This window comes from Dipodomys ordii, unplaced genomic scaffold (assembly GCF_000151885.1).
Source record: "Dipodomys ordii isolate 6190 unplaced genomic scaffold, Dord_2.0 Scaffold105, whole genome shotgun sequence".
Taxonomy (NCBI): Eukaryota; Metazoa; Chordata; class Mammalia; order Rodentia; family Heteromyidae; genus Dipodomys; species Dipodomys ordii.
In genome coordinates, this window is record NW_012267321.1 from 1,781,515 (window position 1) to 1,842,971 (window position 61,457).

General features: G+C 48.4%; 3 protein-coding genes and 1 long non-coding RNA gene across 8 annotated transcripts; 3 read left to right on the plus strand and 1 right to left on the minus strand.

Moving 5' to 3' along the window:
- The first annotated feature begins 2,893 nt into the window (after positions 1-2,893).
- LOC105994262 (myeloid cell surface antigen CD33-like) lies at positions 2,894-15,187 on the plus strand. 5 transcript variants are annotated; one of them, XM_013027681.1, is made up of 9 exons: positions 2,894-3,007; positions 10,407-10,461; positions 10,631-10,909; positions 11,327-11,374; positions 11,951-12,211; positions 12,307-12,609; positions 12,854-12,941; positions 13,251-13,332; positions 13,404-13,943. In XM_013027681.1, the coding sequence occupies exons 1-9, from the start codon at positions 2,894-2,896 to the stop codon at positions 13,674-13,676; spliced, it is 1,503 nt and encodes a 500-aa protein (XP_012883135.1). In that variant the 3' UTR covers positions 13,677-13,943. The 5 variants fall into 5 exon arrangements, with proteins under 5 accessions (XP_012883135.1, XP_012883132.1, XP_012883131.1 ...); XM_013027678.1 differs by lacking the exons at positions 2,894-3,007; positions 13,404-13,943 and adding an exon at positions 14,607-15,187 and having other exon boundaries at positions 9,899-10,461; XM_013027677.1 differs by lacking the exon at positions 2,894-3,007 and having other exon boundaries at positions 9,899-10,461.
- Positions 4,147-6,759, minus strand: LOC105994305. The gene is made up of 3 exons (XR_001175495.1): positions 6,607-6,759; positions 4,428-4,589; positions 4,147-4,306 (listed from the first exon to the last, which is right to left on the minus strand). It is a non-coding gene; the product is annotated as an uncharacterized LOC105994305 (long non-coding RNA).
- A 13,314-nt stretch (positions 15,188-28,501) lies between the features above and the next one.
- On the plus strand, positions 28,502-32,239 carry LOC105994175 (sialic acid-binding Ig-like lectin 10). Its single transcript, XM_013027605.1, has 11 exons — positions 28,502-28,541; positions 28,619-28,860; positions 28,902-28,998; positions 29,097-29,375; positions 29,543-29,590; positions 29,825-30,082; positions 30,269-30,316; positions 30,402-30,659; positions 30,846-30,936; positions 31,041-31,152; positions 31,979-32,239. The coding sequence occupies exons 1-11, from the start codon at positions 28,502-28,504 to the stop codon at positions 32,237-32,239; spliced, it is 1,734 nt and encodes a 577-aa protein (XP_012883059.1).
- Positions 32,240-51,511: 19,272 nt separating this feature from the next.
- On the plus strand, positions 51,512-55,431 carry LOC105994177 (sialic acid-binding Ig-like lectin 10). Its single transcript, XM_013027606.1, has 10 exons — positions 51,512-51,566; positions 51,643-52,029; positions 52,128-52,406; positions 52,574-52,675; positions 52,855-53,112; positions 53,460-53,549; positions 53,634-53,891; positions 54,096-54,186; positions 54,291-54,402; positions 55,237-55,431. Exons 1-10 carry the CDS (start codon positions 51,512-51,514, stop codon positions 55,429-55,431), a joined length of 1,827 nt encoding a protein of 608 aa, XP_012883060.1.
- Positions 55,432-61,457: the final 6,026 nt, after the last annotated feature.

Sequence of the window (61,457 nt, forward strand, 5' to 3'; positions counted from 1 at the left end):
TCAGAGTAGCCAAGTCTGTTCTCCAGACAACCACACTAGACTTGTCTCTTCTCCAGCCAATCAGCAGTGCACAGGACTATCCCATAGCCAATTGGAGTATGTGCCTCTTGGAGCTGACGGATAGCACCAGAGCCAATCAAGAGCTAAAAGTGCATGCCCCTTCCCTGGTGTCCAGTGAGCTCCAGTCAATCAGTAATGGTGGGCAGCACCCTGGGATTACACCAGCACCAATGCAACCACAACTTATACATTAACCCTGATCCAATCCCTTCCTCTTGATAAACTCTGCTAATTTTACCAACATTTTCTTCATCACATTTTCAAAATGCATCAGTTCCTTAGTATTTCTGTTTATGCTCTCTATTCCCTGGACAGATATTTGTGTCATGTTAGTCCATTGGGGTTTCCTTCATTCTCTATGGCTCTGGACCTGCTCATTAGTCTGGGGTTCACCTTGCCTCCCAGCTTAGATGTCCACCCACCAGACAGATCTGAGCTCCCCACTCATCACCTGACTCAGCTCTGATCTGGCCAGGCTGGGTCCCACACTGCTTCCCTGTCACCAGCCAGTGCTCCTCCCGAGTCTGCCTCACTTCAATTCCTCCCCTCCACTAAACACAGACAGCCTGTCCCACCTGGGGAAGGGAGAGCAAGGATGAAGTGGCAGCCATGCAGAGATAGAGCCTGTGCCAGGGACTCTTCACTTCTCTTTCTCCTCCATCCTCTGAGCAGCCCGGTCTTACAGACTTGCCCTGACAATCTGAGGGCTGAAGACTAGCTGGCCCACTATGGGCCACAACAACATGCTCCAGTCCTTGATGGGGTGGAGGTGGAGAGGAAGTCCCAGGCCATGGTGGGATCAGAACTCACTCCTCCTGTGATCTTTCTCCTGGATCAGCCGTCTTCTCTCTGTGTTCTTATGTGGCCTTCCCTGTGTGGTAGTTGGTCCTGCCTCCTCTCCAATGAGTATGCAGGTTGTTTTGGATTCAAATCCACCCTTGTGAACTCATTTTCAATTAGCTTCTCTTTATTGACACAATATACAAATAAAGTCACATCCTGAGTTCCTGAGAGTTGGGACTTCCATATGTGAATTTAAAGATGGACACAATTGTCCTATCATATTCCCTGAGCCTCCGCATCCAGCTGTGCAGGTCTGCAGCTTGGCTAGGCCCCTTCCCTGGGCAGCACAGCGGGCATTAGGGCTACAGGTCCTGCCTGGCCACTGTGTGGCTACAGAGTCTGACTCTGACTTCCTTGCAGCGAAGTCTCAGATGCTGCAACCCACAAGGAAATGTGGGCCCTAGGAGATGCTTGCTGGGGGCAGGTCTCAGAATGAAAACTGTTGATGGGTAGGGTAGGACTTGTGACCTCATGGCATGCATGACAACCAGCTGGGAGTCTGCAGAGCACATTGACATCCATATTCCCATGGGAGGGTCAGGAATTGAAAGGTCTCCTGGGACAGATGAGGGGGCCAGGATCCCCTGACTGTAAAGCCAACATTGTGTGGCTGGTGCTCACATGCCAGGGTCTTTGTCTCTGCTCCATGTACACGCCAGGAACACCTGGGGAAGGGCAGGGAAGTGGCCAACTTTCCCTATCACTGTGACAAATACCTGGGAGACACTATGGAAAAGGAAGGAAGATTTGTCCTGGCTCCAGACTTCAGACTTCTATGGCAAGATGGCTCCATTGCTTTTGGGCCTATGGCAGAACCTAGGGGAGGAAAGCTGCTCAGTTCCTGGCATCCAGGAAGCAGAGAGTGGGAAAAATGGCTGCTCAGCTTATGGCATAGCCCTCAAGATCCCAGTGCTGCACACAAGCCCTGAAGAGCCCTTTACTAATCTCAGCAAGGCTAACCCCAGCCAAATTGACCATCGAGATGAACCACCACAGAGAGAAGATAAACTCAGAGGCCCCAAATCACCCGAGAAGCCACACCTTATCCTGAAGCCATGCCTGTCTGAGAACTCTCCAGCTGTCTGCATGGGGTAATGGGGTTTCTTACAGACCCCTGCATCACAGCCCCTTCTAGAAAATGATGGCTTGGCCTGGAGTTTCTCCATCTTCTCCTTCCTTAATGAATTTCTCAAAGGGCAGAGATGAAATCGGTCAAGGTTGCTCTTGTACAGAAAGAAGCAGCTGCTGGTGGAGTTGTTGTCATGGTCATTGGTTCAGGGGACCTTCCCCCAAATGTATTGCCTTCCTGTAAGGCTTGAATTCAAGTCCTGCCAGGTGGATTCCCTAGAGCACCCGAAAGCTGTGTGTACTCAGGAAGTGCTGACTGGCCTGATGGAGGGTGAAGCCACAGACAGAGGGCGGGGAGCACAGTGTTCGTCCTTCTTGGTGTATTATGGCCCCATCTGCGAAGGGAAGTGGGAAAGTTTCTCTAATAATGACTGGACATGCACTTCCTCCTCTGTGGTCTACTGGCTCCTCATTCCGGCATGTCATATGGGGCTTGTCAGCCCTGACATCAAGACCGATCACTCACACCCCCAACTTCTCACCTCACCTCACTTCCCTGCTCCCACCTGGCTGGATCCCAGACAGCAGCCCTCTGCCTCAGTGATGTGGTGGCAGCTGCTGCTGCCCTTGCTGTGGGTCCTCGAGCAGGTGCAGGCAGAGGGCTGGGGAAGCTGAGCCAAGCTGATGATGGTGTCCCTGACAGAAGGTTCTGGGCTGCACATGAGATATACACATTGGAAGTGCCAGAGTCTGTAACCATGCAGGAGGGTCTGTGTGTCCTCGGGCCCTGCACTTTCTTCCACTCTGATTTGCAGAGCTCCACTGACCCAGTCTTTGGCTACTGGTTCCTGGCTGGGACTAATGTAGGCTATGGATCTCTGGTGGCCACCAACAACCCAACAACCCACATAGAGATGTGGATATGGAGACCCGTGGCCGATTCCAGCTGGTCCGGGATCCGCAGGACAACAACTGCTCCTTGGGCATCAGAGATGCAAAGAGGAAGGAAACGGGAAGATACTTCTTCAGAATACAGGGCAAGTCTGTGAGACTCAGTTACAAAGACAAGACTGTGGCTCACAAGTCAGGACAGGATCACATGGGGGAAGACCCCATCCATGGGCCCGCGGGGTGGGGACAGGTCCTCTGGTCTTCAAGGCAGGGAGGAGGTAGGGGTGAGGGACAGGCTGACCTGAGCCAAGAACAGGCTTTGTCCCCACGATGGCCCCAGACTGGGTGTGTCTCCCCCAGTGCTCATGGAGGTCATTGTCCTGGATGTGCCCGAGACCCTGAAGTCTGGACGCTTCAGAAACGTCACCTGTTTGGTGCCGTGGGCCTGTGAGCAGGGGATGCCCCCTGTGTTCCCCTGGAGGTTGTCGTCCCCCATGGTCGTGGAACCCGGGGCCAACCCCACCCCTGTGCTCCCTATCACCCCATCGCCGGAGGATCACGGGGCCAATCTCACCTGCCAGGCAAACTTTCCCGGAGTTGGGGTGAGAGTGGAGAGAACCATGCAGCTCAATGTATCTTGTGAGTGCCAGGCCAAGTCTCAGGGCCCCTGGGGACACCAGGGCAGAGGCAAATGGGGGACCCCACAAGGTCAGGGGAGGACATGAGTTTCTGTGAGGGCAGGGGGCACATGGGACCCAATGAGTACAGAGGGGTCAGTGAGGGCAGAGGAGGACATGGGAGTCAGTGGGGACAGAAGGGGACTTGTGGGTCCACAAAGGCAGAAGGGGACATGGAGAGTCAGTGAGGGCAAAGCGGGTCATGGGACCCCATGATGGCAGGGGAGGATGTGGGGAGCCCACAAGGGCAGGGAAGGTCATGGGGGTCAGCAAGAGCAGGGGAAGAAGCTCTCAGGACAGCACTAGCCCCGAGATCAGGAAGAAAAGAAAGAGCATGCTGAATTCCACTCCCTTCCTCTTTCTAAGTTTTTGTGTGGAAAGCACTAACAGCCACCTACTGTCATGGGAAAGGGGATGACCATGTCTGTCTCTCAGTCTGTCCAGATGCACCTCAGAACCTGAGCATCAGTGTGTCACGGGGAGCCTGCACAGGTAGAACGGAACCTCTCATCCCTGGGTGTGTGAGTGTGAATGTGTAAGAGGGTGTGTGTGTATGTGTGAGTGTGAGCGTGTGTGTATGAGTGTGAGTGTATTAGCATGTGTTGCAAGTGTATGAGTGTGTGAGTGTGACCATCTCCACTCAGCAGACAGCAGAGGTATGGCAGGCCTCAGGAGGAAGGCTCAGGACCATAGTGACAGGCTGGTTTCCTGCAGGCCCAACAGGCAGCCAGAATCCCCGATCACAGGAGTCCTTGGTCTGTGGCTGGCTTGGGAAGGAAAACAAGGGAGAATAGGAAGGCCTGGATCACAATGAGGCTCAGACACCATGGGGGGATAGCGAGCCCATCCCCTTTTAGCCCCCCGTCCATGCCTGCAGGCTAACCTCACCTGTTTCTCCCACACAGGCCAGGGCTGCTTCTCCACAGCCTTTTTCATGGCAGTAGACCTGAGCATCAGAGCCAAGGCTCTACTTTCCCTCTGCCTCACAGTCGTGGTCATGTGAGTTGGGAAGGCTCAGGAGTCAGCAGTCAGAGTCATGAGGTCTGGAGCCTAGGAAAGAGTAGGGGCAGCAGTGCTTCCAGGCGGGCTTTATTCCCACAGCATGTAGAGGTTAAGGAAATCTGCCTCGGGCAGAGAAGTGCACAACCCAGGTCTCCCAGCCCAGCACCTTCCTTCATTACAGCAAAATCGACCCTAAGGTCTGGGCCCTGGTGAGTGTGCAGCCCACCAGGCTGATAATTCACTCTGGAGCCTAAATCAAGCCCCTTCTCCTAATTCTCTTGGGAGTCATAGGGATGTTTGTTTGTCTGGGACAAGGTTTTACTATGTCATCTAGGATGGCTTCAAACTGGCTATCCTCCTGCTCCTCAGCCTTCTGAATAACTCTGTGCCTCTTTGCTCGACTCTTCTTTAGAAAGAAGGGTGTCCCTGAGAACAAGTAGGGACAAGCTTCCGGAGTGTGTGCCTCTTGATTACAGAGTAGTATTCCAGGAGGCTGCAGTGACTGCTTGGGTTTTCTTTTCCTTCCTTCTTTTCGTTCTTTCTTTCTCATTCATTCATTCTTTCTTTCTTACTTTTCTCTTTCTTTCTTTCTTTCCTTCTTTCCTTCCTTCTTTCTTTCTTTCTTTCTTTCTTTCTCTCTCTCTCTCTTTCTTTCCTTCTTTCTTTCTTTTTTTGATGGGGCTTTGAACTCTGGGCCTTGGCGCTCTCACTGAGCTGTTCAGCTTATGGCTAGCACTCTACCACTTGAGCCACAGTGCCACTTCTGGCTTACTCTGCTTATGTGGTGCTGAGGAATCAAACCCATGGCCTATGCATGCCAGGCAAGTACTCTACCACTGAACCACCTTCCCAGGCCACTGCGTGGATTTTCTACCCTTCTTGCTTATGGAGTGCAGGAAAAGAGGCAGGAAGGGGTGAGATGGAAAACGGGATGTGCTGCTGACCTCCCAGTACACAGATATCCCACCATCAAAATCATAAAAACAAGCTAGGCATGGTGGCTCACATCTGTCATCCTTGCACTTTGGTGGGCTGAGATTGGGAGAGTGATGCTTCAGGGCTTGCCTGAGCATAAAGACCAGACTTTACTGGAACAACATTGAAAGCAAAAGGGACTGGGGGCATAGCCAAACTAGTAGAGCACCTGCCTAGGAAACTCAAGGCCCATGTGGCCATGCCCAGCCTGGCCAAATCTGTTGGCCACGCCCCCAGCCTTCCTGTACCCCTTGTTCCTAGGGGTGGGGATGGAAGGCAGACTCAGTGAGGGACTGGGTTTTTCTCCCAGCTGTGGCTACAGCAGCCACGTTATACCAGGCACCTGCTCAGTGCTCAACCTCTGTGTTGAGTAAATGAGTGAATGAATGACTGAATGAGAGAGGGTAGATATTGTTTCCTTGGATGCAGAATCTGAAGGCCAAGCCAAGCATCTCTCCCAGGACAGCTTGTCTAGGCGCTGGCTAGCTCCCCAGAACCAAGGAAGAACTAGAAGGCCGCCCTCAGCTGCCCCAAGCCCACATCACCCACTCAAGGTCCACCGAGACCTGCCCAGAAGAACTCCATTATGCTGCTCTCAACATCTCCCAGTCTTTGGGATGCCGAGACCCAGGGGCTCTGAGGAGAATTTCGCAGAAATCCATTTCCACAGAAGGTCCTCTAGGCTGTAGATCTGGACCTCAGCCAGGGAGCCAGGAGGAGGTAAGAAAGAGGCTTAGAGCACCCACTGCAAAGTCTCTTTAGTAACATTTACAAATCCTTTAGGATGAGCCGGGTGCCTGTGGCTCATGCTTATAATCCTAGCTACTCAGAAGGCTACATTGGAGGATCAGGGTTCCAAGCCAGCCTGGGCAGGAAAGTTCCTGAGATTCTTATGTCCCATTAACCACCAAAAGGCTGGAAGTAGAACAGTGGCTTAAATGGGAGAGCACCAGCCTTGAAGGAAAAAGATCTAAGATAGCACCTCGGCCTTGAGTTCAATCCTCAATACCAAAATGACAACCATAACAAAACCCTCCAGCAATCAGCCATCAGACCTTCCCAGCACTGAGCCAGGATTGCAGTACTGAACCTGCAGGATGCAGTGTATCATGTCCTGAGCCCATTATTTGTTCTTTCCTTGGAGAAATGGCTTCATAGTAGAGCACTTGTTCAGCATGCACAGGTGCTGGTTTCACTTCTACAAACACAAAATAAGTAAAAGTGAAATCTTAATAAAAAAGAAAAAAAGTCCCATAAAATAAGAGAGACCTACAGCTTGATGCTGGTGAGTAATACTAGTAATCCTAGCTACTCAGTAGTCAGAGATTACAGAATCAAGGATCCATGGAAGCCACCTGGGGCCAGAAAGTCATTGAGCCTCTTATCTTCCATTAGCCTCCAGAAAACTGAAATGGTGCTGTGGCTCAAAGTGTTAGAGGGCTGGCTTTGATCAACAAATTTCAGGGAGAGCACCCAGGCTCTGAGTTCAAGTCCCATGACCAATCAAAAACCAAATAACAACAAAATCTAATGCCTCCTCAATTCTTACTATATTGATTTAAAATCATCACAGTAGAGTTAAAAGAAAAAAAACACAAATCACAGAATAAAAACAAACCAAACCAAAATAATTCCTGTCGAGCTACAATATATGTATCTATGTATATTGTGCATGTAAGTAGATACAGGTTAATATATACATGTATGTGATAGACTGAGATGTTGATTCTCAGAATTATTCGGAAATACAAAGGGCCAAGGATAGTAGAGGAGGAGGAAGAGGAGGAAGAAGAGTTCAGGCTTACCATACTGGATCACAAAGTATAAAGAATCTGACGGAAGACAAAGGGGCCAAGAGGTGGAGTTGGAGCTGACCAGGTCACTGCTATGGAGGTGGGGCCAGCCAATCAGAGTACCCAAGTCTGTTCTCCAGACAATCAGAATACACATGTCTCTTCTCTGGCCAAGCAGCTGTGCATATGACTAACCCATTGCCATATAGAGTGTGTGCCTTTAAGAGCTGATGGGTAGCTACCAGAGCCAATCAGGAGGTGAAAGTGCATGCCCCCTCCTGGTGTCCAGTGAGCTCCAGCCAATCAGTAATGGTGGGTAGCGTCCTGGGATTGCACTTATACCAATGCAACCATACCTCATATATTAACCATGATCCTATCCCTTCCTCTTGATAAATTCTGTTTAATTTTCCTGACATTTTCTTCATTATATTTTCAAAAGACTTCACTTCCTTAGTATTTTTGTTTATGGTTTGTCTGCCCTCATAGGCCACATGCTTGGTGTGGGCAGATATTTGTGTCATGTTAGCCCATTTGGGTTTCCTCTATGGCTCTGGACCTGCCTATTAGTCTGGAGTCACCTTGTCTCCCAGCTTAGCTGTCCACCCACCAGACAGATCTGAGCTCCCTCTATTAGGCTCCCTGCTCATCTCCTGACTCAGCTCTGATGTGGCCAGGCTGTGGACTCACACTGCTTCCCTGTCACCAGCCAGTGCTCCTCCCGAGTCTGCCTCACTACAATTCCTCCCCTCCACTAAACACAGACAGCCTGTCCCACCTGGGGAGGGGAGAGCAAGGATGAAGTGGCAGCCATTCAAAGACAGAGTCCCTGTGCCAGGGACTCTTCACGTCTCTTTCTCCTGCATTCTCTGAGCAGCCTGTTCTTAACAGACTTGCCCTGACAATCTGAGGGCTGAAGACTAGCTGGCCCATTATGGGCTGCAACAAAATGCTCCAGTACTTGATGGGGGGAGGGCAGGAAGTCCCAGGCCATGGTGGGATCAGGACTCACTTTCCTTGTGATCCTTCTCCTTGATCAGCCATCTTCTCTATGTGTTCTCATGTGGTCTTTCCTGTGTGGTAGTTGGTCCTGCCTCCTCTCCAATGAGTATACAGGTTGTATTGGATTCAAATCCACCCTCGAGAACTCATTTTCAATTAGCTTGTCTTTATCGACACAATACACAAATATAATCACATTGTGAGTTCCTGAGAGTTGGGACTTCCATATGTGAATTTGAAGATGGACACAATTGGCCTATCACATTCCCCGAGTCTCTGCATCTAGCTGTGCAGGTCTGCAGCTTGGCTAGGCCCTTTCCCTGGGCAGCACAGCGGGCATTAGGGCCACAGGTCCAGCCTGGCCACTGTGTGGCTACAGAGTCTGAATCTGACTTCCTTGTTGCGAAGTCTCAGATGCTGCAACCCACAAGGAAATGTGGGCCCTAGGAGATGCTTGCTGGGGGCAGGTCTCATAAGACCACTGAGGATGGGCTGGGTAGGACTTCTGGCCTCATGGCATGCATAACATCCAGCTGGGAATCTGCAGAGCACATTGACCTCCATCTTCCCATAGGAGGGTCAGGAATTGAGAGGTCTCCTGGGACAGATGAGGGGGCCAGGATCCCCTGACTGTAAAGCCAACATCTTGTGGCTGGTGCTCCCATGCCAGGGTCTTTGTCTCTGCTCCATGTACACGCCAGGAACACCTGGGGAAGGGCAGGGAAGTGGCCAACTTTCCCTATCACTGTGACAAATACCTGGGAGACACTATGGCAAAGGAAGGAAGATTTGTCCTGGCTCCAGACTTCAGACTTCTATGGCAAGATGGCTCCATTGCTTTTGGGCCTATGGCAGAACCCAGGGGAGCAAAGCTGCTCAGTTCCTGGCATGCAGGAAACAGAGAGTAGGAGAAATGGCTGCTCAGTTTATGGCATAGCCCTCAAGATCCCAGTGCTGCATACAAGCCCTGTAGCGCCCTTTACTAATCTCAGCAAGGCTAACCCCAGTGGCATTGACCATGGAGATGAACCACCACAGAGAGAAGATAAGCTCAGAGGCCCCAAATCACCGGAGAAGCCACACCCTATCCTGAACCCATGCCTATCTGAGAACTCTCCAGCTGTCTGCATGGGGTAATAGGGTTTCTTACAGAAGCCTGTATCACAGCCCCTTCCAGAAAATGCTGGCTTGGCCTGGATTTTCTCCACCTCCTCCTTCCTTTAGAGAATTTCTCAAGAGGCAGAGATAAATTCAGTCATGGTTCCTCTTATACAAAAGAAGCAGGTGCTGGTGGGGTTGTTGTCATGGTCATTCTTTTGGGGGACCTTCCCCCAATTGCTGTGCCTTCCTGCCAGGCCTGAATTCAAGTCCTGCCAGATGGATTCACCTGGAAACTGAGTGTGCTCAGGAAGTGCTGACTGGCCTGGTGGGGGCAGGGTGAAGCCACAGACAGAGGTTGGGGAGCACAAGACAGAAGTGGGAAAGTTTCTCTTACAGTGACTGGGCATAAACTTCCTCTTCTGTGGTCACCTGGCTCCTCATTCCTGTGTGTTCCCTGGGGCTGTCAGTCTTGACACTAAGGCAGGTCACTTACAACCCCAACTTCTCACATCACTTCCCTGTTCTCACTTGGCTGGATCCCAGCCAGCAGCCCTCTGCCTCAGCGATGTGGTGGTGGCTGCTGCTGCCCTTACTGTGGGCCCTTGAGCAGGCACAGGCAGAGGAGCCGGGGAAGCTGAGCCAAGCTGACGATGGTGGTGTCCCCGACAGAAGCTTCTGGGCTGCATATAACAGATACACACTGGAAGTGCCGGAGTCTGTGACCGTGCAGGAGGGTCTGTGTGTCCTTGTGCCCTGCACTTTCTTCCACTCTGGTTTGCAGAGCTCCACTGACACAGTCTTTGGCTACTGGTTCCTGGATGGGACTAATGTAGGCCGTGGATCTCCTGTGGCCACCAACAACCCACATAGAGACGTGGATATGGAGACCCGTGGCCGATTCCAGCTGGTCGGGGACCCGCAGGACAACAACTGCTCCTTGGGCATCAGAGATGCAAAGAGGAAGGACACTGGAAGATACCTCTTCAGAATACAGAGCAGTTCTGTGAAACACAGTTACAAAGACAAGCAGCTCTCTCTGTCGGTCACAGGTCAGGACAGGGCCACATGGGTGAGGCCCCTGGTCTCTGGGCCCGCGGGGTGGGGACAGATCTTCTGGTCTTCATGGCAGGGGGGAGGTTGGGGTGGGGGACAGGCTGACCTGAGCCAAGAACAGGCTTTGTTCCCACGATGGCCCCAGCCTGGGTGTGTCTCCCCCAGATCTCACGGAGGTCCCTGTTGTGGATGTGCCCGAGAGCCTGCAGTCTGGACGCCGCAGCAACATCACCTGTTTGGTGCCGTGGGCCTGTGAGCAGGGGACACCCCCTGTGTTCTCCTGGAGGTCGTCGTCCCCCACGGTCCTGGAACCTGGGGCCAACCCCACCCCTGTGCTCCCCATCACCCCATCACCGGAGGATCATGGGGCCAATCTCACCTGCCAGGCAACTTTTCCCGGAGTCGGGGTGACAGTGGAGAGAACCGTGCGGCTCAATGTATATTGTGAGTGCCAGGCCGAGTCCCAGGGCCCCTGGGGGCCTGAATTCAGGGGAATATGGGGGTCCCCACAAAGTCTGGGGAGGACCTGAAAGGTCAGCAAGGGCAGGGGAGGATATAAGAGACTCTACAAGGGTAGGGGAGTTCAGGGGACTTCATGGGGGGGGGTCAGTGAGTGCAGCAGGGGTCATGGTGGTATACACAGGCAGTGAGGTCACAGGGGAGCCCGCAAGGGCAGGGGAGATGGGGTCAGGGAGAGCAGAGGAAGATGCACTCAGGACTGCACTAGCCCGGAGATCAGGAAGAAAAGAAAGAGCATGCTGAATTCCACCCCCTTCCTCTAAGTTTTTGTGTAGAAAGCACCAACAGCCACCTCCTGTAATGAGAAAGGGGCTGATGATGTCTGTCTCTCTGTCTGCCCAGATGCACCTCAGAACCTGAGCATCAGTGTGACACGGGGAGCTGGCACAGGTAGGATGTGACCTCTCATCCCCGGGAGTGTGAGTGTGAATGTGTGAGTGAGTAAGTGACTGTCTGCTCGTGTGAGTGTGAGCATGTGTATGAGTGTGAGTGTGACCGTCTCCACTCAGCAGACAGCAGAGGTGTGGCAGGCCTCAGGAGGAAGGCTCAGGACTGTAGTGACAGAAGGTGGGACCCCAGAAGTTCTGGGGATTCCATTAGACGCTCTGTGGCTTCAGGGCCGCCTCCACCACTGCGCAGGCACCTGCTCATGGTACTTTGTCATGAAGACTGTGAGGGCCTCACACCCAGAATCAGGCCCCAGGGAGCCCAGTGGTAACCTGGGATGGCTCCCTGGTGTGGGTGGGGTGCTGCTTCAGGTCTGGAGGCACGGGGGGAGAGGGGACCCCCGAGCTTCCAGTGTCCTCATGATGGTGTCTCTTTCTACTGTCCCCGTGGAGCAAGGTCTACCCAGCAGGAGCGCATCAGGACACAGAGGAGAAAAGCTAGACGCCCCAGCTATGAGGTTCAGTACAGAGCTGCAGGGCGTGGGAGGGTGCTGCTTCAGTCTCCCCTCTGCCTCCTCAGGCTCTCAGGTGCTGGCCAATGGCTCCTCCTTGGAAGTGGAGGAGGGAGAGTCGCTGTGCTTCACATGCATCGTCATGGCCAGCCACCCTCCCGCCACGCTGCTCTGGGCTCGCAATGACCTGGTCTCGGGACCCTCGCAGCCCTCCGGCAACGAGACCCTGTGGCTGGTCTGGGCGCGGGCTGAGGACAGTGGGGAATATGTCTGCCGGGTGCAGAACCCACTGGGCATGCAGGACACCTCCGTGGTCCTTCTGGTGAAGAGTGAGTGCAGAGACACGCCCCTAGCCCTGGGACCAGGACACCCCAGTCCCCATCTGGGGGAAGCCCTTCTGATCCCCATCTGCTCCTCCACACAGGCCCCCTCAAGCTGCTAGGCCCCTCATGCTCCTGGGGGGCCGAGTGGCTACACTGTACCTGCGCCTCCCGTGCCTGGCCACCCCCCACCCTGCAGTGGCGGCTGGGGGATGCGCTGCTGGCGGAGGGCAGCGGCAACACCTCGGTCGCTGTCACCTCCAGCTCGGCCAGGCTATGGGTCAACAGCTCCCTGAGCTTCCGCCAGGGGTTCAGCTCCAGCCTCAGGCTCAGCTGCGAGGCCCAGAACGCATATGGAGCCCAGAGTGCCCCGATCCTGCTGCTACTAGCTCCAAAAGATACAAAAGGCAAGGCATGGGGAAGGGGAGTCTGGAGTGTCTTCTAGAAGACATCTGGAGATGGAGAGGTGGAGCTGACCTAGGGGAAACTGGGGCTGGAGCTATGGGTCCTCTATTTCTAGGCTGGGGATGGGGGGGACTAGAGGGAGAGACTCCTGCCACACAGGAGTCTCACAGGAAGGGAGGAGAACCAAGGATCTAGTCCTGGAGATTGGGGAAGGCTGGAGATCATCCCACATCTCGCTGTCTGCAGGAATGTGGAGAGGAATGGTTCAGGGAGCCATCACGGGAGCTGGAGTCACGGCCCTGCTTGCTGCCGGCCTCTGCCTCATCTTCTTCGTGTGAGTGATGGCTCCGCTGGGCGAAGTGGGGGTGGTGATGGACAGCTCCAAGAGTCTCCACAACTCAAAGCCCAGAGGTGCCGCTACCATGGGGCATGATGAGGAAGCCAGGGTCTGCACGCATGGTCAGAGCAGCCACCTCCTGCTCCCTGCCTCCTGGGCCAAATGCAGGCTCCATTCCCAGCTCGGGTACCAGCATCTAGGAGGATGGCATGACCAACTGACTTCTTGTCCTGGTCTCTGAGCCTCTGTGCTCTGCCCCCCGGCCTCACACCAGCCTGACTGGAGGTCCTGCTCTCCCTCACCCAGAGTGAAGACCTGCAGGAGGAAGTCAGTGAGGAAGACCAGGCTTCGGGACAGTGCCCATCCTGCAGTGAGCTCCTTCTTCCTGGTGAGTGACAGAGGCTCATTTCCATCCAGTTCAACACAATCAACTGAGCTCCTCTTTCTGACTCCCCCTGGGTCCAGATGTCTTGCTGCAGCCACAGGCCTGTGATCCAGCCTCCCTCTGTTCCTCACTTCTTCTCCAAGAGCCAGTGCTTCCCCAAGCCTGTCATCCTCCTTTTGAGCAAAGCTTTTCAGGGCATGGCTTCTCCAAGCCAAGTCCTGGCTTTTCTTACCAGGCCTCTGCTCTGCACTCACTTTCTCCAGAAGGTGCTCTCAGAGAGGAAAGAATTTTCCAAGCAGCTCTTGGTTTATTCCTTCTCTGACTGGCCAGATAGCACTGTCCACTAGAAATCAATTGTTGGCCCCAGGTATAATGTGAACATTTCTAGTAGATACCTTTAAAAATAGATAGAAAAGGGTGTACTTGGACACACTTAACTCCAGTTACTCTGAAGAAGGAGATGGGACAATGGCTAGTAAATATGAGGCTAGCCTGGGCAAAGTTAGCAACATACTGTCCCCAAAACAAACTACAGCTAGCCTCTAGTGGCTCACACCTGTAATCCTAGCTACTCAAGAGACTGAGATCTAAGGATCATAGTTCAAGGCCAGCCTGAGCAGAAAAGTCAGTGTGACTCTTTAGTTAACCATCCAAAAGCTGGAAGTGGAGCTGTGGCTCAAGTGATAGAGCACCAGCCTTGAGCAAAAAGGTTTAAGGACAGTGGCTAGGCCCTGAGTTCAAGCCCCACAACTTTCCTTCCTGGGTTGGCTTCAAACCATAATCTTCAGATCTCAGACTTCTGAGTAGCTAGGATCACAGGCGTGAGCCCATGGATGCCTGGCTTGATTTGCTGTATTTTGTTGTTGTTGGTGGTGGTCGTATGGGCTGAACTCTGGGCCTGGGCGCTGTCCCTCAGCTCTTCAGCTCAAGGCTAGCGCTCTACCACTTGAGCTACAGGCCGCCACTTCTGGCTTTTTCTACTTATGTGGCACTGAGGAATCCAACCCAGGGCCTCATGCATGCAAGGCAAGCACTCTACCACCGAGTCATCTTCCCAGCCCCGATGTGTTGTATTTATTTTGCACGAGGCCCTGCGGCATTTCAAAAACAGGAAAAAAAAAGAAAAAAGAAAAAAGAAAGTACAAAGGAAAGTACAACTATGAATGAGTGAATGAATATTCAGGAAATGTGTACGAAGTGGGAAAGGAAATAAATGCGTGCTCAGGTCCCCAAACCTGACTGATGCTCTTCTCTCCCGGCCCCCCAAACTCTGTCAGGGTCACCTGAAGTCAAGCAGCCCTCCAGAAGGCCCACCGCCTGGCGCAGCCACGCCCCCTGAGACCACACCCCCTAACGAGACCACGCCCCCTAACGAGGCTACGTCCTACAGATTGGCCTCGCCCACCGAGGGGGAGGAGCCTGAGCTCCACTATGCCTCCCTCAGCTTCGGCAGCCTGAAGCCCAGGACAACCCAGGACCAGGACTCCAACAACACCGAGTATGCCGAAGTCAAGATCCGTAAGGGATGACCTCTGCTCCTCCAAGCTCAGCTGGACCCCCAAAGTCATTGCTGACGAAAGTATGTCCTGGGGACAGATTCTTCCAGGCAACAGCTCTCTGAGCCCTGGGTTCGAGTCCAGGCTGAGGTGTTACCTCGGCAACTCGCTCGGCCTCTCTGCGCCTCCACTTCCTCCTTCTCCGAAGGGTGGGGTGCAAGCTGCATCCAGCAAGCTAGGAAGTGTCTGGCTCGTGCTGCTGTGTGCCTTTGGTGACTGTTCTAAGTGCACCTAGTGCTTGGAAACTGATGGTTCGGTGCTGCGTGACTTGTACCTCAATAAAACGGTCATAACTGCAGCCAGACAGGCTGGATTTGGCCACGGGCCTCCCATCTGCCCCCCCCCCCCCCCGTGAGAATTCAGGGGATCACTGGGACACAGTGAACCCCAGCAAACCCCAGCTCTGGTGGGGGGGGGCGGGAGAAGGCTAGTACCAAGCACATTCAGTCTAGGGCCAAATGCCAGGTAGTCTCAGGATTTGCAAATGACCCCCCCCCACACACACACCTCCTGTTCTCCTCCCTGGCCTCATCCAGCACCAGGATCATTTGAGATGCAAAGCAGCCAGGAGAAGGCTCACCTTTTACCTTTGTGGTCAGAGTTTGTTTCCTCCCAGCACCCACCCTGAGTCCTGACCTGCATCCCCCAGACAGAGCCACAGCCTGCTCTTCACACCTCCCCTTGTTGGGATGCCACTCTGGCCTAAGACTCAGCTGGCAGGTTGCATGTCCCTGGGCCCCAGAGACCGCTGTCCTGCTGCCACCAGGTCAAGAAGTCAGGACAGGCAAGGCCTGGGGAAAGTGGCCATACGAGTCTCCAGTGCCCTACAAACACTGGGGTGAGCAGAGGGTTCTGTCCCCTGATGTGCAGTCCCCTTCAGAGAAGGGGCCACTGGCCTCCCAGGCTGTGCTGGGCCTTGGCTCATCCTCCCAGCACCTGGGAGGTCGCAGCCAGACCTTGGGCTCCAGGACCATGGTACCCCCTGCCCAGGTGTCCACCTGGGTCTGTGGATGTCCCTGGCCAATGGACCTTCATGGCTCTACATAAGTTCCCAAATTTCACAGTATTGTGGGATAGTGATGCTTAGTTAAAGTCACAAACACATTCTAACTTTCATGGGGCAAATTGTCTATCATGGTCTATAGTATTTATGTGTTCTATGAGCTTGGCCATACAGTTATTTCTTCCACATAGGGTGATATGTACATTTCTTTTGTTTTGCATAGCATCAGCTGTTCCTTCTTTCCCACTTGTTCCCTCCCTCCCATTACTGCCATTGAGTTGCTTAGTTGATCAATGTCCAGTGCAGCTGATGGGTCCCAGTGTTGTATGTTTTTCCCTGATTCCCTCTAGTTCTGTGTCCTCCTCCTGGTTTCCCTCTGGTGTGCACAAATATAGCATATATGTGATCAGCAGCATGGGGTTATTTGGTAATGATTTGACCAGATGAGTGGAAGTCCTTTGTTTCTTAAGCCTTGTTACTTTTGTCCTATCACCTTAGGTTTTGGATTTAACATCCACTTATCAGGGATGCTACGTGCCATTTGTCTCTTTCCTCTTGGCTTACCTTGCTCAACATGATTTCTTCTAGCTCCATCCATTTTCCTGCAAATGCCATTATTTTGTCCTTTCTAATGGCTGCATAATATACCATTGTGTATAGACACCACAATTTTTGGATCCATTGATCTGTGGTGGGCATCTGGGTTGTTTCCATATCCTGGCTATTGTGAACAGTGCTGCAATAAACATGGAGGCCCATGTGTCCGTTGTTCAGGATAGATGCCTAGAAGTGGTATGACTGGGTCATAAGGGAGCTCAATATTTAGCTTTCTGAGGACCCTCCAGACTGCTTTCCAAAGTAGTTATATAAGTGTACATTCCCACCAACAGTGTAATAGGATTCTTCTTTCTCCACATCCCCTCCAGCATTTGTCGTTGGCTGACTTGAGGATGTGGGCCATTCTGACTGGGGTAAGGTGGTATCTCAGGGTTGTCTTTATTTGCATTTCCTTCACAACCAGGGATGGTGAACATTTCCTCATGTGTTTCTTTGCCATTTTTATCTCTTCTTCCGAGGAGTCTCTCTTTAGTTCCTTGCCCATTAAGTAATTGGTTTGTTAGGTTTGGGAGGGATTAGTTTCTTGAGTTCCTGTATATACAGGATATTAACCCCTTGTCTGATATATTGCTGGTAAGTATTTTTTCCTAGTTAGTTGGTTGTCTTTCTAGCTTGGTTGCTATGACTTTAGCTGTGCAGAACCTTTTTATTTTAAGGTAGTCCCATTTGTCGAGTCTCTCCCATTTGTTGTGACCCTGGGACTCTGTTCAGGAAGTTCCTGCCTGTGCTTATAAGTTCAAGTGTCTGTCCTAGTCTGTCCTGCAGTAGTTTCAGAGATTCAGGTTTGATGTTAAGGTCTTTAATCCATTTTGAGTTGATGTTGGTGCATGGTGATAGGCTGGGGTCCACTTTTAGTTTTCTGTATGTGGCCTCCCAGTTTTCCCAGCACCAGTAGTTGAAAAGGCTGTGTTTCTTCCACTGTATGTGTTTGGCTTCTTTGTTAAATATCAGCTGACTGTAGGAGTGTGGTTTTATTTCTGGATCTTTATTCTATTCCATTGGTCTTTGGGTTTGTTTTTGTGCAGTACCATGCTGTCCTTGTTATTATGGATCCATAGTAGTGTTTGAAATCCATCATTGAGACCCATCCATATTGTCTTTTTTGCCTAGAATTGTTTTGGTTATTCTAGGTCTTTTGTAGTTCCATATGAATTTTTGGACTGTTTTCTGTATCTCAGAAATGTATGTCATTGGGATTTTAATAGGAATTGCATTGAATTTTCAAACTAATTTTGGCAGTATTGCCATTTTCACTTATATTGTCTCCCTATCCAAGAGCATGGAAGGTCTTTCCATTTCCTCGTATCTTTTGTAATTTCTTTCTGTAAGTTTTTGTAGTTTTCATTAGTTCTTTTACATCTTTGGTTAGGTTAATTCCTAAATATTTTATTTGGGGGGGTATTGTAAATGTGGTTGCTTCCTTTATTTCCCTCTCAGCTTGTACATTGTCAGTGTACAAGAAGGTGACTGATTTTATGAGTTGATTTTGTACCCTGCTACTTTGCCAAAGTGATTTATAATTTCTTTTTTTTATTTTTCAGGTAAGGGGTAGGTTTATTCAGTAGACCTGCTGGGACCAGGCAAGTTTGGCACTCCACGTGGCTGGGAAAGGCTGGGAAAGAGCTGGGAAAGAGAGCTGAGAAAGAGAACTGGGAAAGAGCTGGAAAAGAGAGCTGGGAAAGAGAGAGAACTGGGAAAAAGAGAAGATAGAGCTGGGAAAAAGAGAAGGAAAGAGCTGAGAAAGAGCTGAGAAAAGAGCTAGAAAAAAATCAGAGAGAGGGCATCTGGGCCTGGGCTAGGCCTTATCTAGGGTATGGATGGAGAAAGGTGTGGCCACATCAAATTCAGATGTGACCTCAGCAGATACAGATGTGACCTCTTCCAGGTGTCCCAGTTGCCTAGGTAACGCAGGTAGTGGGTGGAGACTTTGCTGCGAGGAGGGTGGAGTCTGCTAGCCATCCAGGAGAGGACCTTACATTCCAGCCTAGTAAAAATCATGAAATAGGGCATGGATTCTCTCTGGCTACTTCCTGCTGACAAGGGGAGTCCACAATAGGTGTAAATGGCTGGAATTTTGAACAGATATGCCCAGTATTTTAGAACCATGTAGTCAGTAGAATACACAACACAAAACAAAAAGGCAAAACTGAAAACCTAAAATTTTGACAACAATGTTTAGACATCTTTGCTAACAAAGCACATCACATGGTTGGGCCTCAGTTACCTGGGCCTGTGAAAAGAACAACTTGTCAGCAAGGCACCTTAGAATAGCTGGATGGAGTAGTAAACTTGGTGGAAGGTTAAGGGCCAGGTAGGGCCAAAACCTTAACCCACCATGTGGCCAAGATGGCAAATTCAAGATGACAAATTTCTGAAAAAAATGCAAAGAAAACCTGAACAGATAGATTAAGTCTTCATTGGCTAGTCTTTGAGAGGGAACCAACAGCCGGAGTCCCGGGACCCAGCCTGAGTCCCACTCTTCAGGGCTTAAGCCAAAATGTAGAAAAGAGAAAGGGAGAGATAGGGAAAGTTGGACATGACTGGCAGAGAGAGAGCAAAGAGAACCTCAAAGTAAACAGACTTCTGGCCATTTACCATTGCAGTTGCAAAACCTGTCTACATCTGAGAATGGCATAAAAATTAAGTGCTTTGGCTTTCCAGGAAGCGCAGGAGGCATTTCAAAGGGGTTTCATGGATTGGGGGTGATTTATAGCACCCCGTTAAATGAGTAGGAGAGTTAGTCCGGTGAGTGAAGGAGAGCTGACCAGGAAGAAGCGGCATCCCGACTTCCCCAAAGCCCTCTAGAGAGAAATGGCCAAGCCCCCAAAAGCCAAGTGTCCTCAGCTTCAGAGGTGACCGGCCTTTCAGCTAAAGGCCGTAGGAACCCTCTGGCGTGGCGCCACATCTGGACAGATACTAAGCAACAGAGAACCGTAGAGAGTAGTTTCACTCACCAGAGTAGAGAATTGGTGTGAATATGGATGTGAAGGCCAGCAATGGTATCGATGTGCTGTGTCTGCAGCAGACAGATGAGTTCGCAAAAGGCCATCAGAACTGTGGGTATACTTCAGAGAAAAAAGGGAAAAACAAACAGAAAAAGAAAAAAGAGGAAAAAACCAGAGAGGAATCCCATCTATCCTGACTTTAAGCCCTTTATCTGAGTCACGGCACCATTTATGTTAGGTTTTTAAAAAGAGAGGTAGCTGAGTTAAGAACTGCACCACCCACGTTATTCAGGTAAGGGGTAGGTTTATTCAGGAGGCATGCTGGGACCAGGCAAGGTTGGCACTTCATGTGGCTGGGAAAGGCCTGGGAAAGAAATGGGAAAGAGAGCTGAGAAAGAGAGAGCTAGCAAAAAGAGAAGGAAAGAGCTGAGAAAGAGCTGAAAAAGAGCTGAGAAAAGAGCTAGAAAAAAGAGTAGAGAGAATGTGATTTAAAATTTATAAGAGTTTCGAGATGGCGTTTTTGGCATCCTGAAGGTATAGTATCATGTCATCTGCAAAAAGGCATGGCTTAACTTCTTTCCCTATGCAAATCTCTTTAATGTCTTTTTCTTGCCTTATTGCCCTGGCTAAGGGTTCCAGGACTATATTGAAGAGGAGTGGAGATGGTGGGCATCCTCACCTAGTTCCTGATTTTAGGATAATTGCTTGTAGTTTTTCCCCATTAAGTATAATATTGGCTATTGCTCTGTCGGATATGCCTTTTATTGTTTTAAGAAATGTTCCTTCTATTCTATTTTCTCCAGAGCTTTTAACATGAATGAATGTTGTATCTTATCAAAAGCCTTTTCTGCATCAGTGGAGATAATCATGTGGTTCTGATCTTGGATCTGTTGATGTGTTGGATTACATTTATTGATTTATGTATATTAAACCATGCCTGCATCTCTGGGATGAAGCCTACCTGGTCGTAGTGTATGACTTTTTTTAATGTGTTTCTGGATTCTGTTAGCTAGAATTTTGTTAAGGATCTTTGCATCTGTGTTCATCAAGGAGATTGGTCTGTAGTTCTCTTTTTATGTTGGATCTTTGCCTGGTTTGGGGATGAGTGTACTAATGTCATCATAGAATGAGTTTGGGATAGCTCCCTCCTTTTCTGCTTCTCTGAAGAGCTTGAGGAGTATGGGTATTAGTTCTTCTTTAAAGGTCTTATAGAATTCCATTGTGAATCCATCAGGTCCTTGGCTTATTTCTTGTTGGAAATCTTGTGATTGCTTCCTGTATCTCGGTGTAAGATATTGGCTTATTTCATTGATTTACTTCTTCTTTGTACAGTTTGGGCAACTTGTATTTCTCTAAAAGTGCTAGCTTTTCTTTCTTTAGAGAGTATAACTTTTGAAAATAGTTCTTTATAATTGTTTGGATATCTTGGGTATTTGTTGTGATTTTACCTATGGTACCCCTGACCTTGTTAATTTGGGCTTCCTCTCTTCTTTTCTTATCTTGCCAAAGGTCTATAAATTTTATTTATTTTTTCAAAGAACAAGCTTTTTGTTTTTATTAATTTTATTTATAATTTTCCTATTCTCTATCTCATTAATTTTTGCTCTTAATTTGATTATCTGGCTCTGTCTAGCAACTTTGGTTTCCACTTTTTCATGTTTTTCTAGCTAATTGCAACATGAGATTATTTACTTGGTCTGTCTCTATTTTCTTGATGTGGAAACTGAGGGTGATCAATTTGCCCCTCGGCACAGCTTTTGCTGTGTCCCACAAGTTTCTTTGTGATGTGTCTTTATTTTCTTTGAATTGTAGGAACTTTTTAATTTCTTCTCTAATTTCTTCTGTTACCCAGGTGTTGCTTGGAAGTGTGCTGTTCAATTTCCATGTATTTGAGTGATTTCTGCAGTAGGCTTTGTTAATCAGAACTAGTTTGATTTCAGTGTGGTCAGATAGCATAGAGGGAATTATGTCAGTCCCCTTGTATTTGCTTAAGTTCCTTTCATGAACTATGATATGGTCTATTTTGGAGAAAGTTCCATGAGCTGCTGAGAAGAACATGTACTGTTGTTTTAGGGTGAAATACTCGGTAGATGTCAGTTAGTTCCACTTGAAGGATGGCCTCACTTAATTCGGTAGCTTCTTTGCCAATCCTCTGGCTGGTAGACCTGTCCTTTTGTGAGAGTGGGGTATTAAGGTCTCCTAGTATTATCGTATTTGGATCTATTTTATTCTGTAAGATTGAGAGTATTTGCTTAACATATTTGGGTTCTCCAATGTTTGTGGAATATAAGTTGATGAAGGTAATATCCTCCTCTTGGATTGTTCCTGTATTAATATGCAGTGTTCTTCCTTGTCTTTTTGTATTCATTTTAATGAAAAGTTAATTTTGTCAGATATCAGAATAGCTACTCCTGCTTTCTTACTGGGAGCATTTGATTGGTAGATTCGTTCCAACCCTTCACTCTGAGTTTGTTTGTATGTTTGGCTGAGAGGTGGGTCTCCTGAAGGCAATAGATAGATGGGTCACGTTTTCTGATCTAATCTGCAGTTCTTTTTCTTTCTTTCTTTTTTTTTTGGGGGCCTGGTCGTGGGGCCTGAACTCTGGGCCTGGGCACTGTCCCTCAGCTCTTCAGCTCAAGGCTAGCACCCTACCACTTGAGCCACAGCGCCACTTCTGGCTTTTTTCTTTTTGCTTATGTGGTGCTGAGGAATCAAACCCAGGGCCTCAGGCATGCAAGGCAAGCGCTCTACCACTGAGCCACCTTCCCAGCCCCTTCTTTTTGTTTTGATTGGTGAATTAAGTCTGTTAATATTTAAGATTATTATAGAGTGATGCATTGTGGTCCCTGTCATTTTCTGTTTTCCTAAGTTTTTCTTCTTTTCTTTCCTCCTGTGCTTACTAAGTTAGACTTCTATTAATATCTGTCTGGTGCGGGTCCTCATTCCTGGTTGCTTTCTTCAGATTGTGTTCCCCCTCTTAGTTGTCTTTGTATTGCTGGCTTATTGTTTATGAATTCATTTAGTTTTTCTTTACTATTAAAAATTTTCATTTTGAAATCAAATGTGAATGCTAGCTTTGCCGGGTATATCAATCTGGGCTGGCAGTTATTGGTTCTCAGGGCTTGGATGGTACTTCCCCAGGCCTTTCTTGCATTCAGTGTCTGTGTGGAAAGATCTGCAGTGATTCTAATTTTTTCCCATTGTAGTATAGCTCCCTCTCCATTTTTGCTGCATGCAAGATTGCTTCCTTATTATTCAGATCTCCTGAGATCCTGATTATTAGGTGTTCTATATGCTTATGCTATGTAGGTAAAAAGTTCTTTTTTGGGGGGGGGTCTGGTCATGGGCCTGAACTCTGGGCCTGAGTGCTCTCCCTCAGCTCTTCAGCTCAAGGCTAGTTCTCTACCACTTGGGCAAGAGCGCCACTTCTGGATTTTTTCTTTTTTTGCTTATGTGGTGCTGAGGATCGAATCCAGGGTCTCGAGTATGCAAGGCAAGCTCTCTACCACTGAGCCACCTTCCCAGCCCAAATGTTCTTGTTTTTTTCAGGTGGAGGAAATTTTCATTGATAACCTTGTTGAATAGGTGTTACATTCCCTTGCTTTGCTATTCCTCACCTTTGTCCACTCCGATTATATGAAGGTTGAATTTCTTGGCACTATCTGCTTGCTCTTGGATTTCCCTTTGGCATAATTTAAGTGATTTTTCCATATCTGTGACTTTTTGGTCCAGTTGCTGTATTCTGGCTTGTGTATCTGACACTGTAAATTCCGTTTCATTCACTCTGTTCACTATGGCTTCCATTGTGGTTTCCATCAAGGAAATGGACTCATTTATGGATTTGATGTTGGTTCTCAAAGTACTAATCTCATCTATTAGTGAGGTGTGTGCTGCCTCTATTTTTGCTTGCATTTCTTGTTTGAGACGCTGCATGTCTTTCCATAGTTCGACCCTGTGTTCTTTAAATTTCTGGTCTACTTCTCACTTTAATTCTTGAGTCATTGCCTCTAGCATCTCTTGGATGTAGTTTTTGTCTTTCATTCCTGCTTTGCTCCCATTGGGGCTCTCCCCTGGGTGGCTACTGACTTTTGGGGGTAGCTTGCTATCCTGGGTATTGATAAACCTTGTAATTTTTCTCTGCGATTTTCACATGGGGATTCAGGGATTATTGGAGATTAATTTGAAATTTTGTTTTGGTCAATATGTGTCTGTTTTTGCTTGGTTGCTGTTTCTGGGTTGGTGGAGAGAGTCTGTACCTGGTCTCAGTTCTGTTGGGGGCCAACCTCCAGCTGCTGGTCTGAGCCCACATAGGGCTCTCAGCTCTTTGCTGTAGATCACTGGCAGTTCCCACCTAAAGAAGGACGGAGGAGCCTAGACTGCTCCTGTTACTCCTACAGGTGCTTTTGGTGAGATCGGGTGTGCTGGATATACTGTTCCAGTTGCTGGAGTCTGCTATGGACTCCTGATGTTTTTTTGTTGTTGTAGTTTTGTTTTTTTTCTTTGTTTTTTATTTTTGGTCAGTTGTGGGGTCTGAACTCTGGGCCTGGATGCTGTCACTCACCTCTTCAGCTCCAGGCTGGCACCCTACCGTTTGAGCCCAACTACCACTTCTGGCCCTTTTGGCTTAGGTGGTGTTGAGGAATCAGATCCAGCGCCTCATGCACATAGGGCAAGAACTCTACCACTGAGCCTCTTTACCAGCCTGAGCTCCTGACTATTATCAGGTGCTGGCAGCCTGTGTTGTGTAAGTCCTGGCCTGGGATGTATGTGGCAGGTTCTGGTGGGGTTTGGGATTCTGGTTCTCTTGCCCTGGACACCCATGTCTTTTGCTGTCACGGGCGTGATTCCAGGGGGTGAAATTCCCTATTTCCTTCTGCCCACTCTGCTGAGTTATATGCTCAGCTTCTGACTTCAATTGGGAGGAGTTGGTTCTGTTGCTCAGGCACCTGATCCCCAGGTCTGGTCCTGGCTCCTGCTCCCTGGCCTGGAGAACACCGGTTGGACCTGTGCTGCTGTGTATCCCACTTGGGTTATGCAGCCTGTAGTACAGAGTTCAAGTTTCTTCCACTGTTGGTTGCTGTGACCCACGGGCACTGTTCCTGGCTTGGGTGTTTAAGCTCCCTACCAGGGGTGCTCTTGTTCTAGCCTCACCGGCTGGATATGCTCCACAGTCTGGTGGAGCTCTCAAACAATTCCCAGTTTTAGTTGGTCCTGTAGTCCAGGTGTAGGGGTCTGGGTAAGGATCTAGGGGTTCCCACCAGCTCTGGTCTCCCTTGAGCGATACACTGTCCCCTGAAGGGTACTCACCATGGAGCTAGTTGTTTTTTCTGTGTGATGTAGGTCACTGTTTGCCACTGCAATCAGAGTTCAGTTGAGATGCTTGTGGGTTGGGCTGGGCAGTGGTGCCTCTACGTGTTTCTCCTCTGTCTCTGCCTCTGTTGATGGTGTTCGGGTTGGCGCTGTGGGATAGGCCACTCCTCGGGCATGGTCTGCACACTGGCCTCCAGCCGAGGGGTGGCAGAGGGGTCTCCGTGCAGGTTCTGGGTGCTGGGGTTTGTCTCTGTTTGTGCTTTCCGGATCACCACCAGTAGCTTGCAGGTCTTCTGCTCTGGTGTTCTGTGAGCGATATGTGTCAAGAATGTGGCTTTTTAAGCTGCTGCTTTCAGGATTTGCCAGGGTTCCACTCCATTTTGAAGACATAGTAAGATCCCATTGGGCGGACGTCCCGTATTTTAATTGGGAAATTGGGATTCTGTTTCAGGAACTATAAGTGTCCTTCATATAAGTCGTGTAGCAGATGCATCACATCAGAGAGTTGTATCTGCCCAAGTGAGGGCAGGTATAAGGTGTAAGACATGATGCTATCCCACACTAGGGATGACGAAGTTTCAGGAACTTTCCTGCTCCAGGTAGCTTTGAACCACAATCCTCAGATCTCAGCCTCTTGGGTAACTAGGATTACAGGCCAGCAGCATCTGGCTGTTTTTGTTCCCTCTCCCAATCCTACCTCCATCCTTCCCTTGGTGTCTTCCCTTGTCACAGACCTTCCTCCATGCCTCCCTCCTCCACCCTGTCCCCTCACCCACACTGGCTTCCACTTCAAAACACAGCCAGCACCTGCCACCACCACAGCTGAACCACCTGACGTTCTTATGTGGACAGAGATGGGATGAGTGCCACGTTGTACACAGGAAGTCTCTTGTGGCCTCTGTGTGCAGGACTTTTCTCCCAGAGCCTCTTACCTCTGCCTCCCCACCTGTCCTCATCCTGCCCACCTTCTGGCCCAGCTTGCACCCGGCTTGGGGGCTGTGTGAGTCTGTTCCCATGGCGGCTCTCAATTGTCACCTGATTTAAGGCCAGCATCATGGACCATGGATATGGGTCACAGCACCACAGCCACAGCAGTGATCACCCCTCAAACACTCACAAGAGCCTGGAGCACAGAAGACATTCAACATTGAGAAAATGCAAAACTCAAACAAAACTACAGTACTGCAGGCTACTTGGTTGGATAATTGTCATGGAACAAAAAACAACTCATAAGTGTTTGCATGGCTATCCCGGCACTGGACTCTGCTCCCTTCATGTAAAACAGTCCAACCCTGTGGAAGTCCCTTCCTGTTTCCTCCAAAAGGGGCAGTTAGCTGGGAGCCCAGTGGCTCACTCCTGTAATTCCAGCTACTCGGGAGGCTGAGATCTGAAGACCATGGTTTGAAGCCAGCCTGGGCAGGAAAGCCCATGAGGCTCTTCTCTCCAATTAACCACCAAAATTTGGATGCAGAGCTGTGGTTCAAGTAGTAGAGCTACAACCTTGAGAGGAAAAAGCTGAGGGACAGCATCTAGATCCTGAGTTCATGTCCCAGCTCCAGCACAAACATACAGAAAGGGTATCTGCATGAACACAAAAGGAGTCAGACTCTTTCCACATAACTTACACAAAGATGAATAAACAGATGTTTATTGCATTACTTACTGGCACAAAGTGAGATATGTGAGAATTGTGAACCCTCAAACTAGGATGACACCGTAGGACACCCCCACCCCTACCTCATGACACATACAAGTGCAATCTGAGGATTGGATGTGACATTGCCAGCAGTTACTTATAGAGCCTTCTCCCCAATCTGCAGGGTTATGGAGGACCCCACATTCCATCCAGCAAGCTCCCCTTTTGCATGGGGCCAAGCCTATAGCAGAAACCTGAGCTCCAAGCGCCCTCTGGTGTCCACGTGGCTGAAGCGGCCAGCCATCCCCTGCAGTGGGGTTTGGCCAATGGGGGAATTCAAGTTATATCCCACACCCTGCATCCAGGGGGCAGACTGGCTTTGAACTTGTGACTCTGCTGTCTGGGTTCTCATGACTGATACCTGACACTAATTCTGTGTAACTCGTTGCTGTGGTTTATTGTTTAGGGAATAATTACAAGGAAAGAAAAAAGAATCTGTATATGCTCTGTAACATACTCTATTCGTGTGTGAGTGTGCAGGTCCCAGGGTCTTTCCCAGGCTTCGGTAAGTTCCTGCCAGTTCTGAGACTCTTCATTAATCAAAGCAGCTGGCCTTGCAGGGTCTGCCTCTGGGTTTCCTGGGAGGTGCGTTGCCCAGGACTAACAGTCCTTCCAGAAAGGGTCAGAAGAGACAGGGACTGGGGTGGAGCCTTTATTCCAGCCTCTGCACACCCTGCCCGTTGTCCTCATGATCTCTCTAAGCCATCTGTGTGGGCAGCGGGGCAGTGAATGGTACTATGATACCACAGCCTGCCCAAAGAGGAAGAAGCAATAAGGAGGAAGATGGGAAACTAAGGGTCAGGGGCTTATGGGGACTGGAATAGGGGGGTAGTTTAAAGACAGGGCCAGAGATAGGCCTAGGGGTGTTGATTTACAGGAGAAAAAAAATAATAATAAAAGAGCTGGGCACCTGTGGCTCACACCTTCTAATCCCAACTATCTGGAGGCTGAGATCTGAGGATCACAGTTCAAAGCCAGCCCTGGCAGGAAAGTTCATAAGATGCTAATCCCCAATTAGCCAGAAGCGGGGCTGTGGTTCAAATGGAGGAGCATTCACTTTCTGTGGAAAAGCTTAAGGGTGTTGTCCAGGCCTTGAGTCCAAACTGTAGGAGGAGCATAAAATGAAGAAGAATTAAAAAGAAGAGGAAGAGGAAGAATGAGAAGAAGAAGCAGGAAAAGGAGGAAGTAAAGAAAAAAGAGGAATATATGTCAAATTTGAATTTTAGATAACAAAAAAAAAAACTTTTCTCAGCCTTAGTTCTCCAATCAATGTTGGAGGGTTTTTTTTTTTTTTTTGCCAGTTCTGGGGTTTGAACTCAGGACCTGGACACTGTCCCTGAGCTTCTTTTGCTTAAGGCTAGGACTCTACCACTTGAGCCACAGCATTACTCCTGGTTTTTTCAGTTTGTGGTGCTGAGGAATTGAACTCAGGGCTTCATGCATGCTAGGCAAGCACTCTGCCACTGAGCCACCTTCCCAGCCAATCCTGTGGCAGTTCTTCTTTTTTTTTTTTACTTTCTTTTTTTTTTTTGCCAGCCCTGCCACTTCAGGCTTTTTCTGTTTATGTGGTACTGAGGAATTGAACCCAGGGCTTCATGCATGCTAGGCAAGCACTCTACCACTAAGCCACATTCCCAGCCCCTGTGGCAGTTATTCTTATACCAAGAAAAAAAATAGGAAGATTGAGCAGTTTTTTAAGTCTGAAAGTCCATTTAAGCACAAACACAGAAGAGTTCTCTCTGCACCCCAGAGTCCCCTGCCCAGGGCCCAGGAGAGAGCCCCTTCTATCCCCCAACATCAGCCAGGCCCCAAAGCTGGACACAGGCCTGGCACCTTCCCTCTTTGCCCTGGAGGAGTCTGGGGAGGCCCATCTCCCCACATTCATAAGCCCAGCAGACACCCCAGCCCCCAGGAGATGGGCCCTGGGAGAGGCCCCTGCCAGCCTTGGCCTCTCTAGCAGCAGTGTGTATCACGTGTGTCACCACAACCCAGCCTCCTGCACTTCCCTCCTGTCCCTGCTCTTTTTGCCTCAGAGCAGCTCAGGATGCAGCTGCGCCTCTCCTTGCTGCTGCTGTCCTTGGGCGGTACGTGGTCAAGAGCTGTGGGCAGCTGGGCTGGAACAGGGCTGGGATGCAGACTGAACCCATCTATCTCCCCACAGGGTCTCAGGCTCAGGCACCCAGGTACAAGGTGCAGGTGCAGAGCCCGGTGAAGGTGCAGGAAGGGCTGTGGGTCCTCGTGCCCTGCTCCTTCTCCTACCCCAGCCAGGAGGCAGGTCTGGATTCCTCCCCAGCTCATGGCTACTGGTTCACACAAGGAACCAATACAAATACCAGGGAACCCGTGGCTTCCACCAACCCAGCTCAACCCGTGCAAGCCTTGATCCAGGGTCGATTCCAGCTGGTGGGAGACCCCCAAAGGAACGACTGCACCCTGTTCATCAGAGATGCCAGGAGAGACGACCAGATTTCTTCCGAGTGGAGAAGGGAGAGAAGCTGAAATACAATTTCCAGGCAGACAAGTTCCAGCTGCAAGTGACAAGTGCAGCAAGGCAGGACTGGGCTCCCAGGCTGGGGATGGAGGCAGGGTCTCCTGACCACGGCCTGATCATGAGCATCTGGTCTCTTTCTCTCCCCCAGCCCTAAATCAGCCACGCATCTTCATTCCTGAGACCCTGGAGCCTGGGCGGGCAGTGACCATCATCTGCATGGTTCCCTGTACCTCTCAGCAATGTGTGGCTCCTTCCATCTCCTGGTCAGGGCCTGCCCTCTCCAGCACTGAGAGCAGACCCCAGACCTCCTTCCTGTCAGCAATCAGCCTCATACCACACCCGAGTGATCACGGCACCCAGCTTACCTGCCGAGCGGACTTCAGAGCTGGCAACACTGTGGAGAACACTGTCCGGCTGAGTGTGGCCTGTGAGTCCCGGCTTTAGTTCTGGCCAGATAAAGCGTCCTGGTGTGAGTGTGGAGAAGCCTATCTGGGGGTCCCAGGAAAGGCAAGAACCACAAGGCCCTGTGAGAAGGGGGCTCTGGTTGTGGAGGCAGCACATCCTTCCTGAAGAGAGCCCACACCCTTCTTGCAGGCGCCCCCAGAGACCTGGTGATCACAATTTTGCGTGACAATGCCCAAGGTGGGAGGTCCAGAGGCAGGGCTGGCCCAGCCCTGGAGAAGTGGAAAGCCCATGGTAGGTGGAGGGGACCAACTCATTCTACAAGCCCTCACTCTCTGTCTCTCTTTGGGGTCTGTGGGTATATCTCATCCTCTCACTCACTGCCTAACTCTGTTTCTCTCTGTGCATCTGTCTGTGTGTGTCTCTCCCTCTGCTGTCTCTGTCTCTGTCTCACTCTCTCCTGTCTCTCCCTAGAGTCTGAAGGAAACACAATGTTCATGGACGTCCGTAAAGACCAATTTCTGTGGCTGCTCTGCACTGCGGCTGGCTGGCCTCCCCCCATGCTGACCTGGGTCCTGGGGAACCGAGTCCTCTTGAGGTCAAATGCCACGCAGCCTGGAGCCCTGGTGCTGGATCTGCCTGGGGTGAAGGTCAGGGATGCAGGGCGTTACACCTGCCACACAGAGAACAGACTAGGCTCCCTGCACCACTCCCTGGACCTCTCTGTGCAGTGTGAGTGGACCCGAGAGGGGCAGGGGAGGGGGTAGAAAGAGGTCAGAGGAAGGACAGGGGAGCGGTTAGGGGAGGGGAGGGCAGGGGGCATGGCCCCACAGCTTCCAGGACCCAGCAAGCCCAGGGCCTCAGTTTGTGTGTGAGGCGCAGGCAGAGGGAGCCCTGGCCATTGTGTCTCCATTGCAGACCCTCCGGAGGTGCTGACAGTGACCGCTTCTCAAGGAAACAGCACAGGTGACAGGGGACACAGGAAGCCGGGCGTCTGGGTTCCTTTACTGGTGGGGATGGCGCCCCACATCTCTCTTTCTCTGTCCCCTAGAGCTGGAAATCCACAGGAACGGCTCATCCCTCCATGTCCTGCAAGGACAAAGCCTGCGCTTGGTCTGTGTCACCCATAGCCACCCGTCTGCCACACTGAGCTGGGCCCGGGGTTCCCAGACGCTGAGCCCCCCCTGGCCCACAGAGCCTGGGGTGCTGGAGCTGCCCGTGGTAGAGGCAGAACATGAAGGAGAATTCACCTGCCTGGCGCAGAACCCGCTGGGTGACCTGCACATGTCCCTGAGCCTCTCTGTGCACTGTGAGTGGAGGACAGTGCTGTCTGCTGCCCTCTGGAGGGAACAGTTGGCAGAGTCCCTGGTGTGTGGCAGGCTGGGGAAGAAAAATAGGGGAGAAATGTAAGACCTGAATCAGAATGAGGCTCAGACACAGTGGAGGGATGGCAGCCCCATGCCTCCTGGCTGACCTCACCTGGTCTCCCAAACAGATGAAGGCTCCATCCCTGCAGCATTCTCCAAGCGGGCAGGCCTGGGCATCGGTGTCACGACTCTCCTTTTCCTCTGCCTCATCGTGCTCATGTGAGTTGGGGGAGGTCAAGGAGCCAGAGGTCAGGAGTCATGGGGTCAGGAGCCTGGAAAGGGGAAGGGGCAACAGTGCTTCCAGAATGAGTTTATTTCCACAGTGTGAAGATGCTGAGGAAATCACAGCCTCATACAGAGACATGCAGAACCCAGGTCTCCAGGCACAGCACCGTCCTTGATAACAGCATCGTCAACCCTAAGGCCCATGCCATGGTGAGTGTGTGGCCCATCAGGCTGCTGATTCACTCGAGTCTAAATCAAGCCCCATGTCCTACCACTCTTGGGAGACATAGGGATGTTTGTTTGTCTGGCACAGGGCGTTGCTATGTAGTCTTGGATGGCTTCAAATTGGCCATCCTCCTGCCCTTCAGCCTTCTGAATGCAGGGATTATAACTGTGTGCCTCTCTGCTCCAGTCATCTTTAGAAAGGTTGCGTGAGGTGTCCCTGACTCCCAAGGGACTAGTGGCATGCTTCCAGAGTGTGTGCCTCTTGATTCCAGGAGGCCATAGTGACTGCTTGGGTTTTCTTCCATTCTCGGTTATAGGGTGCAGGGAAGGAGGCTGGAAGTGGGGAGACAAGAAACAGGATGTGCTGCTGACAGCCCACCATCAAAATCATAAAACCAAGCTAGGCACAGTGGCTCACGTCTGTCATCCTGGCTCCTTGGCAGGCTAAGATTGAGAGAATGATGGTTCAAGGCTTGCCTGAGCATAAAGACCAGAGTTTGCTGGAACAGCAATGAAAGCTAAAGAGGCTGGGATGGGGAGCAAACTGGTAGAGCTCCTGCCTAGGAAATGAAAGGCCCACAGTGCCCACGCCCACCCTAGCCAGCTCTGTTGGCCACAAACCCAGTTCCCCTGTACCCAGTGTTCCTTGGGGTGGGGATGGAAAGCAGACTCATTGAGGGACTGGGTTTTTCTCCCAGCTGTGGCCTCAGTGCCTAAGTTGTACCAGGCACCTGCTCAATGCCCAACTCTGGTAGGTGAATGAATGAATTACTCTTTGAATGAATGGAGGTTATTGTTTCCTTGGATGCAGAAAAAGAAGGCCAAGCCAAGCAGCCATCCCAGGATTGCTTCTCCAGGCGCTGGCTCCCCAGAACCAAGGAAGAACCAGAAGGCCACCCTCAGCTGCCAGAAGCCAACATCACCCACACAAGGCCCAGACCCTGAGAGCTGCCCAGAAGAACTCCATTATGCTGCATTCAAATTCTCCCGGCCTTTGGAGACCCCGAAGCCCAAGGACCATGAGGAGAATTACGCAGAAATCCATTTCCACAGAAGGTCCCCTAGGCTGTAGTTCTGGACCTCAGCCAGGGAGCCAGGAGGAGGCAATAAAGAGGCTCAGAGTACCCAATGCAAAGTCTCTTTAGTAACACATACAAATCCTTTAGGATGAGCCGGGCGACTGTAGCTCATGCTTGTAATCCTAACTACTCAGGAGGCTGAGATTGGGGGATCAGAGATCCAAGACAGCCTGGGCAGGAAAGTTCTTGAGACTCTTATGTCCCTTTAAATACCAAAAGGCTGGAAGTAGAGCTGTGGCTCAAGTGGTAGAGCACCAGGCTTCAGCAAAAGGGAGAGTGTCAGGCTCTGAGTTCAAATCCCAGTACAGGCACACACTCATAAATTCACACACCCACACCCACACCCACACACACACACACACACACACACACACACACACACACATGAATTAGCTGCACAGACTACAGTTGGAAAACAGAATTACAAGCCAGGTAACAGTGACTCACATTTGTAATCCTAGCTACTCAGGAGGCTAAGATCTGAGCATTGCAGTTCAAAGCTAGCCAGGGCAGGAAAGTTCATTAGAATCTAATCTTCAATTAGCTGGAATTGAGGCTGGGGGTCAATCCTCATATTTCAATGAAAAAGCATCAAGGGTGGTGTCCAAACTGTAGGACCAGAGCAAAATACAGAAGAATAAGCTGGCACCTGTGGCTCACACAGATCATCCTACCGAGTCAGGACACTGAGATCTGAGGATCCCTGTTCAAAGCCATCCCAGGCAAGAAAGACATTTATTTCCAATTAACCAACAGACAAACAGAGGTAGAGCTGTGGCTTAGTGGTAGAGCATTCACATCGAGCTGAAGACCTCAGGAAAGCACCCAGGCCCAGAGTTCAAGTGACACAACTGACAAAAAAACAAAAAGAAAAAAGAAAGAGGAGGAGGAATAGTAAGAGAAGGAGCAGGAGGAGAAGGAGGAAGGGGAAGAAGAAAAGAAAAAAGAAGAAGATATCTGGGACTGGGAAGGTGGCATAGTGGTAGATTGCTTGCCTTGCATGCCTGAGGCCCTGGGTTCAATTCCCCAGCACCACATAAGCAAAGAGAAAAAAAGCCAGAAGTGGCACTGTGGCTTAAGTGGTAGAGCACTAGCTTTGAGCTGAAGCACTGAGGGACAGCGCCCAGGCCCAGAGTTCAGTCCCCACGACCAGACCCCCCCCCTCAAACAAAACTAAGAAGAAGAAGAAGAAGAAGAAGAAGATATCTAGTTAAGGTTGAATATTAGAAATATATATATATATATATATATATATCAGTATAACTTCTCTAATATTACAGCTATTCTTTTTGTTTGTTTGTTTGACAGCTAGCTCTCTAGCACTGAGCCACAGCGCCAAGTCTGGCTTTTGTTTTGCTTATGTGGTGTTGAGGAATTGAACCCAGGACTTCATGCATGCAAGGCAGGCACACTATATCTTCCCAGCCACCTTCCCAGCCCTGGTGCTATTCGTATACCAAGAAATAAACAAAGATTACTCATATACATTTACACTACAAGTCCATTTAAGCACCTCCACCCCTTACCACCAGGAGTGTTCCCTCTCCACCTAAGGGCCCCACCAAGAAAGCCCCCAATGTTGACTTTAATTTCTGCTTCCTTAGTGACCCATAGCCCAGGGGAGAGCCCCTTCCTCTCCTCTCCCACCCCAGCCAGGCCCCAAAGCCACACACAGACCTTCCACCATCCCTCCTTGCCCCAGAGTTGTCTGTGGAGGCCCAGCTCCCCACATTCAAAGGCCCAGCAGAAGCCCCAGCCCCCAGGAGATGGGCTCCTGGGAGAGGCCATTGCCAGCATCAGCCTCCCCAACAGCAGTGTGCATCACCCATGTGACCCTACAGAGAGAGATGTGGGGCGCCATGCAAGTCTCAGGTGCCCTACAAACACTGGGGTGAGCAGAGGGTTCTGTCCCCAGATGTGCAGTCCCCTTCAGAGAAGAGGCCAGTGGCCTCCCAGGCTGTGCTGGGCCTTGGCTCATCCTCCCAGCACCTGGGAGGTCGCAGCCAGACCTTGGGCTCCAGGACCATAGTACCCCCTACCCAGGTGTCCACCTGGGTCTGTGGATGTCCCTGGCCAATGGACCTTCATGACTCTGGTTCCATTGTATCAATGGAAATGGGCAGTGAGCAGTCTTGTGTCTAACTGTGTGTGTACATGTTTGGATGTGTGTGTGTGTGTATATGTGTGTGTGTGTGTGTGTGTGTGTGTGTGTGTGTATTGATGAGATTAACTCTTCAATATAGCTAGAGCTGGGTGCTGGTGGCTCATGCCTCTAATCCTAGCTCCTCAAGAAGCTGAGATCTGAGGATCGTTGTTCAAAGCCAGTCTGGCCATAAAAGTCTCTGAGGATCTTATCTCCAATGAACCACCAGAAAACTGGAAGTGGTGCTATGGCTCAAGTGGTAGAGTATTCTGCTTGAGCTGAGGAACTAAGGGACAGCACCCAGGCCCAGAGTTTTGTATATATGTATATGTACACACACAAACATATATGTATATAAAACCTACCTATATATACATATATATGTATTATATATATATCTATATTATATATATGTATATATGTCACATATATATTTATACATCTAAGTTATTCCTTCTTTATATTGTCGGGAATCTATCATGTGGTTCTTGGGGGCACAATATTTGTGGTTGGTTCTGTTTTGTTTCACTTTTGGCAATTCGTTTGTCCCTGGCTCAACAGATCACAAGCACTGAATGACACCTTTGACCTTGGACAGTCTCCGGGCAAATTTGCGATCCCTGGGTCGTTTTCACTGTACATCTGTATCTTTTTTATATTGCAAATCAATTCATGTAACATTAATTCATAACTATCTACTTTAATATATACAGTGATTTGGTTTTTCCTACATTTGCAATAGTGTCCAACCATCACCATGATGAAATCCAGACTAAGGCCACCTCCCAAACGCACCCCCTCTCCTGATGCTGCCACAGATGCCCTGTCCCGACCCGCAGGACTTCAACGAGGGCAATGAACCTAAGCGAGAAGGAATGAAGGGACAAGAGACATGAAGAAGGACAGCAAGACAAGGATTCTGATCAAGCTGCCAAATTTTATTTTTCACACAGGGGTATTTATATGCTTAGAATAAGGAAGCTTTTTCATTGGGGATAGCAGCTGCAGGATGCTTGCTTAGGGCAATGTGAAAAGGTGGTCAATAGCAGCTACCTGGTCTTTGTTTGGGGCAGGATGCAAAGACCAGATTCTGTAAATAGCCTCGAGAGATGTTCCAGCGAGATAGTCAAGCTTATCATGCAGAGGGACTCCCTGCAGGGCTCCCGACAATGCCCTGTCCCCCAAGGTAGTCATGGAGACTCTGCTCCCCTCATGTTTTCCTTTCTTCTCTGTGGGTTTGCCCATTCAGTACTTGGCAAACACATGGAACCCTCCTGAATGTGGCTTTTTTGTTGTTGGTGGTGGTTGTGGGGCATGAACTCTGGGCCTGGGCGCTGTCCTCAGCTCTTCAGCTCAAGGGGAGCACTCTACCACTTGAACCATAGCACCACTTCTGGTTTTCTGAGTGGTTTTATTGGAGATTAGAGTCTCACGGGCTTTCCTGCCTGGGTTGGCTTTGAACCACAATCCTCAGATCTCAATCTCCTGAGTAGCTAGGATTATACTCACAACTGGCAAGAATGTGGCTTTTTTTTTCAAATTCTTTATTGTGATTAAGTGATTACATAATTTCCCAAATTTCACAGTATTGTGGGATAGTGATGCTTAGTTAAAGTCACAAACACATTCTAACTTTCATGGGGCAAATTGTTTATCATGGTCTATAACATTTAAGTGTTCTATGAGCTTGGCAATAGAGTTATTTCTTCCACATCAGGTGATATGTACATTTCTTTTGTTTTGCATATTATCAGCTGTTCCTTCTTTCCCACTTGTTCCCTCCCTCCCATTACTGCCATTGAGTTACTTAGTTCATTTTGATCCATGTCCAGTGCAGCTGATGGGTCCCACTGTTGTATGTTTTTCCCTAATTCCCTCTAGTTCTGTGTCCTCCTCCTGGTTTCCCTCTGGTGTGCACAAATATAGCATATATGTGATCAGCAGCATGTGCTTTTTTGGTAATGATTTGACCAGATGAGTGGAAGTACTTTGTATCTTAAGCCTTGCTAATTTTGTCAAATCATCTTAGGTTTTGGATTTAACATCCACTTATCAGGGTGGCCACGTGCTATTTGTCTCTTTGCTCTTGGCTTACCTTGCTCAACATGATTTTTTCTAGCTCCATTCATTTCCCTGCAAATGCATTATTTTGTCCTTTCTAATGGCTGGATAATATACCATTGGGTATAGATACCACACTTTTTGGATCCATTCATCTGTGGTGGGGCATCTGGGTTGTTTCCATATCTTGGCTATTGTGAACAGTGCTGCAATAAACATGGAGGCCCATGTGTTCGTTGTTCAGGATAGATGCCTAGAAGTGGTATGACTGGATCATAAGGGAGGTCAATATTCAGCTTTCTGTGGACCCTCCAGATGGCTTTCCAAAGTGGTTGTATAAGTGTATATTCCCACCACCAGTGCAATAGGATTCTTCTTTCTCCACATCCCCTCCAGCATTTGTCATTGGCTGACTTGAGGATGTGGGCCATTCTGACTGGGGTAAGGTGGTATCTCAGGGTTGTCTTTATTTGCATTTCCTTCACAAACAGGGATGGTGAACATTTCTGTTAGGTTTTTAAAAAGAGGTATCCGAGTAAGAACTGCACCAGGCACGCACGTGGTATTCAGGTAAGGGGTAGGTTTATTCAGTAGACCTGCTGGGACCGGGCAAGGTTGGCACTCCACGTGGCTGGGAAAGGCCTGGGAATGAGAGAGAGCTGGGAAGAGAGGAAAGAGAGAGAAAAGAGCCAGAAAAGAGCAGAGAGAGGGGTAAGAACAGTAGCACTCATGTGGTATTCAGGTAAGGGGTAGACCTGCTGGGACCAGGCAAGGTTGGCACTCCACGTGGCTGGGAAAGAGAGAGAGCAAGAAAAGAACAGAGAGAGAGAGAGCTAGAATAGAACAGAGAGAGCAAGAAAAGAGGGAGAGCAAGAGAGTGTCTGGGCCTGGGCTAGGCCTTATGTAGGGTATGGGCGGGGAAAGGTGTGGCCACATCAAATTCGGATGTGACCTCAGCAGATGCAGATGTGACCTCTTCCAGGTGTCCCAGTTGCCTAGGTAACGCAGGTACTGGGTGGAGTCTGCTCGCCATACAGGAGCAGACCTTACAATTTCCTCATGTGTTTCTTTGCCATTTTTATTTTGTCATCTGAGAAATCTCTCTTTAGTTCCCTTGCCCATTTATTAATTGGTTTGTTAGGTTTGGGAGGGATTAGTTTCTTGAGTTCCCTGTATATACTTGATATTAACCCCTTGTCTGATATATTGATGGTGAATATTTTTTCCAAGTTAGTTTGTTGTCTTTCCAGCTTGGTCGCTATGACTTTAGCTGTGCAGAAACTTTTTATTTTAAGGTAGTCCCATTTGTCAAGTCTCTCCCATTTGCTGTGACCCTGGGACTCTGTTCAGGAAGTTCCTGCCTGTGCCAATAAGTTCAAGTGTCTGTCCTAGTCTGTCCTGCAGTAGTTTCAGAGATCCAGGTTTGATATTAAGGTCTTTAATCCATTTTGAGTTGATGTTGGTGCATGGTGATAGGCTGGGGTCCACTTTTAGTTTTCTGTATGTGTCCTCCCAGTTTTCCCAGCACCAGTAGTTGAAAAGGCTGTGTTTCTTCCATTGTATGTTTTTGGCTTCTTTGTCAAAAATCAGCTGACTGTAGGAGTGTGGTTTTATTTCTGGATCTTTATTCTATTCCATTGGTCTTTGGGTCTGTTTTTGTGCCAGTACCACGCTGTCTTTGTTATTATGGCTCCATAGTAGAGTTTGAAGTCCATCACTGAGATCCCTCCCATGTTGTCTTTTTTGCCTAGTATTTTTTTGGCTATTCTAGGTCTTTTGTAGTTCCATATGAATATTTGGACTGTTTTCTGTATTTCAGAATTGTATGTCATTGGGATTTTAATAGGAATTGTATTGAATTTGCATGTTAATTTGGGCAGTATTGCCATTTTCACTACATTGTCTCCTTATCTAAGAGCATGGAAGGTCTTTCCATTTCCTCGTATCTTTTATAATTTCTTTCTGTATGTTTTTATAGTTTGCATTAAATAGTTCTTTTACATCTTTGGTTAGGTTAATTCCTAAATATTTTATTTGGAGGGGGGGTATTGTAAATGTGGTTGCTTCCATTATTTCCCTCTCTGCTTGTACATTGTCAGTATACAGGAAGGTGACTGATTTTTTTTTTTTTGTCGGTCTTGGGGCTTGAACTCTGGTCCTGGGCGCTGTCCCTCAGCTCTTCAGCTCAAGGCAGGCACTCTACCACTTGAGCTACAGCACCACTTCCGGTTTTCTGGTGGTTTACTGGAGATAGGAGTCTCACTGTCTCTCCTGCCCGGGCTGGCTTTGAACCACGATTTTCAGATCTCAGCCTCCTGAGTAGCTAGGATTACAGGCGTGAGCCACCAGTGCCCGGCTAGGCGACTGATTTTTGTGAGTTGATTTTGTACCCTGCTACTTTACTGAAGTGTTTTATAATTTCTTTTATTTTTATTTTTCAGGTAAGGGGTAGGTTTATTCAGTACACCTGCTGGGGCCAGGCAAGTTTGGCACTCCATGTTGCTGGGAAAGGCCTCAGAAAGAGCTGGGAAAGAGAGCTGCGAAAGAGCTGGAAAAGAGAGCTGGGAAAGAGAGAGAGCTGGGAAAAAGAGAAGGAAAGAGATGAGAAAAGAGATAGAAAAGAGCTAGGAAAAAATCAGAGAGAGGGCATCAGGGCCTGAGCTAGGCCTTATCTAGGGTATGGGTGGAGAAAGGTGTGGCCACATCAAATTAGATGTGACCTCAGCGGATGCAGATGTGACCTCTTCCAGGTGTCCTAGTTGCCTAGGTAATGCAGGTAGTGGGTGGAGACTTTGCTGCGAGGAGGGTGGAGTCTGCTAGCCATCCAGGAGCAGACCTTGCATTCCAGCTTTTTAATAATCATAAAATAGGGTGGGGATTCTCTCTGGTTACTTCCTGCTGAAAAGGGGCATTGACAATAGGTGTAAATGGCTGGAATTTGGTCCCCTCCCAGAGAAGGTAGTGAGCAGCAGCTGTCCCTTGGTGGTGAGAGTCCTTAGATGAAGTCTGGAGAAGTCTCATGAGCATTGAGGGGCTGGAAAAAAAATACTAGAGAGCTAATAAATGGCAAGAGGAAGGACTTGGGGCTGAAAATGTTGGTAGAAATGTCCCTAGCTACTTCTGACATCTGGTGACTAGGTAGAGAAGTCAGGTGACAAAGGCAAGAATATAAATTCTTGTTCAGTTAATAGGTTGACAGGTATAGACATTGGGTCTGGTCATGGGCCTGAACTCTGGGGCTGGGTGCTGTCCCTCAGCTCTTCAGCTCAAGGCTAGCTCTCTACCACTTAAGCCACAGTACCACTTCTGGCTTTTTTTTTTCCTGCTTATGTGGTGCTGAGGAATCAAACCCAGGGCCTCATGCATGCAAGGCAAGTGCACTACCACTGAGCCACCTTCCCAGCTGACAGGTATAGACATTGGATGGGCAGGCTTCTTTCTTCTACTGACCTCCCAGCTCTGGTTCATTTTGAAAGGGCAGGCACAAAGTAGCTGATGTGACATCATCTCCTCTTACTCCTCTCCGTGGTCCCTTGTTCCCCAGACTGGCTGAGTCTAGTTGCTTGTTTCTGGGATGGCTTGTCCCAGTTGGTATTCAAGGAGGAATGAACTCAAGGCCTGGGCATTGTCCCTGAGCACTTCTGCTCATGGCTAGTGCTCTACCATGTTGAGTTACAATAGCACTTCCAGTGTTTGGCTGGTTAGAGATAAGAGTCTTGAGCCATGCTTCCAACCTGGCTCTTTGCAGGTTAGTTGGGAGATGGAGTTTTAGGCATTTGTCAGCCTGGGCTGGCTTTGAACTGAAATCTTAGCCACAAAAGCCCTTTATTATTTCCAATTAAAGCAACAAGGAGATCGAATAGAATAAGTAGAGCTTACCTGGTCCTTATCAAGAATTGCCAACAAATATTCTGAAATGACAAAACTCATTAGATGTGATGAGAATTTTAGCACAGATATGCCCAGTATTTTAGAACCATGTAGTCAGTAGAATACACAACACAAAACAAAAAAGGCAAAACTCAAAACCTAAAATTTTGACAACAATGTTTAGACATCTTTGCTAACAAAGCACATCACATGGTTGGGCCTCAGTTACCAGGGCCTGTGAAAAGAGCAACTTGTCAGCAAGGCACCTTAGAATAGCTGGATGGAGTAGTAAACTTGGTGGAAGGTTAAGGGCCAGGTAGGGCCAAACCCTTAACCTACCATGTGGCCAAGATGGCGAATTCAAGATGGCGAATTTCTGAAGAAATGCAAAGAACACCTGAACAAATAGATCAAGCCTACATTGGCTAGCCTTTGAGAGGGAACCTAGAGAAGGGGTCCCCGGGACCCAGCCTGTGTCGCACTCTTCATGGCACAAGCCAATATGTAGAAAAGAGAAAGGGAGAGATAGGGAAAGTTGGACATGACTGGCAGAGAGAGAGCAAAGAGAACCTCAAAGTAAACAGACTTCTGGCTGTTTACCATTGCAGTTGCAAAAATGGTCTACATCTGAGAATGGCATAAAAATTAGATGCCAGGCCTACTCCGGTGGAGTCTGCTTAACATGGGAAACCTGCTTTCAGATCTGAGAATGGGGCTTCAAAGAGGCCTACCTCCTGGAAAAGGCTGGCAAGCCCCTGGGAAAGATGTGTTGCTGTTTTTCTTTTCTTCACTGTATAGGAGTGCGTTAATCTTTTACTGTTCCTGCTGCTTATTGTAATTACTCATGCTCAATGTTCTCTTATTCAAGGCTCTTTCTTGAAAGTGTTGATGACTCCAACATCTGATGAGTGTCTTAAGAATATGACTAACTCACCAGAGTTAACTGCTACCCTGAAAGCCCCTCTTGTGGAGGCCAGTAGACAAGTCATAAGTAAATATAAAAGTATTGGGGGTTTCATGATGTCACTTCAGCAGAAGGAATTGTTTGTAAGAGATTTACAAGAAGCTGTAGGCACGGCTAGAGCAGAAAGAGTGTATGGCTACTGGAGACTTTCCTTTAATCCTAAAGCATATACAATAGACTCATATAGATATCCTGTAGATAAGGAAGATGTAGAGGGATATTTAGACCAAAAGCTAAATAAGATTCCTAGAAGGTTGGTAGATGGAAGGTGGCAATGGCTTATCAGAGGAAAATGGTGAGATCCTCCATTATCTAGAGGACCCCAAAGACTTCCCCCAGATCCATAGCCTTTTACAGGTGTGTATGATAAGGATGGCAACTGTTGGGAAAACTACTTAAGAGAAAGAACTTCCTGTTACTCTCTCATTTACTGAGAGACTTGCTAGATCTAGGCCTCCTTGGTGCTTACTATTAAAGAAGGAACAAGAAAGATCTTATGAGACAGTTAAGGCCTCTATAGAAAAGAGTAAATGATTATGTGAAAGGGTTACAGAAAAGACACTATGAGCTTAAATTTGATATATGGCCAGATTTAACTAAGTATACTGAATATCATGATTTTTGGCCACAAATTGGGAACCCTCTAAGCACAATCGCTTAGAAAAGATTTAAAACGTAAACGTATAAAGTACAAAACTAAACAAAAGTAACTATGAAGTACTAGAGTTCATGCCTTTCTGTTCAGCACCTTGCCCATATGCTCTGGTTAATAGTTAATAGGTGATAAACATCGAAACCCATTGTATTTCTTAAAAATAGAGGTAAAGCCTGGAACAAGTGCCTATCCTCACAGCTCGTCATCCAAAAAACAAGATCAGGTGACCAGCTGGTGACCACCCAAGAACGAAGCCTTGCAGCAAGATTGTGTAACCTTTTCCCCTTTCTCATGGAGACTTTTGCTATAAAAGCTTGTTATCCTCTGCAATAAATCACACTCAGCATCCACTCCTCTTGTGTGTGAGTTGTCTGTTTGCCATCTCCCCACCTATTCCAGTTCCTCCACTAGGTGTCCTCCATCATCCCGACAGAGCCAGTCCATGGCAATTAGGCGCTCTGACTTTCCAGGGAGTGCAGGAGGCATTTCAAAGGGGTTTCACGGCTCGGGGGCGATTTGTAGCACCCCATTAAATGTGTAAGAGAGTCAGTCCGGTGAGTGAAGGAGAGCTGACCAGGCAGAAGCGGCATCCTGACTTCCCCCAGAGCCCTCTAGAGAGAAATGGCCAAGCCCCCAAAGCCAAGCATCCTTGGCTTCAGAGGAGACCAGCCTTTCAGCTAAAGGCTTTAGGAGCTCTCTGGTGTGGCACCACATCTGAACAGAGACTGAGCAACAGAGAGCCATAGAGAGTAGTTTCACTCACCAAAGTAGAGAAGTGGTGTGGACATGGATGTGAAGGCCAGAAATGGATGTGCTGTGTCTGCAACAGACAGGTGAGTTCGCAAATGGCGGTCAGAAATGTGGGTATTCCTCAGAGCAAAAAGAGAAAAACAGAAAAAGAAAAAAGAGAAAAAAAAACAGAGGAATCCCAGCTATCCTGACTTTAAGCCCTTTATCCGAGTCTCGGCACCATTTATGTTAGGTTTTTTAAAAGAGAGGTAGAGTTAAGAACTGTACCACACATGTGGTATTCAGGTAAGGGGTAGGTTTATTCAGTAGATCAGTAGACTTGCTGGGACCAGGCAAGCTTGGCACTCCACGTGGCTGGGAAAGGCCTGGGAAAGAGCTGGGAAAGAGAGAGATAGGAAAAAGAGAAGAGAGAGCTGGGAAAAAGAGAAGGAAAGAGCTGAGAAAGAGCTGAGAATGAGCTGAGAGAAGAGATAGAAAAGAGCTAGAAAAAAGAGCAGAGAGAATGTGATTTATAATTTATAAGAGTTTCAAGATGGCGTTTTTGGCATCATGAAGGTATAGTATCATGTCATCTGCAAAAAGGCATCGCTTAACTTCTTTCCCTATGCAAATCTCTTTAATGTTTTTTTCTTGCCTTATTGCCCTGGCTAAGGGTTCCAGGACTATATTGAAGAGGAGTGGAGACTGTGGGCATCCTCGCCTAGTTCCTGATTTTAGGAGAATTGCTTGTAGTTTTTCCCCATTAAGTATAATATTGGCTATTGCTCTGTCGGATATGGCTTTTATTGTTTTAAGAAATGTTCCTTCTGGGCTGGCAAGGTGGCTCAGGTAGAGCACTTGCCTTGCATGTGTGAGGCCCTGGGTTCGATTCCTCAGCACCGCATAAGCAAAAAGAAAAAAGCCGCAAGTGGCGCTGTGGCTCAAGTGGTAGAGCGCTAACTTTGAGCTGAAGAGCTGAGGGACAGTGCCCAGGCCCAGAGTTCAGGCCCCACAATGGGACAAAAAAAAAAAAAAAGAAATGTTCCTTCTATTTTATTTTCTCCAGAGTTTTTAACATGAATGAATGTTGTATCTTATCAAAAGCCTTTTCTGCATCAGTGGAGATAATCATGTGGTTCTTGATCTTGGATCTGTTGATGTGTTGGATTACATGTATTGATTTATGTATGTTAAACCATGCCTGCATCTCTGGGATGAAGCCTACCTAGTCGTAGTGTATGATTTTTTTAATGTGTTTCTGGATTCTGTTAGCTAGAATTTTGTTAAGGATCTTTGCATCTGTGTTCATCAAGGAGATTGGTCTGTAGTTCTCTTTTTATGTTGGATCTTTGCCTGGCTTGGGGATGAGTGTGCTAATGTCATCATAGAATGAGTTTGGGATAGCTCCCTCCTTTTCTGCTTCTCTGAAGAGCTTGAGGAATATGGGTATTAGTTCTTCTTTAAAGGTCTTAGAGAATTCCATTGTGAATCCATCAGGTCCTTGGCTTTTTTCTTGTTGGAAATCTTGTGATTGCTTCCTGTATCTCCGTGTAAGATATTGGCTTATTTCATTGATTTACTTATTCTTTGTACAGTTTGGGCAACTTGTATTTCTCTAAAACTGCGTCCAATACTGCTATGTTTTCTTTCTTTCATTCTTTCTTTTGAAAACAGTTCTTTATAATTGTTTGGATATCTTGGGTATTTGTTGTGATATATCCCGTGGCACCCCTGACCTTGTTAATTTGGGCTTCCTCTCTTCTTTTCTTATGTTGCCAAAGGTCTATCAATTTTATTTATTTTTTCAAAGAACAAGCTTTTTGTTTTATTAATTTTATTTATAATTTTCCTATTCTCTATCTCATTAATTTTCGCTCTTAATTTCATTATCTGGCTCTGTCTAGCAACTTTAGTTCCATTTTTCATGTTTTGCTAGCTGTTTAATTGCAACATAAGATTATTTACTTGGTCTGTCTCTATTTTCTTGATGTGGAAACTGAGGGTGATCAATTTGCCCCTCGGGACTGCTTTTGCTGTGTCCCACAAGTTTCTTTGTGATGTGTCTTTATTTTCATTGAATTGTAGGAACTTTTTAATATCTTCTCTAATTTCTTCTGTTACCCAGGTGTTGTTTGGAAGTTTGCTATTCAATTTCCATGTATTTGAGTGATTTCTGCAGTATGCTTTGTTAATCAGACTAGTTTGATTTCAGTGTGGTCAGATAGGATAGAGGGAATTATGTCAGTCCCCTTGTATTTGCTTAAGTTCCTTTCATGAACTATGATATGGTCTATTTTGGAGAAAGTTCCATGAGCTGCTGAGAAGAACATGTACTGTTGTTTTAGGGTGAAATACTCGGTAGATGTCAGTTAGTTCCGCTTGAAGTATGACCTCACTTAATTCCGTAGCTTCTTTGCCTATCCTCTGGTTGGTAGACCTGTCCTTTTGTGAGAGTGAGGTATTAAGGTCTCCTAGTATTATCGTATTTGAATCTATTTTATTCTGTAAGTTTGAGAGTATTTGCTTAACATATTTGGGTGCTCCAATGTTTGGGGAATATAAGTTGATGAAGGTAATATCCTCCTCTTGGATTGTTCCCTGTATTAATATGCAGTGTTCTTTGTTGTCTTTTTGTATTGATTTTAATGAAAAGTTTATTTTGTCAGATATCAGGATAGCTACACCTGCTTTCTTACTGGGGGCATTTGATTGGTAGATTGGTTCCAAACCTTCACTCTGAGTTTGTTTGTATGTTTGGCTGAGAGGTGGGTCTCCTGAAGGCAACAGATGGATGGGTTCTGTTTTCTGATCCAATCTGCAGTTCTTTTTCTTTTGATTGGTGAATTAAATCCGTTAATATTTAAGATTATTATAGAGAGATGCATTGTGGTCCCTGTCATTTCCTGTTTTCTAAGTTTTCCTTCTTTTCTTTCCTCCTGTGCTTACTAAGTTAGACTTCTATTAATACCAGTCTGGTGTGGGTCCCCATTCCTGTTGCTTTCTTCAGATTGTGTTCCCCCTCTTAGTAATTTTTGTAATGCTGGCATATTGTTTATGAATTCATTTAGTTTTTCTTTACTATTAAAAATTTTCATTTTGAAATCAAATGTGAATGCTAGCTTTGCCAGGTATATCAATCCGGACTGGCCGTTATTGGATCTCAGGGCTTGGATGGTACTTCCCCAGGCCTTTCTTGCATTCAGTGTCTGTGTGGAAAGATCTGCTGTGATTCTAATTTTTTTCCTATTGTAGTATAGCTCCTTCTTCAATTTTGTGGCATGCAAGACTGCTTCCTTATTATTCAGATCTATCATTTTTACTATAATGTGTCTAGAAGTGTTTCTCCTGGGATCCTGCTTGTTAGGTGTTCTATATGCTTCTGTTATGTCGGTAAAATGTTCTTTTTTTTCAGATGGGGGAAATTTTCATTGATAATCTTGTTGAATAGGTGTTACATTCCCTTCCTTTGATATTCCTCACTTTGTCCACTCGGAGTATATGAAGGTTGAATTTCTTGGCACTATCTGCTTGCTCTTGGATTTCCCTTTGGCATAATTTAAGTGATTTTTCCATATCTGTGACTTTTTGGTCCAGTTGGTGTATTCTGTCTTCTGTATCTGACACTCTAAATTCCGTTTCATTCACTCTGTTCACTATGGCTTCCATTGTGGTTTGCATGGAGGAAATGGACTTATTTATGGATTCAATGTTGATTCTCAAAGTACTAATCTCCATCTCTTAGTGAGGTGTGTGCTGCCTCTATTTTTGTATTAATCTCACCTCTTAGTGAGGTGTGTGCTGCCTCTATTTTTGCATGCACCTCTTGTTTGAGACACTGCATGTCTTTCACTAGTTGGTCCCTGTGTTCTTTAAATTTCTGGTCTATTTCTTACTTTAATTCTTGAGTCATTGCCTCCAGCCTCTCTTGTATGTAGTTTTTGTCTTCCATTCCTGCTTTGCTCCCATTGGGGCTCTCCCCTGGGTGGCTGCTGGCATTTGGGGGTAGCTTGCTATCCTGGGTATTGATAAACCTTGTAATTTTTCTCTGTGATTTTTGCATGGGGATTCAGGGAATATTGGATACCAATCTGAAATTTTGTTTTGGTCAATATGTGTCTGTTTTTGGTTGGTTGCTGTTTCTGGGTTGGCAGAGAGAGTCTGTACCTGGTCTCAGTTCTGTTGGGGGCCAACCTCCAGCTGTTGGTCTGAGCCCACGTAGGGCTCTGGGAAATTTGTTGTAGATCACTGGCAGTTCCTGTCTTTAGAATGGCTGAGTGGCCTAGACTGCTCCTGTTTAATCCTACAGGTGCTCTTGGCGAGTTCGGGTTTGCTGGATGTTCTCTCCCAGTTGCTAGAGTATGCTATGGGCTCCTGATGTTTGTTTGTTTTGTTTTCTTTTTTGTTTTTGTGTTTGGGAGGGGTTGTTTTCTTTGTTTTGTTCTGTTTTTTTTGTTTTGGCCAATTGTGGGGTCTGAACTCTGGGCCTGGGCGCTGTCCCTCAGTTCCTCAGCTCAAGGCTAGCTCCTTACCATTTGAGCCACAGTACCACTTTTGGCCCTTTCTGTTTATGTGGTGCTGAGAAATCAGATCCAGGGCCTCATGCTCACAGGGCAAGCAAGCTACCGCTGAGTCACCTAACCAGCCTGAGCTCCTGACTATTATCAGGTGCTAGAGGCCTGTGCCTAATTCCTGGCCTGGGATATATGTGTCAGGTTCTGGTGGGGTTTGGGTGTCTGGTTCTCTTGCCCTGGACAACCATGTCTTTTGCTGTCATGAGTGTGATTCCCAGGGGGTGAATTTCCCTGTTTTCTCCCCCTCTGCTGAGGCATATACTCACCTTCTGACTTCAATTGGGAGGAGTTGGTTGTGTTGCTCAGGCCCTCATCCCCAAGCCTGGTCCTGGCTCCTGCTCCCTGGCCTGGGCATACCAGTTGGACCTGTGCTGCTGTGTATCCTGCTTTTGTTATGCAGCCTGTAGTACACAGTTCAAGTTTCTTTCACTGTTCGTTGCTGTGACCCAAGGACACTGTTCCTGGCTTGGGTATTTAAGCTCCCTGCCAAGGGTGCTTTTGTTCTAGCCTGGCCAGCTGGATGTGCTCCACAGGCCGGTGGAGCTCTCGAACAATTCCCAGTTCTAGTTGGTCCTGTAGTCCAGGTGTTGGGGTAGGAGTCTGGGTCAAGTTCTAGGGGTTCCCACCAGCTCTGGTCTCCCTTGAGGGATACACTGTCCCCTGTGAGGTACTCACCCTGGAGCTAGTTGTTGTTTCTGTGTGACGTAGGTTGCTGGTTGCCACTGCAATCAGAGTTCAGTTGAGATGCTTGTGGGTTGGGCTGGGCAGTGGTGGCTCTGCGTGTTTCTCCTCTGTCTCTGCCTCTGCCTCTGTTGATGCTATATGTGTTGGTGTTGGGTAAGGGCCACTCCTCGGGCGAGGTCTGTGCACCAACCTCCAGCCGAGGGGTGGCAGATGGGTCTCCGTGCAGGTTCTGTGCACTGGGGTTTGTCTCTGTTTGCGTTCTCCGGATCACCACCAGTAGCTTGCTGGTCTTCTGCTCTGGTGTTCTGTGAGCGACATGTGGCGAGAATGTGGCTTTCTAAGCTGCTGCTTTCAGGATTTGCCAGTGCTCCACTCCATGTTGAAGATGTCGTAAGACCCCATTGGGTATAGGACCCACATTTTAATTGGGTTATTGGGGCTCTGTGTCAGGAACTGTAAGTGTCCTTCATAAAAGCTGTGTAGCAGATGCATCATATCAGAGAGTTGTATCTGCCCAAGTGAGGGCAGGTGTAAGGTGTAAGACATGATGCTATCCCACACCAGGGATGAAGAAGTTTCAGGAACTTTCCTGCCCCAGGTAACTTTGAACCACAATCCTCAAATGTCAGCCTCTTGGGTAGCTAGGATTACAGGCCACCAGCACCTGGCTCTATTCATTCTGTCTTTTCCCCTTTCCCAATCCTACCTCCATCCTGCCTTTGGTGTCTTCCCTTGTCAGAGACCTTCCTCCATGCCTCCCTCCTCCACCCCGCCCCCTCACCCACACTGGCTTCCGCTTCCAAACACAGCCAACACGTGCCACCACCACAGCTGAACCACCTGAAGTTCTTCTGTGGACAGAGATGGGATGAGTGCCACGTTGTACACAGGAAGCCTTTTGTGGCCTCTGCCTCTATGACTTTCCTTCCAGAGTCTCTTACCTCTGTTTCCCCACCTGTCCTCATCCTGCCCACCCCCAGGCCCAGCCTGCACCCTGCTGGGGGCGTATGTGAGCCTGCTCCCCAGGTGGCTCTCAATGGTCACCCAATTTAAGGTCAGCGTCATGGACCATGGATATGGGTCACAGCACCACAGCCACATCAGTGATCACCTCTCAAATACCCATAAGAGCCTGGAGCACAGAAGACATTCACCATTGAGGAAATGCAAAACTCAACCAAAACTGCAGTACTGCAGGCCACTTGGTTGGACAGTTGTCATGGAACAAAAAACAACTAATAAGTGTTTACATGGCTATCCAGACACTGGACCCTGCTCCCTTCATGTAAAACAGTCCAACCCTGTGGAAGTTCCTTCCGGTTTCCTCCAAAAGAGGTAGTTAGCTGGGAGCTCATTGGCTCACTCCTATAATTCCAGCTACTCAGGAGCCTGAGATCTGTGGACCATGGTTTGAAGCCAGCCTGGGCAGGAAAGTCCATGAGGCTCTCCTCTCCAATTAACCACCAAAATTTGGAGGCAGAGCTGTGGTTCAAGGAGTAGAGCTATAACCTTGTGAACAAAAACTCAGGGACATTGTCTAGATCCTGAGTTCATGCCCCAGCTCCAGCACAAACATACAGAAAGGGTATCTGTATGAACACAAAAGGAGTCAGACTCTTTCCACATAACTTACACAAAGATGAATAAACGCATGTTTATTGCATGACTTACTGGCACAAAGGGAGATGTATGAGAATCATGGCACCCTAGGACACCCCCACTCCCACCCTGTGACACATACTAGTGCAATCTGAGGCGTTGTGACATTGCCAGCATTTACCTACAGAGCCTTCTCCCCAAGCTGCAGGCTCAGGGAGGACCCCACATTCCACCCAGCAAGCTCTCATTTTGCATGGGACCAAGCCTGTTGCAGAAATCTGGACTCCAAGTGCCCCCTGGTGTCCACATGGCTGAAGCAGCCAGCCATACCCTGCAGTGGTGTTTGGCCAATGGGGGAATTCAAGTTATACCCCACACCCTCCATCCAGGGAGCAGACTGGCTTTGAACTTGTGACTCTGCTGTCTGGGTTCTCATGACTGATACCTGACACAAACTATGTGTAACTCATTGCTGTGGTTTATTGTTTAGGAAATAATGACAAGGACAGAAAAAAGAATCTGTATACGCTCTGTAGCTTCTCAATTCGTGTGTTGGTGTGCGGGTCCCAGGGCCTTTCCCAGTGTGTGGTAAGTTCCTGCCAGTTCTGAGACTCTTCATTATTCAAAGCAGCTGGCCTTGCGGGGTATGCCTCTGGGTTTCTGGGGAGGTGGGGTGCCCAGGACTAACAGTCCTTCCAGAAAGGGTCAGGAGAGACTGGGACTGGGGTGGAGCCTTTATTCCCGTCTCTGCACACCCTGCCCGTTTTCCTCATGATCTCTCTAAGCCATCTGTATGGGCAGTGGGGTAGTGAATGGTACTATGATACCATGGCCAAAGAGGAAGGAGCAATTAGGACAAAGATAGGAAATGTCTGGGGAACTAAGGCTTATAGGGGCAGGAATAGGGGGAGAGTATAAAGACAGGGCCAGAGAAAGGCCTAGGGCTGTTGATGTAGAGGAAAAAGAAATAATAATAAAAGAGCTGGGCACCTGGGTCTCACACCTTCTAATCCCAACTATCTGGAGGCTGAGATCTGAGGATTGCAGTTCAAAGCCAGCCCTGGCAGGAAAGTTCATTGGATGCTAATCTCCAATTAGCCAGAAGCAGTGCTGTGGTTCAAGTGGAGGAACATCAGCTTTTGGTGGAAAAGCTTAAGGGTGGTTTCCAGGTCCTGAGTCCAAACTGTAGGAGGAGCACAAAATGAAAAAGAATAAAACAGAAGAGGAAGAAGAAGAAGAAGAAGGAGAAGAAGAAGCTGAAAAAGGAGGAAGAAAAGAAAAAAGAGGAAGATCTGTGAAGTTTGAATTTTAATAGCAAAAAAAAAAAACTTTTCTCAGCCTAAGTTCTCCAATGAATGTTGGAGGGTTTTTTGTTTTTTGTTTTGTTTTGTTTTTGCCAGTCCTGGGGTTTCAACTCAGGGTTTGGACACTGTCCCTGAGCTTCTTTTGCTTAAGGCTACAACTCTACCACTTGAGCCACAGTGCCCCTCCTGGCTTTTTCAGTGTTTGTGGTGCTGAGGAATCGAACTCAGGGCTTCATGCATGCTAGGCAAGCACTCTGCCACTGAGCCACCTTCCCAGCCCTTCCTGTTCCAGTTTTTCTTATACCAAGGAAAAATAGGAAGATTGAGCAGTTTTTTAAGTCTGAAAGTCCATTTAAGCACACACACAGAGGAGTTCCCTCTGCACCCCAGAGTCCCCTGCCCAGGGCCCAGGGGAGAACCCTTTCCTTCCTCTAGCCCCAGCCAGGCCCCAAAGCTAGACACAGGCCTGGTGTCTCTCCTCCTTGCCCCAGAGGAGTCTGGGGAGGCCCAGCTCCTCACATTCAAAGGCCTAGCAGACACCCCAGCCCCCAGGAGATGGGCCGCTGGGCGAGGCTCCTGCCAGCCTTGGTCTCCCTAGCAGAAGTGTGCGTCACGTGTGTCGCCACAACTCAGCCTCCTGCACTTCCCTCCTGTCCCTGCTCCTGTTGCCTCAGAACAGCTCAGGATGCAGCGTCTGAACACACAGCTATGCCTCTCCTTGCTGCTGCTGTCCTTGGGCGGTATGTGGCCAAGAGCCGTGGGCTGCTGGGTGGAACAGGGCTGGGAGGCGGACTGAGTCCATCTATCTCCCTACAGGGTCCCAGGCTCAGAAACCAGGCTACAAGGTGCAGGTGCAGAGCCTGGTGAAGGTGCAGGAAGGGCTGTGGGTCCTCGTGCCCTGCTCCTTCTCCTACCCCAGCCAGGAGGCAGGTCTGGATTCCTCCCAAGCTCATGGCTACTGGTTCACAGAAGGAACCAATACAGACACCGGGGAACCAGTGGCTTCCACAAACCCAGCTCGACCCACGCAAGGATGGACTCAGGGTCGATTCCAGCTGCTGGGGGACCCCCACAGGAATGACTGTACCCTTTTCATCAGAGATGCCCAGAAAGAGGACAAGAAAAATTACTTCTTCCGGGTAGAGAAGGGAGAGAAGCTGAAATATAATTTCCTGGTGGACATGTTCCGGCTGGAAGTGACAGGTGGGGTGTGCGGGGCCTGGGCTCCCAGTCTGGGGATAGAGGCAGTGTCTCCCAACCACGGCCTGATCATGAGCATCTGGTCTCTTTCTGTCCACCAGCCCTAACTCAGCCACACATCTTCATTCCTGAGACCCTGGAGCCTGGGCGAGCAGTGACCATCATCTGCATGGTTCCCTGTATCTCTCAGCAATGTGTGGCCCCTTCCATCTCCTGGTCAGGGCCTGCCCTCTCCAGCACTGAGAGCAGACCCCAGACCTCCTTCCTGTCAGCAATCAGCCTCACACCACGCCTGAGGGACCACGGCACTCAGCTCACCTGCCGAGCGGACTTCAGAGCTGGCAACACTGTGGAGAACACTGTCCGGCTGAGTGTGGCCTGTGAGTCCCGGCTTTAGTTCTGGCCAGATAAAGCATCCTGGTGTGAGTGTGGAGAAGTTTGTCTGGGGGTCCCAGGAAAGGCAGGAACCACAAGGCCCCGTGAGAAGGGGGCACTGGTTGAGGAGTCAGCACATCCTTCCTGAAGAGAGCCCACACCCTTCTTGCAGGCGCCCCCAGAGACCTGGTGATCACAATTTTGCATGACAATGCCCAAGGTGGGAGGTCCAGTGGCAGGGCTGGCCCTACCCTGGAGAAGTGGAAAGCCCAGGGTAGGTGGAGGGGACCAACTCGTTCTACAAGCCCTCACTCTCTGTCTCTCTTTTGGGGTCTGTGGGTATTTCTCTTCCTCTCGCTCACTGCCGAACTCTGTTTCTTTCTGTACATTTGTCTGTGTGTCTTTCTCTCTGCTCTCTCTGTCTCTGTCTCGCCCTCTCCTGTCTCTCCCTAGAGTCCAAAGGAAACATGACCTGCGTGGATGTCCGCAAAGGCCAGTTTCTGCGGCTGCTCTGCACTGCGGCTGGCTGGCCTCCCCCCACGATGACCTGGGTCCTGGGGAACCAAGTCCTCTTGAGGTCAAATGCCACGCACCCTGGAAATCTGGGGCTAGACCTGCCCCGGGTGAAGGTTAGGGATGCGGGGCGCTACACGTGCCACGCGGAGAACAGACTAGGTTCCCAGCGCCACTCCCTGAACGTCTGTGTGCAGTGTGAGTGGACCCAAAGTGGGCAGGGGAGGGGCAGGGGAAGGGAAGAAGAGGGGAGAAGCGGGCTGGGAAGGTGGCTCAGTGGTAGAGTGCTTGCCTTGCATGCCTGAGGCCCTGGGTTCGATTCATCAGCACCACATAAGCAGAAAGAAAAAAGCCGGAAGTGGTGCTGTGGCTCAAGTGGTAGAGCGCTAGCCTTGAGCTGAAGAGCTGAGGAAAAGGGCCCAGGCCTAGAGTTCAAGGCCCACAAACAGACCCCCCCAAAAAAGAAGAGGGGAGAAGCCAGGGGAGGGGCAGGGCACCACAGCTTCCAGGGCCCACCAAGCCCAGGGCCTCGGTTTGTGAGTGAGGCGCAGGCAGAGGGAGCCCTGGCCATTGTGTCTCCATTGCAGACTCTCCGGAGGCGCTGACAGTGACCGCTTCTCAAGGAAACAGCACAGGTGACAGGGGACACAGGAAGCCGGGTCTCTCACGTCCTTTACTGGTGGGGATGGCGCCCACATCTCTCTCTCTCCCTCCCCTAGAGCTGGAAATCCACAGGAACGGCTCATCACTTCATGTCCTGCAGGGACAAAGCCTGCGCCTGGTCTGTGTCACCCACAGCCACCCTACGGCCACGCTGACCTGGACCCAGGGTTCGAAAATGCTGAGCCCCCCCTGGCCTGCAGAACCTGGGGTGCTGGAGCTGCCCATGGTCCAGGCAGAACATGAAGGAGAATTCACCTGCCGGGCCCAGAACCCACTGGGTGACCTGCACATCTCCCTGAGCCTCTCTGTGCACTGTGAGTGGAGGACAGTGCTGTCCACTGCCCTCTGGAGGGAACAGTTGGCAGAGTCCCTGGTCAGCAGAGTCCCTGGTGTGTGGCAGGCTGGGGAGGAATAACAGGGGACTAATGGGAAAACCTGGATCAGAATGAGGCTCAGACGCAGTGGAGGGATGGCAGCCTTATACCTCCCAGATAACCTGACCTGGCTCTCCCACACAGATGAAGGCTCCATCTCTGCAGCATTCTCCAAGGGGGCGGGCCTGGGCATCGGTGCCACATCTCTCCTTTTCCTCTGCCTCATCGTGCTCATGTGAGTTGGGGGAGGTCAAGGAGCCAGAGGTCAGGAGTCATGGGGTCAGGAGCCTGGGAAGGGGAAGGGGCAGCAGTGCTCCCAGAATGGGTTTATTTCCACAGTGTGAAGATGCTGAGGAAATCACAGCCTCACACAGAGACATGCAGAACTCATGTCTCCCCACACAGCACCGTCCTTGATAACAGCATTGTCAACCCTAAGGCCCGGGTCCCGGTGAGTGTGTGGCCCACCAGGCTTCTGATCACTCTGGAGTCTAAATCAAGCCCTATGTCCTACTTCTCTTGGGAGACATAGGGATTTTTGTTTGTCTGGCACAGGGTGTTGCTATGTAGTCTTGGATGGCTTCAAATTGGCCATCCTCCTGCCCCTCAGCCTTCTGAATGCAGGGATTATAACTGTGTGCCTCTCTGCTCCAGTCATCTTTAGAAAGGTTGTGTGAGGTGTCCCTGACTCCCAAGGGACTAGTGGCATGCTTCCAGAGTGTGTGCCTCTTGATTCCAGGAGGCCATAGTGACTGCTTGGGTTTTCTTCCATTCTCGGTTATAGGGTGCAGGGAAGGAGGCTGGAAGTGGGGAGACAAGAAACAGGATGTGCTGCTGACAGCCCACCATCAAAATCATAAAACCAAGCTAGGCACAGTGGCTCATGTCTGTCATCCTGGCTCCTTGGCAGGCTAAGATTGAGAGAATGATGGTTCAAGGCTTGCCTGAACATAAAGACCAGAGTTTGCTGGAACAGCAATGAAAGCAAAAGGGGCTGGGAGCAAGGCCAAACTGGTAGAGCACCTGCCTAGGAAATGAAAGGCCCACAGTGGCCACTCACACCCCAAGCCACACCCACCCTAGCCACCTCTGTTGGCCACAAAACCAGTTCCCTTGTACCCTTTGTTCCTTTGGGTGGGGATGGAAAGCAGACTCAGTGGGGGACTGGGTTTTTCTCCCAGCTGTGGCCTCAGTGCCTAAGTTGTACCAGGCACCTGCTCAATGCCCAACTCTGGTAGGTGAATGAATGAATGAATGAAGGGAGGTTATTGTTTCTTGTATGCAGAAAAAGAAGGCCAAGCCAAGCAGCCCTCCCAGGACCGCTTCTCCAGGCGCTGGTTCCCCAGAACCAAGGAAGAAGGAAAAGGCCGCCCTCAGCTGCCCCGAGCCCGCATCACCCACACAAGATCCAGACTCAGAGACTGCCCGGAAGAAATCCATTATGCTGCTCTCAACTTCTCCCGGCCTCTTGAGATCCTGAAGCCCAGGGACCCTGAAGAGAATTACGCAGAAATCCATTTCCACAGAGGGTCTCCTAGGCTATAGATGTGGAACTCAACAAGGGAGCCAGGAGGCGGCAATAAAGAGGCTCAGAGCACCCAATGCAAAGTCTCTTTAGTAACATTTACAAATTCTTTAGGATGAGCCACAGGCGCCTGTGGCTCATGCTTGTAATCCTAGCTACTCAGGAGGCTGAGATTGGAGGACCAGGGTTCCAAGCCACCCTGGGCAGGAAAATTCCTCAGTCTCTTATGTCCCCTTAAATACCAAAAGTCTGGAAGTAGAGCTGTGGCTCAAGTGGTAGAGCACCAGCCTTGAGCAAAAGGGAGAGTGTCAGGCTCTGAGTTCAAATCCCAGTACAGGCACACGCTCATAAATTCACACACACACACACAGACACACACACACACACACACACACACACACAAAGGAATTAGCTGCACAGACTATGGTTGGCCACCAGATCCTGTATACATAGGAAAACAGAATTACAAGCCAGGTACCAGTGGCTCACACTTGTAATCCTAGCTACTCAGGAGGCTAAGATCTGAGCATTGTAGTTCAAAGCCAGCCAAGGCTTCAATTAGCTGGAATTGAGGCTGGGGGTCAATCCTCAGATTTCAATGTAAAAGCATCAATGGCGGTGTCCAAACTGTAGGACCAGAGCAAAATACAGAAGAATAAGCTGGCACCTGTTGCTCATACCTGTCATCCTACCTACTCAGGACATTGAGATCTGAGGATCCCTGTTCAAAGCCATCCCAGGCAAGAAAGACATTTATTTCCAATTAACCAACAGACAAACAGAGGTAGAGCTGTGGCTTAGTGGTAGAGCACTGACATCGAGCTGAAGACCTCAGGAACAGCACCCAGGCCCAGAGTTCAAGTGACACAACTGACAAAAAAACAAAAAGAAAAAAGAAAGAGGAGGAGGAATAGTAAGAGAAGAAGCAGGAGGAGGAGGAGGAAGGGGAAGAAGATAAGAAAAAAGAAGAAGATATCTGGGACTGGGAAGGTGGCATAGTGGTAGATTGCTTGCCTTGCATGCCTGAGGCCCTGGGTTCAATTCCCCAGCACCACATAAGCAAAGAGAAAAAAAGCCAGAAGTGGCACTGTGGCTTAAGTGGTAGAGCACTAGCTTTGAGCTGAAGCACTGAGGGACAGCGCCCAGGCCCAGAGTTCAGTCCCCACGACCAGACCCCCCCCCTCAAACAAAACTAAGAAGAAGAAGAAGAAGAAGAAGAAGATATCTAGTTAAGGTTGAATATTAGAAATATATATATATATATATATATATATCAGTATAACTTCTCTAATATTACAGCTATTCTTTTTGTTTGTTTGTTTGACAGCTAGCTCTCTAGCACTGAGCCACAGCGCCAAGTCTGGCTTTTGTTTTGCTTATGTGGTGTTGAGGAATTGAACCCAGGGCTTCATGCATGCAAGGCAGGCACACTATATCTTCCCAGCCACCTTCCCAGCCCTGGTGCTATTCGTATACCAAGAAATAAACAAAGATTACTCATATACATTTACACTACAAGTCCATTTAAGCACCTGCACCCCTTACCACCAGGAGTGTTCCCTCTCCACCTAAGGGCCCCACCAAGAAAGCCCCCGACATTGACTTTAATTTCTGCTTCCTTAGTGACCCATAGCCCAGGGGAGAGCCCCTTCCTCTCCTCTCCCACGCCAGCCAGGCCCCAAAGCCGGACATAGGCCTGTCACCATCCCTCCTTGCCCCAGAGTTGTCTGTGGAGACCCAGCTCCCCACATTCAAAGGCCCAGCAGATGTCCCTGCCCCCAGGAGATGGGCTCCTGGGAGAGGCCCCTGTCAGCCTCGGCCTCCCCAACAGCAGTGCGCATCATGCATGTGACCCAAGAGAGAGATGTGGGGCACCATGCAAGTCTCAGGTGCCCTACAAACACTGGGGTGAGCAGGGGGTTCTGTCCCCAGATGTGCAGTCTCCTTCAGAGAAGGGGCCAGTGGTCTCCCAGGCTGTGCTGGGCCTTGGCTCATCCTCCCAGCACCTGGGAGGTCGCAGCCAGACCTTGGCCTCCAGGACCATGGTACCTCCTGCCCAGGTGTCCACCTGGGTCTGTGGATGTCCCTGGCCAATGGACCTTCATGGCTCTGGTTCCATTGTAATAATGGAAATGGACAGTGAGCAATCTTGTGTCTAACTGTGTGTGTGTACATGTTTGCACGTGTGTGTGTGTGTGTGTGTGTGTGTATCAATGAGATTAACTCTTCAATATAGCTAGTGCTGGGCGCTGGTGGCTCATGCCTCTAATCCTAGCTACTCAGGAGGCTGAGATCTGAGGATCCTGGTTCAAAGCCAGCCTGGCCATAAAAGTCTCTGAGGATCTTATCTCCAATGAACCACCAGAAAACTGGAAGTGGTGCTTTGGCTCAAGTGGTAGAGTGTTCTGCTTGAGCTGAGGAACTGAGGGACAGCATCCAGGCCCATCTATCTATCCATCTATCTATCTATCTATCTATCTATCTATCTATCTATCTATCTATCTATCTATCTATCTATCTATCTCTATCTATTTATCTATCTATATATATATACACACACACACATGTGTATATATAAAACCTCTCTATATACATATATACGTATATATGTATTACATATATATATGTATCACATATATATATATATTATATATATATATATATATATGGCTAAGTTATTCTTTATATTGTGGGAAATCTATCACGTGCTTCTTAGGGGCAAAATATTTGTGGTTGGTTCTGTTTTCTTTCACTTTTGGCAATTCGTTTGGCCCTGGTTCAACAGATCACAAGCACTGAATGACACCTTTGACCTTGGACAGTCTTGGGGCAAATTTGCAATCCCTGGGTCATTTTCAATGTACATCTGTATCTTTTTTATATTGCAAATCAATTCATCTAACAGGAATTCATCACTAACTACTTTAACCTATACAGTGATATGGTTTTTCCTATATTTGCAATGGTGTCCAACCATCACCATGATGAAATCCAGACCAAGGCCACCTCCCAAACCCATCCCCGGCCCTGATGCTGCCACAGATACCCTGTCCCCCAAGGCAGTCACAGAGACTCTGCTCCCCTCATGTTTTCCTTTCTTCTCAGTGAGTTTGCCCATTCAGTACTTAGCACCCACATGGAACCCTCCTGAATGTGGCTTTTTTGTTGTTGGTGGTGGTTGTGGGGCTTGAACTCTGGGTCTGGGTGCTGTCCTCAGCTCTTCAGCTGAAGGGGAGCACTCTACCACTTGAACCATAGCACCAATTCTGGTCTTCTGAGTAGTTTTATTGGAGATTAGAGTCTCACGGACTTTCCTGTCTGGGTTGGCTTTGAACCACGATCCTCAGATCTCAATCCTCTGACTATCTAGGATTATACTGGCACCTGGCAAGAAGGTGGCTTTTTTTAAAATTCTTTATTGTGATTGATTACATAATTTCCCAAATTTCACAATAATGTGGGATATTGATGCTTAGTGAAAGTCACAAACAAATTCTAACTTTCATGGGGCAAATTGTCTATCGTGGTCTATAACATTTATGAGTTCTATGAGCTTGGCAATACAGTTATTTCTTCCACATCAGGTGATATGCACATTTCTTTTGTTTTGCATAGCATCAGCTGTTCCTTCTTTTCCACTTGTTCCCTCCCTCCCATTAGTGCCATTGAGTTGCTGAGTTCATTTTGATCAATATCCAGTGCAGCTGATGGGTCCCGCTGTTGTATGTTTTTCCCTAATTCCCTCTAGTTCTGTTTCTTCCTCCTGGTTTCCCTCTGGTGTGCACAAATATAGCATATATGTGATCAGCAGCATGGGATTATTTGGTAATGATTTGACCAGATGAGTGGAAGTCCTTTGTTTCTTAAGCCTTCTTATTTTGTCATATCATCTTAGGATTTGGATTTAATATCCACTTATCAGGGAGGCCATTTATCTATTTCCTCTTGGCTTACCTTGCTCAACATGATTTCTTGTGGCTCAATCCATTTCCCTGCAAATGCCATTATTTTGTCCTTTCTAATGGCTGGATAATATACCATTGGGTATACATACAACAATTTTTGGATCCATTCATCTGTGGTGGGGCATCTGGATTGTTTCCATATCCTGGCTATTGTGAACAGTGCTGCAATAAACATGGAGGCCCATGTGTTCGTTGTTCAGGATAGATGCCTAGAAGTGGTATGACTGGGTCATAAGGGAGGTAAATATTTAGCATTCTGAGGACTCTCCAGATTGCTTTCCGAAGTGGTTGTATAAGTGTACATTCCCACCAGCAGGGAATAGGGTTCTTCTTTCTCCACATCCCCTCCAGTTTTTGTCGTTGGCTGACTTGAGGATGTGGGCCATTCTGACTGGGGTAAGGTGGTAACTCAGGGTTGTCTTTATTCGCATTTCCTTCACAACCAGGGATGGTGAACATTTCCTCATGTGTTTCTTTGCTATTTTTATCTCTTCTTCAGCGGAGTCTCTCTTTAGTTCCTTGCCCATTAAGTAATTGGTTTGTTAGGTTTGGGAGGGTTAGTTTCTTGAGTTCCCTATATATACTAGATATTAACCCCTTGTCTGATATATTGCTGGTAAATATTTTTTCCCAGTTAGTTGGTTGTCTTTCTAGCTTGGTTGCTATGACTTTAGCTGTGCAGAAACTTTTTATTTTAAGGTAGCCCCATTTGTCAAGTCTCTCCCATTTTTTGTGACCCTGGGACTCTGTTCAGGAAGTTCCTGCCTGTGCCTATATGTTCAAGTGTCTCTCCTAGTCTGTCCTGAAGTAATTTCAGAGATTCAGGTTTGATGTTAAAGTCTTTAATCCATTTGAGATGATGTTGGTACATGGTAATAGGTTGGGTTCCACTTTTAGTTTTCTGTATGTGGCCTCCCAGTTTTCTCAGCACCAGTAGTTGAAAAGGCTGTGTTTCTTCCATTGTATGTCTTTGGCTTCTTGGTCAAATATCAGCTGACTGTAGGAGTGTGGTTTTATTTCTGGATCTTTATTCTATTCCATTGGTCTTTGGGTCTGTTTTTGTGCCAGTACCATGCTGTGTTTGTTATTTTGGCTCCATAGTAGAGTTTGAAGTCCATCATTGAAATCCCTCCCATGTTGTCTTTTATGCCTAGAATTATTTTGGCTATTCTAGGTCTTTTGTAGTTCCATATGAATTTTTGGACTGTTTTCTGTATTTCAGTGATGTACGTCATTGGGATTTTAATAGGAATTGCATTGAATTTGCATATTAGTTTTGGCAGTATTGCCATTTTCTTGATATTGTCTCGCTTTCCAAGAGCATGGAAGGTCTTTCCATTTCCTTGTATCTTTTGTAATTACTTTCTGTAAGTTTTTATAGTTTTAATTAAACAGTTCTTTTACGTCTTTGGTTAGGTTAATTCCTAAATATTTTATTGGGGGGTATTGTAAATGTGGTTGCTTCCTTTATTTCCCTCTCTGCTTGTACATTGTCAGTGTACAGGAAGGCGACTGATTTTTGTTAGTTGATTTTGTACCTTGCTACTTTGCTGAAGTGATTTATAATTTCTTTTATTTTATTGTATTTTTCAGGTAAAAGGTAGGTTTATTTAGTAGACCTGCTGGGGCCAGGCAAGTTTGGCACTCCACATTGCTGGGAAAGGCCTCGGAAAGAGCTGGGAAATAGAGCTGGAAAAGAGAGCTGGGAAAGAGAGAGAGCTGGGCAAAAAAAGAGAGCTGGGAAACAGGGAAGGAAAGAGATGAGAAAAGAGCTAGAAAAGATCTAGAAAAATATCAGAGAGAGGGCATCTGGGCCTGGGCTAGGCCTTATCAATAGTATGGGTGGAGATCCCAAAAACTCCATCCCCAAACTTTTAGAAATCATAAATCACTTCGGCAAAATAGCAGGATACAAAATAAACCCACAAAAATCAGTTGCCTTCCTATACACTGATAACGTACAGGAAGAGAGGGAAATAAAGGAAGCAACCCCATTCACAATAACCTCCCAAAAAA

Bases quoted from the DNA above. Each gene is read 5' to 3' on its own strand.
- LOC105994262 (XM_013027677.1), top strand. From the start codon at position 9,978: ATGTGGTGGTGGCTGCTGCTGCCCTTACTGTGGGCCCTTGAGCAGGCA. The intron at 11,375-11,950 runs GTAGGATGTGAC...CTGCCTCCTCAG, and splicing joins GACACGGGGAGCTGGCACAG to GCTCTCAGGTGCTGGCCAAT. The intron at 13,333-13,403 runs GTGAGTGACAGA...GACTCCCCCTGG, and splicing joins CAGTGAGCTCCTTCTTCCTG to GTCCAGATGTCTTGCTGCAG.
- LOC105994175 (XM_013027605.1), top strand. From the start codon at position 28,502: ATGCAGCTGCGCCTCTCCTTGCTGCTGCTGTCCTTGGGCG. The intron at 28,542-28,618 runs GTACGTGGTCAA...ATCTCCCCACAG, and splicing joins GCTGCTGCTGTCCTTGGGCG to GGTCTCAGGCTCAGGCACCC. The intron at 30,937-31,040 runs GTGAGTTGGGGG...TTATTTCCACAG, and splicing joins CTCTGCCTCATCGTGCTCAT to TGTGAAGATGCTGAGGAAAT.
- LOC105994177 (XM_013027606.1), top strand. From the start codon at position 51,512: ATGCAGCGTCTGAACACACAGCTATGCCTCTCCTTGCTGCTGCTGTCC. The intron at 51,567-51,642 runs GTATGTGGCCAA...ATCTCCCTACAG, and splicing joins GCTGCTGCTGTCCTTGGGCG to GGTCCCAGGCTCAGAAACCA. The intron at 54,403-55,236 runs GTGAGTGTGTGG...TCTTGTATGCAG, and splicing joins ACCCTAAGGCCCGGGTCCCG to AAAAAGAAGGCCAAGCCAAG.